The 53,842-nt window shown below is 30.0% G+C and overlaps 3 protein-coding genes and 1 long non-coding RNA gene across 6 annotated transcripts in view; 2 read left to right on the top strand and 2 right to left on the bottom strand.

Moving 5' to 3' along the window:
- Nucleotides 1–1,441, top strand: part of LOC132934597 (uncharacterized) — a 4,414-nt gene extending 2,973 nt beyond the window's left edge. Inside the window, exon 4 of the long non-coding RNA XR_009663050.1 lies at nt 167–1,441. This is a non-coding gene — a long non-coding RNA (uncharacterized LOC132934597). The remainder of the gene's footprint in view (nt 1–166) is intronic.
- Nucleotides 1,442–5,765: 4,324 nt separating this feature from the next.
- Nucleotides 5,766–8,919, bottom strand: LOC132935164 (uncharacterized). 2 transcript variants are annotated; one of them, XM_061001631.1, is made up of 3 exons: nt 8,699–8,919; nt 8,438–8,494; nt 5,766–6,198 (listed from the first exon to the last, which is right to left on the bottom strand). In XM_061001631.1, exons 1-3 carry the CDS (start codon nt 8,714–8,716, stop codon nt 5,881–5,883), a joined length of 393 nt encoding a protein of 130 aa, XP_060857614.1. In that variant the 5' UTR covers nt 8,717–8,919; the 3' UTR covers nt 5,766–5,880. The 2 variants fall into 2 exon arrangements, with proteins under 2 accessions (XP_060857614.1, XP_060857615.1); XM_061001632.1 differs by lacking the exon at nt 8,438–8,494.
- Nucleotides 8,920–13,760: 4,841 nt separating this feature from the next.
- On the top strand, nt 13,761–30,516 carry LOC132933767 (integrin alpha-PS1). Of its 2 annotated transcripts, XM_061000044.1 has the most exons (19): nt 13,761–14,490; nt 14,832–14,959; nt 15,619–15,645; nt 25,419–25,522; nt 25,951–26,078; nt 26,175–26,389; nt 26,471–26,684; nt 26,873–27,010; nt 27,073–27,214; nt 27,312–27,571; nt 27,645–27,879; nt 27,937–28,177; nt 28,331–28,479; nt 28,540–28,781; nt 28,846–29,075; nt 29,149–29,420; nt 29,483–29,577; nt 29,696–29,822; nt 29,977–30,516. In XM_061000044.1, exons 1-19 carry the CDS (start codon nt 14,309–14,311, stop codon nt 30,190–30,192), a joined length of 3,345 nt encoding a protein of 1,114 aa, XP_060856027.1. In that variant the 5' UTR covers nt 13,761–14,308; the 3' UTR covers nt 30,193–30,516. The 2 variants fall into 2 exon arrangements, with proteins under 2 accessions (XP_060856027.1, XP_060856028.1); XM_061000045.1 differs by lacking the exon at nt 15,619–15,645.
- A 3,723-nt stretch (nt 30,517–34,239) lies between these two features.
- LOC132936290 (hemocyte protein-glutamine gamma-glutamyltransferase-like) lies at nt 34,240–53,033 on the bottom strand. Its single transcript, XM_061002989.1, has 14 exons — nt 52,836–53,033; nt 43,268–43,481; nt 42,597–42,721; nt 41,748–41,880; nt 41,156–41,382; nt 40,737–40,911; nt 40,028–40,282; nt 39,131–39,293; nt 37,577–37,674; nt 36,468–36,634; nt 35,757–35,880; nt 35,363–35,523; nt 34,600–34,730; nt 34,240–34,479 (listed from the first exon to the last, which is right to left on the bottom strand). Exons 2-14 carry the CDS (start codon nt 43,458–43,460, stop codon nt 34,365–34,367), a joined length of 2,067 nt encoding a protein of 688 aa, XP_060858972.1. The 5' UTR covers nt 43,461–43,481; nt 52,836–53,033; the 3' UTR covers nt 34,240–34,364.
- Nucleotides 53,034–53,842: the final 809 nt, after the last annotated feature.

Raw genomic sequence — 53,842 nt, 5'->3', positions numbered from 1 at the left:
AAATTAATAAATTATTTAAAAAGATAAGTCAGTAACACAGTTAATGCATCACATTCTTTAACCATTTGTAAAAAAACTTACATTTTGATAGTGTTAGATTTTGATTTATTTTTGTTTAATATGTTTTCTTAAGTCTTAATTATTTATCAATGTTTTTTATTTATAGGTATTGTTTGACCGTGACTCATGAGTATTACAAAAGTATTTACACTCATAACAAATGCGGAAGATAAAGAAAATCATTAAAATGAAAAAAGTATAATACAGATTTAGGTTAGAGTTCACAACATGTATAGAGTTTGATAGAAACATATAATAGGCATTTAGATGTACGATAAGTAGATAACTTCAGTAGAGAAAAACGTCAGAGAGTCGAAACATACTTGTAGGTATTTAAAGTCATAGTGGTGAACAATTTTATTAGATTAATGTAAACAATAAAAGCACACATTATAAATAGACAATAAATGGAAAATTTCAAATCAAAATTCACATTTATAATTTATAGAAAAAAGTACTTCTCTTTGTTCTATCAACTTTCTTCTTGATTTCATAAAAGAATGGAATAAATGTATTCATATATTTACATATATCTATTTTTGAAAATTCAATGATACAATTATTGTAATTACAACAATTAAACACATTACATTTTTAATGAAGAAAAGCGAGAAAATTGTTAGAAATTAAACACATGTCTTATTGACCATGCGTAATATGGATATCAGAGCTTATAAGTAAATTAAAATTAATATCAATATTTTGACAAAGCTTATTTAATTAATAGAAAAATATAAAAAAAAAAAGCTTAGGACTACATCATTCTTGGATTTCAATAGTCTGTCATTAGTTGATTTTCTTCATTAAATTTAGAATGTGCACACACGTTATATATACACCATGATCGGTAAACGAAAACAATTAATACACTTATTCAAAACTATTTGATAGAAAAAAAAAGTACTTACCTGCTTGATAAATAATTTTATCTTGATTTAGTTTTAGTTATTAAACATTTCAACTTTTATTTGAAATTTGTCTTGATATTAATTAAATAATTATAATTTGTGTTTCTATGTTTAAATGTTGTTTTTTTGTTTATTTATTATAATTTATAACTTTGATGCGAGTCTTTCAACTTTTTATCGAGTTTCCTTATCAGAGTTTTCTAGTTGTTTTATGTAAAATCTTGTTAATTGGTTTGTCTTGTTTAATGTTTTTATAATAATTTATAAGCTACCTAAACTTTTTTTATTATTAAAACTGTCATAAATTTCTTATTTGTATTATTTTCCAATTAAATGATATTGTTATAGTTTAAAATAATAAGAAATTCTAGGACTGTAATAAATAAACCTTATATTTTTTTAGAGGAGGTTTATTTATATTAATTTAAAATCAAGTTGTTTTCTGTCAATAAAAATACTTTGTTTTAATCAAATTTATTGTTATTTTATTAAATATATTTGTGTTTATCTCTGCCCTTAAATACTGTAAAAAACATCCCAGATGACAATAATTATGTATTGTACATTTTAAATGGCAAATTAATATTCTTGTTTTTGTATTTGTGTAAAACAATCTACTAGGAGCATCCGACTATCCGAGTATTACTTAGTTAATTAATTTGTATCAGTCTTATTGTTATGTGGTCTTACTGTGATAATTGTGAATTTATAATTTTTTTGTTATAGCCGTATAGGTACTGTTGAAGTGTCAAATGTGCGGTGTTGGATAGTAACGTTAAGATTTCATTAGAATTATTTCCAAGTAAAAAAAATTCAATTTACATAGCATAACGCGTTAGTATGTTACAGTTCAAATTGTGTAAATGAGTTTATATTTTTTTAGATATTTTGGTTACAGTATGAACGACTTTAGAAACCTCTTGTACTAAATTTTCAATCCTTAGCTAAACAATTAACATTTTATACATTTGTAACTACAAAATTGTTTGCACATTTTTGTGATTTTGACGAATTTTGTAAAATCTGAACTTCAAATACTTATAGAAAAAAATGTGCATCAGTATTTTTAATATTTTTAAATATCTATAATCAGTTTATGAGAAAACCTTGTGTTATACCATTTTCAAGGTTTAAGAAATTTTAAAATTTTCTTACCAACATTTATGATTTATGGAAAGCAAACTCAAAATATTTTGAAAATTAGATATTATTAATATAAATATTTGGTGAACATTTTAAGAATCTATGGTTATAAGTCATTTTTAGATTACCCTCAACAAAATAAGAAAATCAATTTTATCAAATACTGGTTTTGCAACTAAGTCATGGGAATTTTTTTTTTTTGACCTAAATGTACAATCTAGATTTGCTTTTTTATCAGAAAATAAATTGAAGTTGAAAATCAAAGCATTTTTTCTACTGTAAGCAAACACACATAATCTTTATACATCATAATAAACACAAAAAGTAAGCATCAATATAACCAATACATTGAGATCCTCAGAATCTAAAATTTAATATAAGGAGGAATTTATAATTCTGCTATGAAGTAAGACATTAAGTTATTAAACGTATGGAGAGAATATATTTTACAAAAATAATCAAGTATCTTGTAGTGATTATTGCAATACCTGATTTAGTTTGGCCGCGTCTTTTACTACTACCCATATTATATTATCGTAATGTAAAAATAATTCACCGTTGAAGTTATATTGATCATATCATATCAAGTTATAACTATTGGTATTAGATTACTTATATTGATCTGGTTTAAGTAATTCAAAATTTCTAGGATTAGCTAGATTAAGCCGGTCTCTTTTTGGTGTACATGTTGATTTTCATATTATATAGCACCTACCTAGGTATTAACACTTGGAATTTATGGGGCTTCCACACTTTCCACTATTTTTAAATTTGATGATTTTGGTTATTTATTAATTTGTTTTTTATTTATATTTATTTATATAGGTACCCAGCCACCCAGGTATTATTATAATATCTAACTTATAATGTTATAAATACAGATTTACAAAAAGCCTTCAACAGTTATTAATTCATAAATTGCAGCAACTTTGTGTATCTAATCCCTTAGTCCTTACTAGCTTGGTTCAATTCCTATTTCACAGAACGTATACAATGTGTTAAGATTCTTAACTTTATATCTGCTCTAATTTTGGTATCTACAAGTGTCCTTCACAGTGGCGTATCCAGTGGGTTGGTTAGGGGGTTGTAGAGGTACATTTGCGTAAGTAGCGTAAATTTTTAAATGATGACAACGTTATCATTAATAAATTATTTTCAGATAAAATTCGTCAAAAATTAATTATAACCCCTCCCGAAAAAAGATTCTGGATATCTACGCCACTTAAGGTGGTCATTTTAGATTCTGAGCAAGGCTATGAATGTATTGGTTTTACAATGATGTGTGTTTTATTATTTTTATTTTTATTAACGAGATAAGTAGTCAAAATAATGCTTCGATTTTCAACTTCAGTATCTTGTTCAATGAGAAAGTTAATTTAGTTGGTACTTTGGGCCATTGGGGTATAAAAAGTAAAAAACTCCCAGTAGTTTTCAAAAGCGCCGGGAAAACAAAACAAAAATTAAGAAAAAAGCGGAATTCTTACGCAAAATTGGTTTTTGACAAAATCGATTTTGGTTTTTAGTGTAATTCTAAATCTAAAACAAAACATGACATTTTCACTAAATGTTTATATTAGTATTTTCTATACACCATAACATTTTTAAAATATTTTGACTTGTTTTGAGCCGTTTACGAACTTCATATTCAGTTTCCAATTTTAGATTCTGAGCGGAGCGATGAATGTATTGATTTTACAATGATGTGTGTTTTTTTATTTTTATTTTTTTTGTGTCTGTCATTACTTATCACCTTTTAGGACAGTAAAAGTGCTTGCATTTTCTTCAACAGTATATTTTCTGATAGGAAAATGAATCTAGTTGGTACTTAAGGGGGTTAAAAGTAAAATTTTTCCAGTAGTTTTCAAAAGCGCTGTGAAAAACAAAATTAATGTTTTAATTAATTAATTCCAATTAAGGAAAAACGGGAATTTTTACACAAATCTGTTTTCGAAAAAATCGATTTTGGTTTTTAGTGCACCGCCTAAACAAATGACCGTGAGTACATGCAATTTTGACTCAATGTTTATAATAGCATTTTCTATACACCATAACATTTTCCAAATATTTTGACTTATTTTGAGCTGTTTACGGACATTTTTAGTTTCCATTTTTTAGTTTTTTTTTCTATAAATATCAATAAAATGTTATTTGTTGGTTAAAAAAACTTGAAAATTCGATAGAAGGTTCCTAGGTTATTGTTTCAAAGGCAAATGAAAAAAAATAAAAATTCATAGTTACAATTTTTTTTATAATCATCTAAAGTTCAAATATTGACAAAATACATAAAAATGACAAAAATTTGCAAATTATTTTGAGTTAGAAATTCATAAAAAATTTTCTTTTTAAATTTGAATATTGAAAATGTAATACAAGATTTCTCATTAGATTGTCTACCTTTATCAAAAAAATAATGTCAACAAGAAAGTCTTTTCTTTAGAGTTGAAATAAGATAATTTTTTTTTATATATATAAAAATATCAAAATTACCTATATACGTAAGCACTTTTTGTTTACGCTTTAAATTCATATTTAGACAAATATTTTTACGAACATTTGAAAATTATTTTGTAGTTGACATTTTAAGGAAGATCTAGATTTGACGGAGGGTTTAAGGGTACGTTGTCCCTGGCAGCAGATGTTTGGGGGCATTCGGATGCCGGAATACCATAAAAAAATGATTTTACCTTTTTAAAAACTTTTCTACCCTAGGTTTAGGATATGTATGAAAAAAAATCAAATGAAATAAATAAATATTGATTTGTAATTATATAATTTGGGTTGTAAACATTGGAGCATCCAATGAACACAAAATATTTTGGTATATAGGTATAAAACGTTCAAGTGGTTAATATTGGTTATATGATTTATTTTTAAACAGTGCGATAAGGCATGACATGGAATTTTGCATCCAAAGGCCACCAGGTTTTTTTTGACATAATTTTCATTGTACTATTTACAGTATATAAAAATTTGAAAGTATTAAATTAAATCAAACTGTAATTATAATTTGTTATTAATTTTTAATGTAATATAATGATGGTTTAATTTCAAAATGTTAATAAATAATAGGTATGTTATGCGATTAATATAAACTTATTTCTTCATATTATGAAGGCTTAATAACATTTTATAATATTGGCTATTGCTAACCTTGAATGAATTTTGAAATCTGTGTTACATGAATATATAGTGGTATTTCAAACTTGAAATAAACATGTTTTAGGTTGATAGCTATAATTAAGGCCCGGATTTTTATGCAAAAATTATTGTTAAATATGTGCATATTTAAGCACTCAAAAATTAAAAAATATGCAAACAAAATCATTTGCTGTGTAATAAAAGTAATCTTAAAAAAATTACAAAATATATTAGGTATGGGAAAAAAATACAATTGAATTATCCAGTCCCTATTTTTAGTAAATTTTGCTACTACACTCTTCTATTTTTTTTTTTAGCATATCTAGACAATGTTGTAAGTAGTAAACATTAACTTCTTTTTGTCATTGTTACAGTACACAACTCACTTACTTATTTTGAACCAAGTATTGAAATTTGTTATCCTTTTGTAGATACTGCTATAAAATAATATATGATGCTATAATTATAATATTACAATGTATTCTTGCAGGTGTTGACTAAATATAAGTAAAAATATCAAGTTTTGTAACTAATTATAATACTTTTTCTATATTGTAATTTTAAAACAATATTATAATCTTATAAAATAAATTTAACTTGTCAAACTTAAACATAAATTATATTTATACTATTAAAAACGAACACTTTGTTTACTTTCTGATTTATTTATAGAAGTTTCTGAATCAGCTTCATAAAATACTCCTTGATACCAACTTTGTTTTTCTGCCATCGGATGAGCTTTGTCATGCCTTTTTTTTAAATTTAACCAATACAAAACTGCTTCACGTGGATCAAATTCACTTAATGTGCACATATTTATTTTAACATGGAGACAATTTTTAATTGTTTCAGGTGCTAGGCTGGATCTATGGTGGGATTTGAGAATATTGTAGTAGGATATTATTCTCTCTACATCTGCACTATGTGGTTTTATAGCTAAAATACGTGCCTGTTAACATAGTATATAAAAGTACCTAATTAATAAGTTATTATACAATATGTCAATATATTAAACAATACCTAATTAATAATTAACTATAAAGTAAAACATTTAAATATAATTATTTTAACATACTATTGATATGGCAAGAGATTCCCAGTCTTCACATTTCAAAACAACTTTCAATAAATCAACTGAAATATTTTTATTTTCAATATAACAACTAGCTGTTGCTTCACGATACGAAGAAAGAAAATTAAGCAATGGATAATCAGGGCAAATTATGGAATGACATTTTTTCAACTGAATGTCTGAAATATTTTCATTTAATATTTTCAAAGGTTTTAAGTCATCCCATTCTAGAGAATTAAATCTATCTTCTAAAAAGTTAAGAATTGATGCATATGTTTCATTTTTTATTGCTTCAAATGATTTTCTGTCATTTATATATAAGTGATGAATTTTGCGTCTGTGTGATTTGCTACTTTGAGTTGTTTTAAATATATCTATACCATTTAATTTGTAATGTCCAATACTGGCATCAAAGCAAATACTCTCATTACTAAATTTTTCTAACCAACCTCCAGGAAGTGCTGATTTTTGGAGTAACCCTATTCTATTTTTTAAAAGATTAAGTTGATCTTCTATATCAAACATTAAAATATTATCACCTTGAATTAATTTTTGGAATCTAGAATACAAGTATCCAAGATCAGTAACAAGGCATAATAATTTAAGTTTATCAAAATCTGTGAGAAATTTCAGATAACCAGCACAAATGCGTTCCTGATCAGTCTTATCTTTGATTTGTTTGAGAAAGTAATGAACCAATATTCTCCAATTTATTAGAATTGCGTAAAGTAAACCATAAGTGAACTCAGTCCAGCGGACTTCATAATATTTTGGTAATCTAATAAAACTTATGTTATTATCATTTGCTATTTGTTGTAATTCTTTAGAGCGGAGTCCTGAACGATGAAAATATGTAGATATTGATGAACATAATTCAATAATTTTTTTTATTTCAATGACATTTGATGTCATATTCTCCCATGCTAGAGCACTGCGATGAACAGCACACCATATTTTTATTAGGGGACATTTGTCATTTTGTTTATCAACATTAAACATACTCCAAAGGCCATTTTTAGAACCTGTGTTAATAGAAGCTCCATCAGTTACAATGGATGAACAAATTTTATGAAAATCTGTCCATGGCATAAAACGTTCAATACATTTTTTTATTGCATTATAATAACCACCTGCACCTTTTGACTCCGGTTCTTCAAATCCTATAAATATAAGTTCAACATTTGCTTCAGCAGTTATAATTTTTGCCATCACATGTATATTATCAACCTGTGTCCTATCTACTGAGCCATCAACTCTAAGTGAGATTGCTAAGCATGTTTTTAACTTGGTTTGAATCCGTTGAAAATCTGAATTCACAATACAATTCAACATCTCTTTATGGTTACTTGGAGTAATATACAATAAGTCTCCTTCATTAACAGTAAATTTAACACAAGGTTTATTTATATCCAATGATTGACGTTTCATGAAAGCAATTTCACGAGATGGCCATGACCAAGCGCTAAGAGTTCCTCTCATAGCATCGTTGAAAACAGTGCACATGTATTTAGCAATTTGAAGTGCTCTTTTAGAATTTTGGTTCGAAAACATTTTATCTAAAGGTGCACATTGAGTGAGCTCAACTTTAGCCAAAGTACGTAAGTGGTCTACTTTTACAGATTCAGTGTGTTCAATTGATTTTAAATGAGCTTCTAAAATAGCAGTTCTAGGAACTGTTCCACCCTCACTACAAATAGGAGGAATTTTATTGCGCAATTTGGTGTGTTTTAAAACTGTATTTTGATTTCTTAAGCAAATTTTACATCGAATTAACTTTCTACCTTTACCAATAACAGAACTTATTTTTTCAAAACAAGGATCCAATTGAATAAATGAGTAATCCTGATTTGTTCCAACAAAAGTATTAGAAACTTCATCATAATTATCACCATTAGTCTGAGAAACATTACTTGAAGCACATTCTATTAAATTACCATCACAACTACAATTAACATCACCTAATTAAAATTACCAAAAATTAAATTAATTGTTAGTTTAAGGCATAAGCATTATTTATTTTATTATAAAAAAATGCATAGGAATAATATTCCCAAGCTAATTATAAATAAAACACTCATCTCTAAAGTATTAAGGTATGAACTATGAAGATACCTACTCGTTTGATTTGAATTCTTTTGAATTGTATTATTGTCAGTCTTGTTGTTAACCGAATCTAAGGAATAACCAAATTTAATTTTATTATTCACGGCTGTTTATAATTTATATTGTACAGTGTACAACTGTACACTTGGTGTACAACATTGAACAATAGATTTCATTTTCATATTTAATTATTTTCTAAATAGGTAATTAAAGAATTTGGTAACCATAATTTTACTACATGTCAGAGAATTTAATTTAGTACAAAATGACTTACTTGTACTCGTATTGTCATTGGTTGTTTTCGGTTTTAGCCAAAATTGCAGTGTACATTTTTTTTTATTCGACATAACAATAACGTTGTATTATAATTTATATAGGTAAAACAATTTTTAATAAAACTAAAAACACATTAATTTCATAGATATTAAACTATTCAAGTAGTATAATACTATAACTATAATGTATATTGTATACTGTATAGCGTATATATTTAATAAAAATATATTTATTATCATTAATCTATGATTATTTCATGAATTAATATATCTGTTATCACTGTTGCTAATTATTGGTATTCGAATCAGCTGCACCATAGACATGATCTTAGAATTTGTGGCGACTACCGTCCCACTACATGTTGGTCAACATTTTAGGGTCACCTACTGTCGCATCACCAGGTGGCGTCGTCGGTCGGTACGTTTGGTTGTGAATAAAATTAATCATTTTACTTTTTTAGATATTAACAATTATTCATCTAAGTACTATTAAAACATTTTTACTACACACTAGAAAATTTGCTACTGCACACTTGAAATTTGCTACTGCACACTGTGTGTACTACTGCACACAAAAATAGGGACTGGAATTATCAGTATACTTCTGCTTACAAATATGTATTTAAATGCAAAATGAATGTAAAATGGAAAACGTAATATTAATTTTGGAACTATAGTACCAATAATTATTATGAAGTAACAAAATGTGATTTTATATTCTCAAATTGGAAATTTCTGCGATCGTCACGTAGCATAAATTTATATTATTTCAGGACACTCAGTACACTCGTCTTACCTGTTTAAGAAAATCTAAGCATTTTTACTGTCCTAAATGTGATAACGGATACAAAAAACAACACATCATTGTAAAATCAATACATTCATCGCTCCACTCAGAATCTAAAACAACTTTGCTTAGATTATTAATGCTTATCTACTTATAAAAATATTCATGGTTAAAATTATCACTAAGAATTTTTAGTTAATTTAACTTTAATTTTGCCACCCTCTTTTATCTCCATGGGGTATGAATTCTGAAAAACATCGAAATACAGGTTTCATTCATTGAATTGAAGAGTATTATAATGATACCAATTTCAAATATATTTGACCATAAGTTCATTGTTTCCCTTACAAACTTCACCATAGGCGTGCGCAACCCGTTGTGGGCAGAATGGGCCAAGCCAATGATACTTGAAAAAAGTTAATTTAATTACTAAAATTACTTTCATTTACTCAACGGTCATCACCCACTATTTAAAGTATAAAACATAAATAGGTATATTCATTCATAACAAAAATATGTTTTTTTTCAGCTAATCTATATAGTAATTAGTGGGATTAAAAACTAAAATATACCTATATAACAGCTAGGGAACATCATAAAATATCAAATAATAGATAGACCAGCTCCTCCGTTACAGGTAATATCATCCATCAATAATTTAATAATTACATTTTTTCAGATATTTAATTAGCATTGGTGCAAATAGGAGGGGGCTTAGGGGGACTTAGTCCCCCCAGATGTCGGCCAAGTCCCCCCAGTTCAAAATCTAGTAATTAATACTAATTTTAGATTCTGAGCGAAGCGATGAATGTATTGATTTTACAATGATGTGTGTTTTTTTTAATTTTTTTAATTTTTTTTTGTGTCTGTCTTCACCTTTTAGGACAGTAAAAGTGCTTGGATTTTCTTCAACAGTAACTTTTCTGATAGGAAAGTGAATCAAGTTGGTACTTTGGGGGAGTCAAAAGTAAAAATCTTCCCAGTAGTTTTCAAAAGCGACGTGAAAAACAAAAGAAAAATTAAGAAAAAAGGGGAATTTTTACGCAAAATCTGTTTTTGAGAAAATCGATTTTGGTTTTTGGTATAACTCTATAACAAATGACTGTAGCCTGTAGGTACGTGAAGTTTTGACTGAGTGTTTATAATAGCATTTTCTATACACCATAACATTTTCCAAATATTTAGACTTATATTGAGCTGTTTACGGACATATTCAGTTTCCATTCTTTTTAGTTTTTTTTTTCTATAAATATCAATAACATTTTATTTGTTGGTTAAAAAAGCTTGAAAATTTAATAGACGGCTTCTAGGTTATTGTTTCTAAGGCAGATGAAAAAAATTAAAATCCTTAGTCACAGTTTTTATTTATAAGCATTTAAAGTTCAAATCTTGACAAAATACGGAAAAATCACGAAAATTAGCAAATTATTTTGAGTTGAGAATTCATAAAAATTTTTCTTTTTAAATCTAAGATTTGATTTTTTTTGTATTAGCATTTTCTATACACGATAAAATTTTGACTCTTTTTGAGCTGTTTACGGACATTGTCAGTTCTCAAATTTTTTAGTTTTTTTTTCTATAAATATCAATAAAATTTTATTTGTTGGGTAAAAATGCGTGAAAATTTAATATAAGGCTCCTGATATATCATTCTAATAGCAGTTGAAAAATATTAAAAATACATAGACACAATTTTTTTTTATAAGCATTTAAAGTTCAAATTTTGACAAGATGAATCAAATTTAAAATGTAATAATTATTTTTTAGTTAAAAATTTATAAAATGTACAACTTTTGTAGCTAAGAATTGAAAATTTAAAACAAGGTTCCACGTAAATAAGTAAATATATAAATTACCTTATTCACAATAATATCATAAAATATGCTTAGTAATATCATAGGCAGACTGACCGTTTTCGCTCAGAATCGTTTTTCTTATACAATGATATTATATCATTGAATTCAAATTTAACACCATCCATTACAGTGACCCACATGTAACTTACTGTACAGCAGAGCGACATCCACTTACCTACCTTTTTATATTATGTGGTACTAAGCAATATGACCTATGAGTAGGGGGGCTTGAGTCCCCCCCAAAAATGTAGTCAATTTGCGCCTATGTTAATTAGGCAGTTACTATAGTTACCTATTAATAATGTTTCGTGTGTTCATGATTTAAAAAAATCAAAAATCACAATGCTTAGGAGGCGTAGTCGCATAGAAATATAGAATAAGACAATACTACTTTTTATGGAATCTAAGTCGCTATCTATAACAAGTATCGTACAGCTCGCAGGGTGGGCCATGGGCCACCTGGTCACTACCGGGCGCACGCCTGTTAACTTCACCACCCCCTAAACATCTTTATGAGTTAAATTTATAAAAAAACCATAGCTACCTACCTACAATACAAAATAACACCCTTTCCAAATTTAAACTGTGTATCCACGCAGTTGACTTTCAATCATTAAAATGATTATTTAGTTTTTATTTTTTAATTTTTTAAATGTGCTTTCTCAAGGTTTGTATTGATACTTATTTTTATCTATAATATTTGTACTGATACATCTAGTTAGTAGTCAATATCCAATAGGTGTAAAAAACACAATATTAGGTAGGTAGATACCTATTTAATACCTATGTCGGCCATGTCGGCTATGTGGGTATGTATAGGTACTTACTTACCCACCGATGACGTTAATATTAATTGATAATTATTAACGTTGTATATTTTGTATTTGATTTTAAATAATTTTGTTTTGTTCATTTTATCAGTTTAAAATGTTTAACTTCTATAACTTTCGAGCTCAATATCCATTGATAATATTTGTATGTTTTCAGAGTTAAATAGGTTTTTTTTATTGAAAATAATTTATGTACGCATAGTCGCATAAAACTACGTCATCGACTGCCAAGCGCACCCAACGATAATGATTTCACAATTATTTAATAAACGACGACCGGTCGACGGCACGAAATGGAAAGAAATATACATAGGAAGTGTGAACACTAGGAAGTAGGAACTATAGTAACTACATAGGAATGTCGAATGTATCGCAGCCACGCAATATAATAATAATAAAAATAATCCAATGCCTATTCAGCGCCCAGCGGTCCATCGGGCGTCGACCGTCGTCGTTGTCGTATTCTTTTATACAGTTGTATCGTTGGTCGCACAACTCGTTGTACTGCTGATGGGACGGCGGCACGCGCGGTACAGCGCCTCGTTTGCACTGCAGGCTGCAGCGTGTACTGTGTAGTGTGTACCACACTATTATAGCACCCAGTACTCCCCTGTACTCAGTGGGCACACACAAATAAATTACAAATACACATGGCAGCAACAACGGTGTTGTACCCATTTATATTGTGGATTGCCTATGGATGCTGGCACACGGCATTCTATAGTGAATACGAGAGTACAAACTAAATTAATTTTATTATTATATTATGTAAATTTGTATTTTTTGTAATTTTTAACTACGTACTATAGTTAGTATTTTAATATAAAAACAATCCATATTTTCAACAGAATTAATTATCAAATTGCAAATAATAAAAATTATTGGTGTGATGTTACTGCATTATAAATCATGGCATATCCTTGATTTTTTTTAGTAGGGGAAGTCGCCTATGCAACAAAAAGTATATCTTTAATCGTAGTACCTAAGCACCCACTACCCACATCCAATATTTGTGGACCACCATAACAAAAAGGATTGAGAAACTGTTGTATAGTAATAGTACAGCTGTAGGTAGTGTATACAAATCTGTAAGCCAAGTTGGCTTAGCCAACAAAACTGATACCATTGAGGCACCACATGTTAACCGTAACATGGTCGCGCATCTGTTTTCTCTCTTGTTGGTTTCTTTATCGCTCAAAAGCTTCAGTGCGAATGAGAACCATGGTTAAGTTTAGTGAAGATATACTAGATATAGGAATGCAGACACGGAATATCCATAATAATAATTAATAATATGTTTAATAGCAATGGTCGTATAGCCGCGATACCATCGCGTAAGGCGTAACCATAAATATATTATTATTAAAATACACTGTAGTACTGTACTGTAGCATAATATTATACTTTGTAACGTTATAGTGTATAATCATCATCGTCGTTACATAATTCGTGTTGTACACTCGTACGCGACGTCATGACAACGTTCCTCGGCCCCACGGGTGTCGGTGGCGGTGAGGGAGTGGGCCAATCGGACGGTCCGCCGCCCGAAGTCCGAACAAACAATCTGATAACTGCAGTAGTGCCGTGTCGCCCGGCGGCTCATTGTTTACGACCGGCGCTGCCCACGTACAACACGAACGGTTGGCGGGTCGCGGTACACACGAACCGCGGCACGACAATAATAATAAGCCGACGACGGCGCGCGCACCACACGACACGCACAGGTTGTCGTTGTCGCACTCGACCGCTCCGTACCCGAACGCGTTTATCGTTATCGTTTTTTTTTTTTTTTTTGTTTTCTCTTTCCTAGCTCGGCGATCGTCCCGATACACCGCCCTCAACGATTGTCGTTCAGGTCCGTCCGACAGGTCTCCCCTGGGAAGTCGTCGTCAGGCAATAATCTCGGTATCATAGGTAACCGTGAGCTGACATTTCCAGGACACATCGGCCGGTCGTCGTTTACGGGTTCAAAAGCCGTCGGCCGGGAGCAGCCACTTCGCTCTTATGATCCGACAATGACCGCTTCGTGGAACCGGATCTGCGGACCGCTGTCGTCGTGGTTGGGCTGCTGACCCACCAGCCGATACCGCCACCGTGCTTAAAGCCGTTGATTATCTTCATTCAAACGCCGCCTCGATGATGTCTTTGTCGCTGTCTCTGCTGCTGTTGCTGTGCAACTCTGCATTCCGGGCCCATGGCTTCAACCTGGAGACGAGGCTGCCGATCGTTAAACGCTCCCTGGAAGTATCGTACTTCGGCTACTCTGTAGCCGGACACCAGTCGTACGACGAGATCAAGGGACAAGTCGAAAACAGTTGGTTAGTGTACTTTGTTGTCAGCGTTGTTACCTAATTTTTGTTTACAAATTGAATTCTGAATTTAATCTACAAACAAATGTGTGAATGTGTGAATGTCTTTTGAACAATTTTCTAAACAAATGATTGTACATGTTTGAAAAGTTCCTATTATGGATAAAAATCTATATATTTGCTATAAAGATTATTAAATTACAATTTTTTTTGATAAATTAACCTTTTTTACAGAAAAACCACTAATTAAGTAAATCATTGGTTGGTTGGTAACATTTATGCTTTAGATTTTTTTTTTCTTCGTTAAAATATTTAGTAAAAATATACCAATTTTTTTTATTGTTTTTCAGGATTTTGGTTGGGGCTCCAATAGGTACAAACCTACAACCGAAAACTAACCAGTCTGGTGCGCTATATAAATGTCCATTGACATCATATCATGATGATTGCATACAGGTTGTTACTGATGGAAAGCGAAGTAAGTACACATATTTTTTTATTCAGAAAAATCTTTATATAGTTAACTATATTAAAATTATAAATATTGAAGGTAAAAAAAAGAAACCTACAAAAAATGCTTCATTGCACAATGTCAGAAATGATAAAATTATGGTCATTACAAATCTTGCTCTGGAATCTGGATATTTAAGTGACATGTGATGCCTATTCCAGAGAAGTTTTCTTTATAGAATATTGATTAATTATTCAAAGATCACCCTGATACATTGTTAGGACTTTATTAATGTTTGAACCCACTAATAATAGAAGGCAATCATAATCACTGTAAAAGTGTTGATATTGAGTGACTTCTAAGCTCTTTTCCAATACATTTAAGAATGTCATAACTCTTAGTAGCTAAATATTATATTTATATATATTATAATTTATAATGTATAGACTAGGATATAAAAATAATAATTTAGGTTTATTACTTATATAGAATACTAACCTAGTACTAGGAACCTTTGATAATGTTATTTATATTGTTAGTTGTATACCTATGTTATTATATTATAATAAATAATTATATAATTGTTAATTTGTAAACTTAAAAAATATCTCATGAAAATTGAGGTTATTAGGTTGAACAATTTTTGAAGTTGATAATAATGATTTTTGTTTTCTTTTTTAAAACAGACCCAAAAAGTGGACTTTATGACCCTTGTAAGTGAAATTATGGTAACTTTTGTGTTTGTTCGTGGTTTGTTTATTGCAATTTGCATTTTAATATGTTATGTGTTGCATCATAACATAATTTATTAAAGCCTATTTCATATATTATATTTATGAATATTTTTTTGATTGTTATATAACAAGCATTGCTGCCATGTAAATACTGCTTAATTTAGTTGGAGTTTTAAATCCATCACATTAGTATGGTCTGATCATATTTTAGAAAATACGTTTGATAAACGCATGATTCAAAGTTGATGTATGAAATAGTTAACTGCACTGTTATGTGTAATATTAAGCTTAAAATGTATATTTATTTAATTAACTTTAGCAAGCATTCAATATTGGTTTCATATAAATAATTATTTATCGTAAAACAGTATTTTATAATACTTTCAGTATATTACCGCAACAATTTAATAACTTAAACTAGTAAATATAAATGTTTAGTTAAGTTAGATAAGGTACTACTTTCTAAGTATTAAATAATGTTTTGGCTAGTCATTGATGATTAAAATGTTGTTCTATCTTTCAATGGATTTTATATTACAGCTATTTCCAATTTAACTTATTAGTATCATGTATAGTATTTTATACAGATTTATGATACTTGTTCGATTATTTATTTACTTGGATGTTTTATGTACAATTATAACATAATTCGATTTTTTATGCTGATAAATATTGTATTTTATAATTTGTCACCAGAGTTAAAAACAACAAAAAACATTTTTTTAATACTCATAATAAATTTCATATAAATTTATCCTTGTGTATACAATGGGATTTTTTTTAAAATTAAACACTTATAATTTCAATAAGTTACAATATTTTGAAATTTTTCTATTGCAAAATTCAAGATACGTGTAATTCTAGCATTTTATTTTTATACTGCCCAGTGGTCACTTTAATAGTTGTTGGTAAAACAACTTATGATTTTTAAATGGCAATCAATATTTTTAGTTTCACTATTTAAAGCAGAATACTTTTCAAAAAAGTTGAATTATAAACAGTGCCGCAATTAGGGAGGTATTTATCAGTTTGGCTGGCAGTATATTTTATACGGACAAGTCAAATATATAACTTTTAAATAATTGGTTTGGTAGGTATCATAATACACTAACTCAGTTGGATCATAATCACAATATCACACTGTCAGAACAATAAGGCCATAACAAAAAAAAAAGCAAATGTTCAGAAAAATGAATGTTTAGAATAAAATGGCAATATTTTCATCAAACAAAAAATAATGTTAATGGTAGACACATGTTTATAATTTTGTTGTAATTATAATCAAGTGACTTTTATCCTTGTAAATAACTTTACTTTTTTATTATTTAAACTTGAAAGAACAAAATTTAAAAATGTTCTAGTTATGGCTTATAGCTCTACCTTTTGAATTGATTTTAATATTATTTTGGCTGTAAACAAAATATATGAAGTATTAAAAATTATGATTTAATTAATTTAATAATAATGTTAAATACATTGATTTGATCTAAAACAACACTTAATCTGCAAAATAAAATAATAGGTAGCATAATATAATATTTAGTTTTATACAATTAATAACTTCAGTCTCTTGGATGTTTGATTATTTTTAGCAATATTAATATTGAATTAATAATAAAATATAACGAATCATTTGTATATTAATTAATAATATTATAATTTTAAAATTATAATAATATCACTTTTTGTATTAAATTAAAAATAAATAACATCTCTCCTGTCTCTTAGTTTCCTTATTTTTCAAAATAATTAATTTTTCCTCAATGTATCAATATTTTTTACTGTGGGTGAGTATTAATCATCATAGAGAAAATAATTACTATTTTTACTTGTAGTAGTCTATTAAAAAATATTTTAATAAATTATACATTTCGTAACAGTATTATACCTAATATTAATACTTTTGTTAGACAAATACAAGTTTTACTGTATACTATAGTAACTATTAAGTACTTACTCAGTTTTCTTTTATGTTAGCTCTTTTAGGGGTTTCAATAGATATTGTTGTAATACACAAACTTAAACATTTTTAACTCTACCATGAGAAGTCATTATAGTTATTATAATAGTACAAAAATATACACAATTTAAATACTATGAATTAGAGAAATAGAGTATGACTAGAGTAAAAATGAGTGTAATAAATTAATGACAGTGTGATATGTGTACATTATATGCTATAATTATATTCAAACCGATCTATCCTGTATGACTCTATGTCCCAAATTGAGGTGTTCCTCAGTAATCCAAGTAGTTGCGGCACTCACTGCATATAAAATATATTGAATATACAACAGCATTTTATTTATTAAGAAGCATTTCTAGTTTTTATGAACGAAGTACCTAATGGAACACATTTTTTTGGCAAACCTATTGCCATATCTTTAACTCAACATCACTATTAAAAGAATCACCGTATATCTCAAATTTATGATTACTAAATAAAAAAAAAGATGAATAGTAGGTAGGTCTATAGTATAATATTTCTGGTCCTATGTATTATTGAAATCTGTGGTAGGTGCTATTGAAATTATTTCTTTACAATAATTATGTTTATTAGATAATTTTTTTTAGATGATCCATGTATGTTAGGTTCAAATTTAAAATTAGTTATCTTAAGTAAAGAATAAAACTAATTAATTTTTTTAATAAGAATTCTGGTTGTGTGATTTATTTGTATAAATTTCTACATAAAATAATTATTATTTATTATTTAATTTATTTTGGATACTGGTGTATATTTAAGATTCATATATTTTTGGATGTAAAAACTTAACAAAAAAATTCAAGCTTAGGATTGTTGATATTAAGACTCAGATTTGTATGTATTTGCATATTTTTACTTGTTGATCGTTTTGTATACTAAATAAGTGGGTGGGTACAATGAACATAATACATACAAAATGTTTCGTACCATTCTTGTTCATGTTTTTATATATTTAAAGATTTTTGAATTTTTAGGTCATAGACATATTTTGTGATTTTAATGTCACTTAGTTTATACTAACATTTTGCAATTTATAGACTTATCATTAAGGCAGAAGAACAATTACATATTAATGTATACATTTTTATTTTCAGCTTTATTATATTTTTAACATTTTTAACATTAATTTTAATTTAGTTTAATTTACAAAATTGAATAACTCCTCGTAGGTATATTAATTTATTATCAAATATAAATTATAATAATTGAGATAAACTTTATTAACTTGAAAATTGTAATGTTATGGCTATCATAAATATATTTTTTTGCATGATTATGATGCACAATATGGCATGAAAATGATGTTTAAATGCTTTGAAAATAAAACGTTCATGAATGTATGATATCATGTGAATTGAATTGAATTTTAGCGACATGGCTTAACAGTCATTTGTTTATAATAATTAGTAGCATTAAAAGCATAATATGTGATTTTGAATGGCATGTGAAATGCACGTACACATATTTTGTGATTATTTTTTATTTGACGATACGACCAATATTTGTATGCACGTTACCAATATTATTTCGTAGTTTGACCTTCAACCGTTAAATACTGACGAAGCTGCATTTCATTTATTGTAAAGAAAGGTTTGCTTGTACAGTTTCCGTTGATAGGCGGTAAGCGTCATGCATGTTTACTTAAGGATTTATAATGCATACATCGTGAAAATTTAATTTAATTTTAGAACGTGATATAAATGTTTAAAACAATGGCTGAAAGTCTTAATGTCAAGTCATCTATTTTTAGTATTTTTGTTACTCATTATTTAATATTAAGAAAAACTATAATTCTAATAATGACTAAGTAAGTAGGTATCAATGTGCTTTATGTACCAAATAGGTTTTTGCATAATCATTTTTTTAAGGGTATACTACATAGCACACACGTATTCGTTGTCTCGGTGTTTGCACTCGCTTAACAAGAACATTATAATATATACCTAAATAAATACATTATACACACTAAATGTACGTTTCTCAATCCCGGTGCAGTTTTTTTTGTTTTTAATATTAGAGTAAATTTATCTACTCCGAAACTTAAATATGTTAACAGATAACATATTATAACATTATCCGATCTCTCTAGCCGGATTTTTTTTAGATATTTTAATTCTGAAGTGAGTTTATAATTAGACAGAAATTAGAAATAGAATATAACATTATAAAAATACTTATAACTCATTTTAAAATAAAAATATCGAAAGATCCGACAAGAGCATGGATAATGTTATACTCTTTAAGTTTGACATTTAATAGTAAGCACATTTCTCTAATAATATAAAATAAAAACAATAAAACTGTATTGGAAAATATTTGCGGAACATAAATTTATTAGGTTGTGTACTTATGTGTGTGAATGACAGTCGGCAGAGACAACGAATGCTTGTCGTAGTACTTAAATACACAACGCACGCCTTTTATAGTTCACAAAAACTGTTTTTAGTCATAGACCTATAAACTAATTGACGGCGCTTAGAGAGAGAGGTCAGGGGTACGATATAAAGTAAAAGAGAAAAGAGAACGTGGGGGAAATATAGTATTAGTTTCATACGTCAATGATTACCCCCCTTTATGTTCTTTCTCTCTTTTCTCTCTTCGTTCTTTCTTCTTTCTTTCTCTTATATGATTCCCGTGCATTGGTGGCACGGCGGAGTGGAATGCGCTGTCCATTAGTTTATAGGTCTATGTTTTTAGTTGATTTCAGGGTGTGCATAGCTAAAATAATATAAATCGTTTTGATTTTGAATCAAAGATTATTTTACCTATAACATTTTATGTTGGTATAATATAATATAGAATTGTTAAATAAACAAGGCATTTTCAATATATTATATTATTCAAGTTTTAGATAATTTTTATTACTTTATATGCTATAAAAATATAACTACGTAATAAGTAAAATGGACCTACTATTAAAATAAATTTTCGGCTTTTACAATTATTTTAAAAAGAAGTTTAAAATTTTAACTATTGCATTGCTATTTTACGAACAATTTTTATTACTGATGAATAGAGTAGAGTATAGCGCGGTTTTGTATGCATTATTCTGGTTAATCGTACGATATGCTAAGCTAGCATAACATTTGATTCATATTATAATGATTTAAGCCAGGGGTTCCCAACCTTTTTATCATCGAGTACCACCAGATAATTTTATAATCAGTTCGCGTACCATTTCAATTCTAAAACTAAATTAGGAGTCAAAGGTCACTTATTTTTCAAATACATGTTTGGCTGTGTTTTTGATTTTTTACTTGTGTTTCCAACGGAAGTAGTATCATCGCTACACTTAAGAAATCTCTTCATTTTTACGTACAAATTGTATTTGAAATAAAAGTTTCGTAAAATAAAACACTACTAAAATACAGATTGTTTTATGTGGACGTATACCGACACACTAAAATAACTCATTGAAATTTCGTTCGTATATTATCCAATAATCGTTATCGCCAATTGAGTTGACTATTTTTAGTGCTGTACTGCTGTCGGTAATCGTCAGTCATCCCGACGCGGCGATGCAGGTAAATTAAATATTATCGGAAATAATATAATATTATGTAATATTACATTATAAAATGGTCCGTCATCCGTCGATAACGACGTATGGGAAAACCATCCACATACGACATTACGACGTATACATAAATAAATATATAATATAATTCTAATTAATTAATATAATATAACATTTTACATTTACATATTACACATTTTATAAAAAATTAAACCAAAAAATTTCTTCGCGTACCACCTACGAGCTTTCCATGTACCACTAGTGGTACGCGTACTACGGGTTGGGAACCTCTGCCCTAGATACGTTGCAAGACTGACAAAACACAAAAAACATAACGAATACTAAAATAAGAAAATATCGATTCCGATCTCAGATTCCTTATAATATTGATATTTGATATTAATTAATTCCTATTTTCTTCTTATAGATTAAAACTATCCAAAAACTCGGATATGTTTGAGAAAAGTATTTATAGTATAAGTTATTTATTGTTATTTAGTGTCCCATAATTTTTTTTATCGAATATTTGGAATAAATGCATTTTTCATGCATTATGCATACTTGAACATTTTAGTGCATATTATATAATATTTAAGGTTTCTCAGCGCATATAATATTTGCTTTATTTTTAATGCATATAAATCCATGCTCTACTGTTGTCTTTTTTAATTTTCTAATCGATAGTAGAACTATATTCAAATTTTAAATCATATTGTACGTATTTGTCATAAACATTTCATGAAAAAAAAATCATCTGTCTAAAACATTTGCTTCATATTAAAAATAAAACAATTTGAAATTCAACATATTTGGGAAGCTGCACCATTATATACAATTAGAGTATAAAGTCTGTTTTTTTCAGGTGAATAGTTACTAGGAGCAAGATCTTGAGAAATATATTGTTTTTTAAATAAGTATATAATTGCATTTTTCAATTCATTTTTATCTTAAGTATTTTCTTTAGTTATATACCTACATAATAATTTGTTTTCCTTATTGGTATTTCGGCCGTTAAAAATAGATATCGATTTTATTACGGTTAAGTGAATTTATCACATCCACATACGCAGTACGCACATTATTGTGATGCACAAGCTATCGTGCTTTAAGTGCTTTTTGTTTTATTAATTTATGTGATCACTGGTATTTAATTTATTTTTAAGTTGTACTGGTGTACATTTTATCTGTACTGGTCACATTAATTAGTCATAATATATGACATGCTGAGAGCCTGATATTCATAATCATCAATTATAAGAAATAGCAATGACTCAACTGGATAACTTAGTTAGGATGACTATATATTATATTTATTTACTCTTCTATACTGTTAATTATGTTGAATCAGTGTTTGATTATTTCAATTTCAATTATTTACATACTTAACAGTTATTTGTGTAAATTATTGAAACTAGAAAGGAACGAAAAATTTTGTTATTTTTCCTTGAAAAAAATAACTCGTTCATTTTCTCGTTCTTTTTTTATAAAAAAGAATTCGTTCCAGGAATCCGTTCCTTCCAAACACTGTTACACCCTAGATCAGGGGTTCCCAACCTTTTTATCATCGAGTACCACCAGATAATTTTATAATCCGTTCGCGTACCACTTCAATTCTAAAACTAAATTAGGAGTCAAAGGTCAAATTTTTTTTTAACGTATATTTTTATTATTTATTCTTTCTTAACATATTTTCTTATTAGATATTTATGAAAGTAAAAAATTCTTAATATTTAAGTTTATTACAATTTTTAAATTTAATGTGATATTTGTTGTTGTTTATTTTGTACAAGAACATCAATATCAGGCTGAATGGAACTTATTTTCACTCTTAAGTCATTTTGAATATCGAGCCTACTTCTGTACTTATTTTTCAAACACATATTTGGCTGTGTTTTTGATTTTTTACTTGTGTTTCCAACGGAAGTAGTATCATCGCTACACTTAAGAAATCTCTTCATTTTTACGTACAAATTGTATTTGAAATAAAAGTTTCGTAAAATAAAACACTACTAAAATACAGATTGTTTTATGTGGATGTATAACGACACACTAAAATAACTCATTGAAATTTCGTTCGTATATTATCCAATAATCGTTATCCCCAATTGAGTTGACTATTTTTAGTGCTGTACTGCTGTCGGTAATCGTCAGTCATCCCGACGCGGCGTCGCAGGTACATTAAATATTATCGGAAATAATATAATATTATGTAATATTACATTATAAAATGGTCCGTCATCCGTCGATAACGACGTATGGGAAAACCATCCACATACCACATACGACATTACGACGTATACATAAAATAATAAATATATAATATAATTCTAATTAATTAATATAATATAAGATATAACATTTTACATTTACATATTACACATTTTATAAAAAATTAAACCAAAAAATTTCTTCGCGTACCACCTACGAGCTTTCCACGTACCACTAGTGGTACGCGTGCCACGGGTTGGGAACCTCTGCCCTAGATACGTTGCAAGACTGACAAAACACAAAAAACGTAGTTTTAAAAAAATTGAATCCGCTTCAAAACGTTTCAAAGTCTTAATTATTTTGCCTTCTATTTATATTAGGTACTTGTAATTTATTTATTTTATATTAAGGGGATCTGAAACCGACCGTATTTAAGGAGTTAAATATAGCCAATTTTCTAAGGTTTTGCGTGTAGGTCGTGTAAACATGTGCGTAGTAAGTTATCATTATTCATTAGTGTGTGTGAATGACGACTGTGTGACATTGTGTGAAATAAATAGTGGAGCGTTCCTGCTGAACCCACTTGTCACCGCCGGAGCGTGACCGGAAAATAGTCTATGATTTGTATAATATTGTATGTACTTTTTGTCAATCTTACCGGTTGCCCTAAAAATGCGATAAAACTTTTGAAAACTGATTCGAATTTTTTAATATGTCTAGTGCAACGTTTCCAACATTTTTTTTATTATACTCCCTGGTAGATTTTCAAAAATGTCATGCTTCCCCTAAATCACTTAAAATTAAAAAAAAAAAAATTAATGACGTTAATTTTTTTGTTTATAATCAAAAACAGTAATATGAGATAAATTACAAAATAGGTATATATAGGTAACCAAATAATTTTTAACCTAACCTGCGAATAGTACAATATTGTAATCATTATAATTATTGTATTGTTATCAAAACACGATAACTGTCCAAAATAACAAAATATTAACTTATTAATTATTATTATTGTACTGATTGTAAATTCGTAAAGTTTTATAACTTTTGACATGCCACTGCTTAACATCCTCCTCCCTCCCCATGTAGTACCTCAATTTCTGTCTTTGGGAAACACTAGTCTGGTGTCTAGTTTAAATCGATCAGTTCTTTTAAGATTTTTGGTTTAAATTCCGAAAATAAATTTGAAATATTCAAACAATTTATAGGCGATACATGTTTATATTTTAGTGTCTTCTGAGAAATAATTAACCGCTCATTACCATTATATAATTTTTAAACTCAGAAATTAATTTTTAAATGCATTTCTACATTGCATGTTTAAAGATTAATTTAGGTATTTTGTAGTGTTTTACTATATTTTCTGCAATTTTTTAGGGCATTACAACCCCAGTCCTATGTTATCTTGAATTTATAAATAGTATTTAAATAAATTGCATAAATGTGTAAACATAAATTAATTTTTACCAAAAATCAAAACGTGACTAGTAGTGGTTAAAAATAAACTACAGTATATATGTGTAAATATTGACTGTTATAAACATTTTTTGATATTTTTTAAATTTAATTATGAATGTATTTTATTTAAAACATTACCATAAAAATTAAATTTCATTGTATATTATTATGTATTTTGAAACTACTTTTATGTAGATAGCTTGATAAAATAATGTACATTAAAAATAAGTCCTGAATATTCTCATTGCATGATAGTGTTATTGCATTAAAGGTATTCAAATTTGTAATAAATATGGTTTTTTTTTTCATTGAAATGGGTTTAATTGGATGTTTAAGGTGTATTTATGTATATTTAACTTGATTTAGCTATTGGGTGTAAATATTCTTAAGGTGTAATATGTTCACCATATTGTCATACAATGAAGATAAATATGGAAATCATCATACAGGAATTAACCAAATCATTATTGTGTGTATACAGTTTGTTGTACACAGTAGACCTAATACGCTTCAATAATCCAGCAAAAATGTAATTTTGAGTATTTGTAAATATGATTTTAACTCTATATTTTTCTGTAGCTATTGATTCTACAAAACTCTCTCCACCCAAGAATGATGAAATTAAAGATGGGCAATGGTTAGGCGTAATTGTACGAAGTCAAGGACGCGGTGGAAAAGTCATGGTATTATTAAAACATATTCATATAACATATTTTCACTTTATGATCAATTAAACAATAAGATTCAAACAATAAATTAACTTATCTATTTTACTGTTAGGAAAATAATTTTTAAAAATTAAAACATATTTTATACTAAAATGTGATTATAAAGTTAAAATAATTATAATAGTAGGTATGTCAAAGTAAAAGGTACGACAAAATGTGGTTGTAGAATGATTTTAAATTTAGTCTGAGGAGGGGGGGGCGTTCTTTTTTAAGGTGGGGACATCATAACAAATTTCTGATTACAGATTTTGTCAACATAATGAAAAAACCAACAATAAAAATCATTCCACAAATATGTTTTGGGGTTGCCTATTTATTTTTTTGGTCATATCATGTCGTTTTTAAACAAATTATGTCTCTGAATACATAAATAAACATTTTAGGTATGTGCACATCGATACATAAATCGAGGTGATGAATATCAATGGGGACAAGGCCTCTGCTATACTTTGACACAAAACTTAGATTTTGTTGAATGTTGGGAACCATGTAAAGGCCGAGAGACAGAAAAGTATGTTGCTTAAAAATATGTTAATAATACAAGTACAATCTCAAAATATTGTTCATTTATTTCAAATTAATTAATTAATGTATGATTGTGATTTAGGGGTCAAGCACAATTTGGTTATTGTCAAGCTGGCACAAGTGGAATGTTGTTAAGCGATGATACTGTAGTTATTGGCTCACCTGGCTCATATAATTGGAAAGGCAATGTATTTATGGTCAGTGTATCGGATGACTTCTTACATAGAGATAAAACTTGCTACTACAGTCCGGTTCGAGATAATGAAGTATCGCCTGTTGATAGCCATAGTTACTTAGGTAATTATTTTTTTGGATAAACATTTAAATATTATATTTCTATTAAAATATACGTTTTAACAATTCTTTTTAATTTCTCAGGTATGTCTACTACTGCTGATTATTTCTTTGGTAAACATAATAATATGGCTTATGCAGCTGGTGCTCCGCGGGCTAATGGAACAGGCCAGGTTGTACTATTTACTAAATTAAGACCGTCTGTAAATCTAATGGATGCAAGACTTATTATTAGTGGAGAACAATTTGCTTCCAGTTTTGGTTATGAATTAGCAACTGCTGATCTCAATGGAGACGAGTATGTAGTAGTTTTATTTATAAATTTTTTCTGTTCAAATAGTTTTATTTGACATTAAAATAACTCATTTTTTTAAAAATTGTACATAGTCATTCATGTGTAAATTTTTCTTTATTAGATTACTTTCATTCCTTAGTTTATATAATTAATGGATTATTTGTAATTATAATTTGTGTATTTTAATACAGTGAACCAGATTTAATAGTTGGTGCACCATTTTATTTCACAAAAGAAACTGGTGGAGCTGTTTATATTTATATGAACAATAAAGATCATTGTTTTAATTGCAAATCACCAATTAAACTTGTCGGGAAACCAGAATCCAGGTTTAAGTCTAAATATTATACAATTCTTAAGTATATGTATCAATCATTCATCAATTTTTTAGATTCGGATTTGCAATAACTAATCTAGGGGATTTAAACAAAGATGGGTATCATGACATAGCCATTGGTGCACCGTATGAAGGAAATGGAGTTATTTACATTTATCAAGGTTCAGATCATGGAATCATTGTGGAACCTTCACAAGTTAGTTCAATTTTTTCCTATTAGATTATTAACACATATAATTTATCATACAATTAAAAAGAATATGTGCCTTACCTATTTGTATTTATATTTCTAGATAATTAGAGCAGAGGATTTAGTGGTAGAAAATCTTAAAATACGTACACTAGGATATTCATTAAGTGGTAATGGAGTGGATTTAGATCAAAATGGTTACCCAGACTTAATATCTGGCGCTTATGAGAGTGATATGGCAATATTGATTAGAGCTCGGCCAATTGTGAACATAACAATTGAGGTTCGACCTCCAGAAAAACTTCGGAACATCGATCCCACTAAAACGGGTTGTTCGGCCAACATAACATCTTCAGTTACTTGGTAGAACAGCATAATTTTTTTAACAGCTTTATCTTATAAGATTTAACTAAAAGTTTTTTTTTAATTTGTTCAGTTTTACATTCGAAACTTGTTGTACGTTGGAATCTGCGAACAAAGCTAGATCTGATGGAGAATGGGGCATTCAGTTGCGTTATAAATTGGAAGCTGAAACGTTTCAAGAAGGTCGTAAGTTTTCTAGGGTTTGGTTTGGACCAGATCATATGATGAAGTCACAAACAATTGAAAATATTGTCTCTGTGGATCACAACAAAAAAGAAACGTGTCAACAACATACAGCTTACATAAAGGTACTTATTGCAATCAATTTCTACCCATCATTTTTTTATACTATGGTCCTGTCATAGGAGAATACAATGGATATTCAGTCTCCAATTGCCATGCATATTTCATATTCACTGGTACAAAATGATGTTCCTGTTCTAAGACCTGGCGATCCAGTACCTTCTTTAGCTGATTTTCCGGTATTGAATCAAAACCAAGCGGAAAAAACATTTTTTGCCACATTCCATAAGGACTGTGGGAATAATGATAGATGTGAAAGTAGAGTACATGTGAATGCTGAATTGTTGTTACCTAGAACATCAGGTATATTAATATGTACTATTATGTTTAAAATACTGTGATATTTTAATAACTTAACCCAATAGATTTTTATTAAATCGATTCATTTTTTCAACATAATGTTCTAACTCATTTCATATTTGTGATCAATAGTATTTTATTTTGGTTTGTTTTCAGATGATAAATATGAATTAGTAATAGGTCAGCATGTTGAAATACTTTTAAATACAACTGTATACAACCAGGGAGAGTCTGCATATGAAAGTAGAATGTTTGTTGTTCATCCTTATTCGTTTAATTACATAGGCACTGTGAAATTAGAAGACGTAAGTTAAATAATCAAAAACTGTTTTTTATAAGTGAAAATTAATGATTTATATTTTTAGACAAAGCAAGTGGATTGTAATCCATTCAACAAGACATTAGTTGTTTGTGCTCTTGGAAATCCATTTAAGAAATCTGCGATTTCTAATATTCAATTGCGCTTTGATCCAAAAGAACTGAATGATTCTGAAAATCATTTGGAGTTTATTGTGATTTCTAACTCTACATCCCATGAAGTTGAACCCCAGAGTCCATTAATTTTGCGTGCCAATATCATTAAACAAGCTGAATTATCATTGAAGGGGTAGGTGTCCACAACTAAAAACTTGAAATAGGCTATATTATGTTATTATTATAATCTATATTAGGTTAGCACGTCCGGAACAAGTGTTTTATGGTGGTCAAGTGAAAGACGATTTGTCTGTCAAGTATCGCGATGAAGTTGGTTCCAGAGTATTGCACACTTATCAAGTGTTTAATTCCGGTCCCTGGAAGGTGTCTAACCTAGTAGTAAACATTGAATGGCCCTATCAGGTAGCCAGTCACTTTACTCCAAGAAAATGGTTGCTGTACATGGATGAAAAACCGTATGTTGAAGGTATGTGTTGAGACAGAAAAATACTGAATATAACTTTTTAATAAAAAAAATGTATTCTTTTATATTTGTTCAGCAATAAGTGGTGGAGAGTGTTTTATGTATCAAGGACAAGTCAATCCATTAGGTTTACCAGTACGCCCAGGAGTTCAAGAGATGCCCCTTGATAGTATTAGTACTGAAAACATTGCTTTGAACAATCACATGATGTCAAAAACCACAACTAGTATGATAAAAAATAGTAGTTCTGGTTATTATCTGAACAGAGTACGTAGGGAACAAAATTATGTTGTTGGTGCAGAAACATATGTTAAAGATAATGGAAAGCATATAGAAGTAGTCAAAATGGTGAGCAATATTAATATTTTACAAATGGTTTGTTTAATTTTACTAAATTTTATATTTTATAGAACTGTCTGGTGGGAAATGCCAAGTGTTTCAAGTTTCATTGTCTTATAAACAACTTACAAAAAAATCAAGAGGCAACAATATTTATTAAAGCTAGGTAAGACATTGTTGTGGTTTTGTATAGGGTAAACATACTGTATCACTATAGTTATTGACATCACACCGAATGTGAATGAAGCAATTAATAATTTTAGTTTACTCAATTTTTTTTTCAGACTGTGGAATTCTACTCTACTAGAATTGTTTCCTAAAGTTGATTCTGTTCAAATTGTATCGAGAGCAAAAATTCATATACCCCCTGAATTATCATTGCAACAAAATCGCTCAGACGATGAGTTTGAAGTAAGTAATTTGTATTCATAACATTACACCTAGTTTGATAGTTTGAAGGTGTATGATTGTTAATGAAAAACGGCAGAATTGTAATACATTTTAATACATTTTAAAATATTGTATATTATATTATATCATAATACAATTAACATGGTTCTTATAGGTGGAGACCACTGCTAAAGTGGATTTATTGCAACAAGAAAACGAACCAATTCCGTGGTGGATAATTATTCTAGCTATATTGGTGGGACTTTTGTTGTTAATCTTGTTGACCTTGCTACTATGGAAATTAGGTTTTTTCAAGAGACGAAGACCTGATCCTACACTTAGTGGTAACATTGAAAAACACAGGGTAGATGATAATTACTATGACTATTAGTTAATAATTGTAAAACAACTTGCGATAAGTATTTGTCATACATTTTTTTTTTACAAATTTTTTTTGTATTTTCATAAGACTTTTATACGAAATACTTAGACTAAGACAAATTGTACTTATAGATAATTTATTATAATTTTTTTTCTGCATATATTATTTTTACATTACTTATTTACCATTCTTGTAAATTATTGTCATATTATGTAATATTTTAAAATGATTGTTGTATGTTTATCATAATTTTCGTCTTCCTGAACATTTCGCTGCAAATAACAAACTTCAGCTTGTCGAAATTATTTTTATTATATTTATTATACAACTTAAGCGTTTTTTTTATTTCTTAATCAACGGCTTATAATATTTTTTTTAACAATAATATTATGATTATTTTCACAGTTATACTGTGACAGTTATAGTGTTTTTAATGTATTTGAGCTGTTAGGAGTTGAAAAAATATTATGACGGTCCTATAACATTTTCAGACATTAATACTTCCTAGTATGTGACATACTTTTCATTAGACTTGAATAAGGACAAATAATGTATTATTGAAAATATTAACAAGACAGTATTAGCCGTGATGTGGCATAATTTGTGGGCATAATGTATGTATGTGGTTTCGATGTTTAGTGTGTAGGTGTTTACCTGAATTTGATGACTGTTTAATGTGGATTTTAGGGCTTCCAATGATGAATGTGTAGTCCGTCTTGTTGTGGACTTTTAGCGTGAAAGAAAGCAGATTAATGAATGAAAAAGTTGGTTCGCTCTATTTGTTAACTAAAGTATGGGATTAGCTATAAGACAAATGTTGAGATCAGAAATCAGATTTATATTATTCATATCATTATTTCATATATTATTATTAAATTAAATTTAAAAGATTTGTTAACAGAATAGGGCCTGATGTAAATTCTGAAAAGTGTTATTTATATTAATAAATCAATATCATTATATACACTTAAAAAAAAAATATATTAGTGGCACCAGTAGTATAAAACAAATTTTAGCTGGTCAAAAATACTATATTGACAAATTGAAAAATTATTGTATTTTTATCAATAATTTATCTTTACAATATTCTGTGCCTAAATATAGAATTTTAAATGAATTATTCAATATACGCTAGACCTATAGAGCTCATCGTATAAAATATATACATTATTTGATTGATATTTTCGAATTTTCATAATTTTTTATATTATTTAACTTTATCACTTGAAACAATACAATTTGCTATAGTTTTATGTGAACAAAATATTAAGTGTATTAATGGTTTTTAAACTTTTGGCCAATGGTACTTAAATTTATAGTTTTACCAACTGATCAATTATTACTATTTATAATCAATGATATTATATTGTAAAGAAAGTTGATAGGTATTTAAAAATATATAAATATTTTTTGCATTTAGAGTAATTTACATTATTGTAAAAACCAGGGTTTTATATTATTTTATTTTCTCACTTAAAACAATACAATTTTATCTTTTATTTGTACAGTTATTATATTGTCTTAAATGTAATAATGGCATATTATTTTTTCAGTATTAATTTTGCTATATTATGTTGTCAAAATATTACGTGTATTGGTGTATTTATTGTTTTTGAACTTTTGAAAATTGATACTTAAATTTACGCAGTTTTACTAATTGTTTGATGTATAATATAGAGATATATTATATCGTATAAAGAAAGTTGATGGCTATTTAAAAATATAATTATTTTTTTGTATTCAGTTTGAACAGTAATTAACAAAAATAGTTAATACTATAAAATATTGGTTTTACAATAGTACCTATGTTATATTTATTTAAAGAAAACAATTTTTGTAAATTACTGTTGAAACTGAATTCAAAAAATGTTCATATTTTTAAATAGCTATTAATTTATTTTACAATATGTATATATTGAACAATTGGTAAAACTGCATAAATTTAAGTATCTTTCCAGTTTCCTCCAAAGGTTAAAAACCATTAAATTACTTGATAATTTAACAACGTAATATAGCAAATACCTACAAAAAAAAATTGTTAAAATACAAAAATAAACTGTCATTATTACATTTAGGACGATAGTATAATAACTATTTAAATAAAATGATATTTTTTTATCGCCTTAAGTGAGAAAATTAAATAATATAAAAATGTATGACATTTTGTAAATATCAATCAAAAAATGTATATATTTTATACAAACAGCTCCGTAAGTCGAGTGTAGTATGTTAAATATTTCATTTGAAATAATTCTATATTTAGCCTCAGAAAATTGTAAAGATAAATTATTGAAAAAAAAACAAAAAATTTTAGTCTTAAAAATAGTACTTTTGGGCACCTATAATTGTATTTTATACCACTGTGTGGGCTATAGCCTATAACAAACCAGTACCTACCCAAATATACATAGTCATGCTAACTATATTATTCAGTGTACGTATTTGTACACTCAGTAAAAAGTTATGTTTGACTACAGATTATACTATATTATATTTAGATATTTTACATAATATTATAGTGTGTCACTTATCATTTCTAGTATCTATTATTACTCCGATTTAATTAGTAGTTGTTGACATAGACCTATTAACTAATGAACAGCGTTTAGAGAGAGAAATCAGTGGACGAGATACGAAAGAGAAAGAACTATTAACTATGCGTTCGGGAATATCAGGGAGGATCATATTTTACATGTTATACGTATTATCAATACATGTAAAACACATGGCTGAAAAACCATAATGTAAATGGTTTTCCATGATATTCCCAAACGCATAGTTGTTTCTCTCTCACTCTATCTCGTCCTCATGAACTGTAGGTAGGGTGGTGTGGTATGCGCTGTCCATTGGCTTATACTATTAGGTCTATGGTTGTCTATAAGTAATTATAAGAACAGGGCTGCCAACAAAATATTTAAAAAATGGTGGCAGATTTAAAAGTTGCGCACTTTATGGGACACTATATTATTTTGTGGTTAACGGTATACGGCTAATATATAGTAATTGGCTTATTATTTACCTTTAAGTTTAATTTTAAGCAACTGGCTCCTAAGAACATCAGTAGTTCAACAGGCACAGCAAGTAGGTATATGTTTATTATTTGTTTATATAAGTACTCTGCCGTTTTGTTAAAATTGTTTTCACTTTTATAATTCAAAAAAACCTTTTATACTTTGTGGATGAATCCAGACAATCCAGTATTATTCCATGTCTCATTGAAAATAATTATGTCTAAACCTTTAATTGAGTCGTTTATCATACACCAACATTTGTCTATATTTCGACTATAGAGCCTAATATTAATATGTAGGGCTCGGATTCAAATGCCCTTTCAACAAAATTATTTGTGACCTTAAAACTTCAAGAGATGTCCTAATAAAATTCCCCTGAATTGACCACGGATTATTCCAGAAATCAAGATTGCTAATCTTAAATTTGTGTCTTGGAACGTATCATGTCGAGCATTCAGGGAAAAAGATGCAAATTCATCGAGCCCTATTCATATGATAATCAATGATGCAACTCAGTATTATCTATTGGTATTTGTTTTCAGTCATAGGTGGGGGGGGGGGAGCACAAGGGAGCAATTGCCTGCCCAGATAAAAATGTAGGTGGAATATTATATAGATATGTTGAATGTGAGAAGATTTTAAAATGGGTCAGTAAATTGTGATTAAATGCCTATGTTTTATATGTGAGGCTGGTCATTAAAAAAAAAAAAAATTAGCTTGAGAAAAAATCTTAGAAATTGACATAATGCAGTCAATATGTTCATGCATCCATTTATTGTAGTAGCATAACATTTAGAGTCTTAAGACACTGAGATATAACAATTCTTGCTTAGGTGACCGTACTTCCCCCAGTCTCCCCTATACTTAATTGTGAAATATATCTTATTATTCTTATTAGCTACTTATCGTTATATGTATATGTATATATTAAACAGTATGAGGCCAGTACATATTATGTAATATTTTAAAACGATTGTTGATGTTAATCATAGTTTTTGGTTTTCTGAAGATTTCGCTGTAAATAACAAACTTAATTTTGTCGAAATTATATTTATTATATTTATTATACAGTTTAAAAATTTTATTTTTCTGAAGCAACAGATTTATGATTTTTCCTTAACATTAATATTATGATTTTTTCACGGTAATACTGTAGCTGTAATGGTGTTTTTAATGTCTGTGAGCTGTTTGGAGTTGAAAGAGACCGTGACGGTCCGCTGTCCGTCTTTTTCTGGAAGTGAACATTTCCGTGTATGTGACATACTTTTCGTTAGGCATGACGTCTCTATGTGAACAAATAATATATATTTAAAATAGATATTAACAAGACATTATTATTGTAGCGATGCTATCATTTATTTTGTATGTGGTATGCGGTATTGGTGCTTAGTGTGTAGGCGTTTACCTGAATTTGATGACTCTATGGATTCCTGGGCCTTCAACGCTGAATGTGCAGTCCGTTAAAGTAACAGATAAAGGATTAGTGAAAGAAAATGTTGCTTCGCACTGTTTGTTAACTTGAAGTTGTGAACTTAGCTATAAGAAAAATATTAAGATCAGAAGTTGTACCTATATATACTATAATATAATATAGTGCTGAAAGCTAATGAAAATAAATGTAATTCCATTTTCTGATATGGCATAATATCATCTCGGTTACAGTGGTAATACACTTATACATAAATACTTATAATGAATATTTTTTTTTATAAAATTTGAGAACCTCACATCTATCCGAATGATATGTGTCAAAAATTGGGTTTCATTTTAAAGGTATATAGTGTATTATAAATGTCTTTACTAATGTTAAATAGTAAATATTTTGTTTTTCGATGGAAATAATATTATATTATACTGTTTAATAATGGTATATTTAATTATTAAACTATAGACAATGTTAACAATAAATTCGGTGATGGTAAATATTCTGGTACTTTAACATTTTTTTCAACTTCTACACCATTTAAATGAGACATCGTTTTGAACCTAAACACCTCTTAATAAATATATAATAATGGGAATTGGCCCTTCCTTTCCTACCGTCGTAATGTTTCTGTAGGATGTTTCCATTCCGAGTCTGAGACTCTCGTGGCTTATTTTTTCGATTCTTTTTCATGAGCGTCGTCGAGATATTTATATTCAGTTCGCAATTTTATTTACACACTTACTTTTACGTCGAGCTGCGGCTTTTGTACTAAAAAGTCGTCGTCTTGGCTCCACAGCTGTTCCGTTTTTTCGACGTTGGCCACGGCCGTTATTCTTATCAAACTGTGCGATGACATTTTCTCCATGTACTCTGACGGTTTCACGAAAGTGTAGACGTTTTCTCCTAAATTAACAGACGGAAACCGTTAAGCGTTTATGATGACAATAATAATATGTACCTGTCCCATAATTATTACTTTAGCGGGCATAACACAACTCAATAGTTTTTCTCATACGTTTATACTTCTCGCTGTACCGCAAACTTCTCAGTAAAAAATATAAAATTAAAAAAATCCCTCTTGTGAACCACGGGGAAATACCGGAGATAATGTACAATATATTTTGGGAAATACGTACTTTGATTGGGTTTCAGGACGAATTTCGCATCGCTTCTTTTCAACTTGTTGATTGTCGTTCCGGTGTACAGGATCGACGATGCCGACAGCACGATTGAAACGGACCGTATTTCCGACGACGTGTTCTGTGTGATAATAATAAATTAATAATGATAATAAATTTAATATAGGTACCACGTGGCGAGGTAAGTGAAGTTTAGTTTAACTAAGTACTAATTATATATTGTAGTCAGTGTCAGTGGCACATATTTTCATTTATACACTTAATTAGCAACCCCTCTCATCATTTCCCGATACCAACCAGTTTTTCTTTTATTTGTTGGAGTCAATAATTATATTGCACATTATGGTTTTGTGCTGCAGCGCATTATAAAAAAGTCAACAATGTACATATTTTTCTGGTTTGCAATGAACCTGCGTAGGTATACCTGGTTAGGTTGACCTAGACATATTCTATTAACTAGTATACTAATAGTAGGTATACTATTCCGATTTGTGTTTATATATTTCCTTCTGATGCATTTTTACTATAAGAGTTTAATAAGCCTATAAATTGATATCAAGTCTTCGCTGTGGTCATTCGCTCTTTTAAATGTGACATTATAATATGTAATAAATATGTTGAATATATTATCGAACGTTCTTTTTTTTTAAAGTAAGTATACCTAGGTACTTATTAAAAATAATGATGTGTTATAATATCTTGTCTTACATGCATGGTCATCGCGATTTTGAAGCTTTCACCCAGTGTGATCTGTTCGATGTCTGAAAGTTTGAACTCGACGTCTTCGATTTGTGAGTCATCCATGTCGTATATATCCTGGGCGATCGGAACCATCTTAATGGCTTTTTTTACGGCCATTTTGTCCTCAGGTGAGTCTAGATCAACAAAGTCAGTCTCGTATAGTAAATAGTTGTTTATACATTGTCTATCTATATAATATATATTATATATAATAAAATATTATGACTACTATCCCAGTGGCACAACTAGCCTAAAAATATTGGTCTTATAGTTGCACTAATCTACAACTATCCTCTCCTAAAATCTCCAACTCCACTTCCCCCAGATTGTCGTCAATATTAGTGAAATTAACTCAAAATTAATAATAGTTGCTCATCTATAAGTTGGAAAATTGTCTATGACGAAATTGACACGTGCACGGTCATTTATTTTACTCTGATATCGTCTCGAACCCTGATAATTGATCGGATATGTTAATTGTTGGAGTGATGGAGACAGTTATAAATAGGGAAAACCTTTTAAATAGTTGTAGGTATAAAATATATCGTTGTGACCACGACGTAGAAGGTCAAATTGTCAAATACCTACTCGAATAACGATAAAAATGTTTGTCTTGATACGCCCTGTGCGTGTTCGTCGATCGTAACTATACAACTGATAAACGACTTGTAATATTGTGCTAAGACGTATTATTATGTATTTAGTGTAAAAATATTTTTCCGGTTTATGTTTCCGTTGTAGGTACAAAACGATTTCGTATGATTATATATTTTTATTATTATCACATAATAATATTATTTACATCCATCTATATATTACGGGCGTTTTCGATGTTTTCGGTAAGTATTATCATTTTTCTTAAGTTATTATTGGACAGCTATTAGTATTTTCAGAAATAATGAATAGTGTCATTAAAAAAAAAAAAATGGATTTTTGTTGGGCTCGATTTTGGATACTATATTAATTATTGTATGTCGTCTGTTTCCCTCTCTATCTCGTAGATGTGACAGTGACATAATAATTTCAACTATAATTTACATATTATTAATATTATTATAACTAGTTTTCATTCATACCGAAAGGGTTTTTGTAGATTTCAGTAATGTCTTCCATGTCTTCGATTTCGGGTAACACTTCTTGTCCGATTTTTTTCGTCACGATTAGTTTTCCGACACTACAAATCAAACATGTTTTGCATTAGGTATATGGTATATGGTATATGGCCGATTATTATTTTTTATTATATAGAAGGTAATATTATATATTATAATTAATTGCAATAAGTTATTGTCTGCAAAATTCAAGTATATCTTATGATATCGTCGTATTATACCACCTGTATTATAATATCTTGTATACGCGTCATATTGTTATGGCAAGCACTAATGCGTCGAGTGTGTGCCAAAGGGACAGTTTTTCTTACCTACGATGGTCACGGATGGATGGAATAAATTCAAAATCAAAATACCCGAATACACACCCCCTCCCTCCATGACCATCAATAAAAATATATTTTATGTAGTTTTTGTCTGTCAGTGCGTACGATAATAATATGAATAGCCGTAATAAAGTAATAAAATATATACAGGTGCAAGGTACCTATAATACCGAGTGGTAATGTGGTATATTCGGTTGGAATATAAAAGATCTAATATAGTATATCGTCTATGCCTACGTTATATTATGCATATAAAATTATAAAACATTAACAAATATGTGTTATATATAGGCAGAGCAGAATCCAACGAAATGGTTTTAACGTAGGTATAATATCATCAGTTTTTCAGTGAATTTTGCGTTTTGTTTAAAAATGTTGAACAGCTAGCCTTGTAAGTATAATACAGTTATAGTTCAATACTATATATTGTTGTTAGAATCAATAAAATGTTTTGAGTACCTACGCAAGAAAACATAATTATCGGTTATCGGTTTATAAAAAACCCGAAACATCAGTACCATAAAAATTCGATTGACATATTATTATTTTTTTGTAATTATTAAACAAAATTGTACCTAGACGTGGCTGCCTCGGGCCATTAATAATAATAGAAATTTAATGTGCTTTATACCAGTATTATATTAGAATATATATCAGTGGTACCTGTTTCCATCAAAAGTGTGCCCTTTTCTACAAACTGACCAACTCCACGTTTCCGCCAAAACAATTTAATAATATGTACTATTAATAATTAATGCTGTTATATAGAAAGTTTATTTCAAATACTTACTACTAAAAATATCGAAAATCTGTATATTATTAGGCTTAGGAATACCTACTATTATAGATTATCATTATAAAATATTTAAAAAAAATACAATATACCTAACTACACTAAATAGAATTGCATTATTTTTCTTAGTATTGCTTACAATAAATTATTCTACAATATTAAAACGTAAAATATACTTTTTATTTCATATTTTATAGTATTTTAGACAAACTTACTGTTTAACAGCATTTAATTTTTATGATGTTGCAATTGTCTTAATAGAAAGTTGAAACGTAGACTATTGGTCAATATCTCTTTTGGTGGAAACGGTTATTGGTGAAAAAAGATAAGGGGGTACCCACACGTATGTACTTTTGGTGGTATCGTGTTACTCCTCTATTATATGCACTCAGTACTCACTAATTCGGAATCGTCTTCACTCTGGACCAAAATCCGTCTTCCGACTCTTTGAAAACGCACATGTCGGCCCGCACTTCCGTGTAAACGAACGTCGTGTCGAACCCGATGTTTACTTCACCCCGTCGGACTGCCTCGACAGGTGCAGGACCACATCTGTACATACCTGTTGGGTGCCAGAAATGTGTTTGGTTAGGGTTGTTAAAATGTCAATTGTCTCGTCGTATGCCTATCATAATCCTAACAGTGCTGGAAATAGAATGTCTGTGCCTGTGCAGGTTGATAAAAAGCGAAAGACCAAAAAGTCCTGCACAGTCTTGACTAAATGAAAACTTCTTTTTTTCGTATTTTTTTTTCATTATACCTACGTTCACTGAGCGAAAGTGGAAATGGTATATTATTATGATTTAAAATTGAAAATAGGAAATATACAATCAGTGTTTAATTTTTTACTTTGTAATATTAATAAAAATAACTAATGCATGTCGTAGGAATTAAAATATTATAGAAACGTATTTGTTGGGTTTATCTGTATTGTGAATTTCTATTGATCATAATAATATATATTAGGCCACCGTGATTGATTTGCCGTGCATTTTTTGTTTCGAAATTTATTCTGTGCGTATAATGTGTCATGTTAAGACGTGAGTACTATAATATCGAAATCCACTTATTAATAAACACAATATTATACTGCAGGGTTCCTACTGCAGTGTAATACTATAATGAAATTCTATGAAAACCGCGTATTGAAATGTCAACAATGTTTACGAGTATCTATTATTTCTGTCGGGTCACGCGTACTTAGGTCGTCGAAAAAAATCTACAGGTACCCGCGATACAGATGATACGCGATCAACCGCGTTTGTCGTGGATAAAAAAAATGCCAAGACTCCTTACTGTCACTCGTCTCCTGCGGCGTTCCATCGATAGATTGCCATCCACCGTAACCTTTAGCCAAGTCAGGTCTGTCCATCCACACGTCGTTCCACACGTGGAAGTTCCAGCACGAGTCGTTCGTATAGCTCCCCGGGTGGTTGTTGAGCTTCTCGCCGTTCACGTCGATATAAGTGTCGATGGTTAAACTGGCGTTCGTGTCATGTGCTGACATGTAGTTGGTCACTGACCGACAAGGTATTCCCAGCGCCCTACAAACTGCAACACACCGCGACCACCAAGATTTAAAATTGGGTGTGTACACTTGAATACGACCACTGCTGCAGCTTTTCCAGGCCTCAGCAAGCCGAATTTAATAGAGTTTAAGTAAATCTAAAGTTCATATTTTGCATTTTCTAGTCTTAACTAGACGTGGTAGAAAGAAAAATTTGACTTTACAGTGAAAATACCATAAAAAGGAATTCAGTAGACTTTATGTTATTATGCGATGGTAGTATAATAATTCTTCACTATCACTGGATTTTACTTATAACTGAGATCCAACAATGAATAACTCAATTTCGATCGCACGGCGTTTTAGTTAGGCAAAACAGGTACATCACTTTCACTGTCTCACTGAAGTTATTACAGCCATTACTTAAACTCAATTGAACCCTGATTTGAATGTAAACTGTCGTTGCAAATATTTTACGAATACGCGTGTAACACTCACTTGTAACGATGACACCGGAAAATACCCAACACTGTCCATACTTCACTGGTTGTTGAGTATTGTAAAACTCTTCGAAAATTGGGGTGCTGCCTATCCATGCAAATGGACTGGTGCCGTCTTCGAACGAACCGTCCCATTTTCCCTCGACTAGACCATTGTCGTCCACGTTATTTGTCTAAAAATAAGCAGTTAGGTGTTAAAAATGGGTTCTGATACGATTAGATGACAGATCATTTTTTGGAATTGACGTTGTGAAGAACACATCATAATTCGAGAATATTTTATGTAACGCTTTTATTACTATGATTTATGCTTCGCCTTGCTGAAACGACGCAAGTACTATGGAGTCATTTATAATAATCTAATGATAAAGAAAGTACGAAATAGTTATGAAAATTGTGTAAAAACGAGCAGCTTACGATTGCCGAAATGCTTCTAGCCATTTTCACCGGGTCAGCCCTGTCTTGGTGCGGGATAGAGGATCTGTCGAGCAACATCATGATGGACGGCAGGACTACCGCTTCGAACTGTCCGAAGAACCATTGGTATCCTTTGGGTTCTTTGTACGTGCCTTGCCACACTTTGCCGTTATCGTTGAGCACATACTCTTCCAACTGTTCGTCGTCATTCATATGGACAATGTCGTCTGGAAAACACACACGTGAGTGAGTACACACCTGAATGTTTGGGATCATCGCGGGAGAGGATAACAATAAATCTACCATTTGTGTGACGCAAATCGACGATCGATCTTCGGGATTACCGTTTTTATTTATGAAAGCTTATAATTAGGGTGGGCAGCAAAGAAATATTCGATTATCATCAAAAGTTTCTAATCATAGTGTTTTAGGGGAGATTCTGAGGTGACCGAGTACCACAGTGGTTCTGTACGCGGTAAAATGATATAATATATCGTTTGCCAATAATATCAATATATCATACACCCCCGTCCCCCACACAGACAACTCTGCAAAAATTAATCACTCTATACATGACTATATTATAACTTACTCGGACACCAGGGGTTGAACAGCACGTAGACGGCCTTGTCTATTTGATGTTGATTGACTCCGGCCACACCCTTCTTGGCCGTGTGCACGATCATTTTCCACACTGAAACAGGCGCGTACGGTGGTATTTGCACCTGGAATGGGTACACGTTGTTTATGATTGATATATATAATTACGCGATTTTACGTCTTAACGGCAATGACCAAAAAACGTTTTTGATGTACTAATAATTATAAAATTACCTATATAGGTATTAGACCAATGCTGTACCAGTGGAATACCTATACAGCCGGTGCCAAAGTTCAGCGGGGTGAGTTTCTATATTTTATCTTATATATGTATATTACGTATACTATTTTTTGCTTAGATCTACCACTGAGTACGCGCACCCGACCAGCCTATCAAATTAATGATGCAAATCGCCAACGAGAGCACATCCCTTAATTTAAGCTAACCGTTGTATATCTTTGTTAATATATCATGTATAATAATATAGTAATTTATATATCATATATTAGTTGCAACTGAGTATACTCTCCGAAATATTCTGTGTGCCATCAGTTATAGACGAAGATTTAATAGAATTTAAGGGGGGGGGGGGTGCTAAAATCATCCTGATTATAATGAGACAATAAATTACATTAAAAAAATTTTATTATTAAATTAATTTAGGGAAGCTTTGAATAATTATGGGGAGGTTAAGGTTCTAAGTTCCCCCATTTGCCATTTATGCCCTTTTATGCCACTTCTATTCCTTATACACTTTTTAAAAATGTAAACAACAAAATCCAATTTATTGTTTGTGCAATGCCCTTTATATTAATGATAATATAATTTGTATTGTCTGACCTGTATGGTGACGGTGGACCCAGCGAAGCTGCTGAACCGGGCGTCCCATCTGTCGGCAATCAGGTCCTCTTTTTCTTTGACAATAAGCGCGGCGCTCGTGCCCTTTGCCGGAGTCGGGGTCGGTCCTGTGGAATGAATTATATCAACGTACAAATTAACTACCCGATGTAAGTTCCCATGTATATAAATTATAAATAGCTACTAATGTAGAGACTGACAAGTCGTCACCACGACACCCGATAGATGGTCACCTGAAAATGTACTAATTTTAAGTGTCACGGTAACTGAGTTGGATAAAAAATAATAAACCCACACCCCCAAAACGAGGGGCGTTATCCGATGGTTATTATGTATGAGGATGTATCCCTAGGCTACTTTTTTTATGAACGGGGCAGTTATTTTCCCACAAAACGCCCTTTGTTTCCGTAACCATTTTCGTAAAAAATCCCTCTTTCCGTTCCCCCCCCCCCCCCCATTGAAAATAAAAATGTAAATAATAATAATATGCTAGGTATGCAAAACGATTCTAGACACGAAGGATCCCCACAGTTTTAAAACGTCGATTTTTTTATATAATTTATCCTGCTGTGATGTAATATTTTTATTATAATATGTTTGTTGCTTATTTTTTATTCAATGACATAAAATGCCATCACCATGACATAGCTCACCTGTAACCAAAACGATTCTGACGATATCTTTGGTCTTGTCGAACGGCTTGTTGAACTTAATGCCAAAATAAAATGGTTGTCCGCGGCGAAATATTACTGTTGATCCATCCTGTATCAATTCGAAACGGTCGGAGTGATGTTCCACCGCGTTTTCCAAAGGATACAGATGAGTCGAGACTACCGTGATTGCCATTATGGACTATATGCGTTGTTCCTGCAATAAAACAATTATCTATAAGTGGCCTGTGTCCGCAGATTTGGCATTAAAAATTCGAGATTTCAAAGTTTAATTTAAACATTAAACTGAAAAAAAAAATGGGGAAAAGTAAGTATCAACTCTGATGTACAGTATCATGGAGTCATAATAGTCATTGTAATGCATATGATTTTGTTAAATTTGAATTCAATGATGAATAAATGCACATGAAAAACGATTCTGAGTGAAGGCCAAAATCGGTCTGTCACCTTTAGTACTAATTAGGTATATTTTACGATTTTTTATGATTTCATCATTAACTATATTCACTAGGTAATCAAAGTGCAAAGAATTTCGTTCATATATATTTTAATGTGTCAATTTTTTAAATCATGGTTATAAGGACAAAGTAAATACGTGACACGATCGGACTGAATAATTTACATATTACATAATAATTATCACTATTGGAATTTTGCCAATGGTAAAAGCCGCATTAAACGCGGTTGGCGAATATCATAGATTATAATCGATTCAGCATTCGTTTATGATTGTACCTATATAGCTAGGTATATGCTTTAGACTTGGTCAATAAGGCGTATAGACCAATGAACATTTATATTTCAAATATAAGAACGTATCTATGTGAAACGTGCTTCAAATCACATGGGTAAGTAGGAAGGCACAATAAGAGATCGGAACTTTGCAGATCATAAGGCGGTGGTTTACGAATACAGCTAGAGAATTCAATAATATTTCCATAATTATATATCATTAGATAGAGACATGGAGTTCTACGATGTGACTGCTTAATGCAGGTGTGAAATTATACTGAACAAGATCAAACCGTACAGAACACGGTCCTTACTGAGTATAAATGTTCATATGGTTGTATGATGGTTAATAACTATTATAACTTATAAGTTATATATTTTGTTACCATACGATTGATCGACTCGGTGATATTAGCTAGAAACAAAGGGATTATAATTATATGACTGATTTAAAGATAAACCGAAATATGTAATAATTATAATATTTTATAAACATTTTTATTTTGTATTAATTGTATTTGTATTTATTAATTTATTGCTGTCAACCATTTTAACATAAATATAGCTTAAAAGTATAACAATAATGAATACAATTCGATACATGACTGCACAGCCCCTCCCCATTTTAAAAGCATAAATTGTAAACGAAATTAAGTAATAAAAATAATATTATCGTTTTTAAATAGTGCGTTCACGTTTTAACAGTGTTGTTTTACATTTGATTAAATATAATAAAATTTTGCATTCAGTATTTGATTATTATTTTTTTCGTAGAGAATAATATTATGTTTGAATGCACTATCACATAATGTTGACGATAAGTTGAGGCTTAACTGTCAAGCCTCAGGACATACATTTACTAAAGAAAACCGTAATAACATTGGAAAATATATATTTATTTTAAACCAAATGGACGGAGATATTTTGTCCTTTGCTAATCTTATAAAATGACGTTATTCACAATGCATCTATCAAAACGCACTCTCGTCTCTCAGTCGAAGAGTATTTCCGGGAATGAGAATGCAATAAACATTATAAATGCTATTTTTCTCGAACGTTTTCCGTGTTTATCGTGTGTGCGACGTCTATTTCATTGAAAATTGTTTTTCCGACATGTGCAGTATAATAATAATACGGTACTGCACTTTTGTTCGGTTGCGGGATTGTGTTTTTAAATTTAAATTGAATATTAATTTTTTACGTAGACAATTGTTTATGGGAGTATAGTAATAAAAGATATTTTGTACTGCAGACTGGTAAACCATAATATCATATTATTAAGTTGCAATATTTTTTTAAAAAATATACCCATAATATGTAGTATAACATTTAAACAGGTACGCTTATCTGCATTGTACATTGTGCATGAGTTTAATTAGTGCTAAAATGTATTGTTATGAGGGCGTTACATTTAATTTAGAAGAACTTAATCATAATACGGGAGCCCATCGTTTATAATGGGCACAATGTGTTACGTTTGCTTGATGCACGTTATGATATAATATTTTAGTCGCGCATTTCGTGCGTTAATCTCTCCTAAATTTGGACATTTTAAGTTTAGTATCCACTAAAATCCTGCGTACATAATATTATATAATGTGTGTATATATTTTATATATTATACATAGGTAATATACTTAAGCCATGCAGCCCCACCTTAACGTTTTCCCGACGAGTCTATTGTGATATTTCGATTTTCGACGAGCTGTTCCGATGAGTGCCAAGCGATGGACTAATTATTGGCACGTGTGTGGATATTTTGTACCACGCCGGACGACTAAAACTCGGGCAGATGACAGTGCAATGATAACACTATCGATCCACTATTAAACGATACATTATAACTACGGTCTATGACCATCCGACCAAACGACGACGAGTAGGTATTTTTATCATCGGAAATGAATTTTTTAGGTCACTCGTCCTGCGAATGAAAGGCCCGCGAGCAGAGAGATACGACTCTTTTATTCTATTTTGCAATGATCTGAGCGCTGTCGTACCGTATCTACGCTGCTGTATTATTATACCTATACTGTCCGATACTGTCATCTAATAATTAACTTTTATCCGTTTATTTTTTTCGCGACACAAAGAAATTAACGAAAGAGAAGTAAATCGATTATATTATTGGCTACTACTAGCCGCGTCGTTTAACATAAAAAAAAACTATACGTTACAAGCTTAGGTTTTATCAGCTAAAACAATTAATTCAGTAATCATCACGGTTAAAAAAACTCAGTTGATATAATTTATTGTTATCTCACATTTTTGACCTATTTAATTTTTTTTAAAGTATTAATGTTTAATATTCGTGAGTTTTAGTTTCTAAATTATGGCTCAGAAGGTTTTTTATTATTGTTTTTTTAAACAGTGGACAATATAATATAGAATATAATATTAGATAAAATTTATAGGTTTCCGTTAAAAGCCAACTAAAAAATATCACAGATTTAAATTTTTGGTGGAAACGTATGGTGTGTAATTACTAAAAAACTATAAAAATTACATAAAAAATATATAAATATTATTGTAACTTGTTGAATATTAGATCACTCTGTATATAGGAAAAAAGGTCTATGTTGAACTATTTAATTATCTATTCACTACGCGATTGTTTATAGATATCAACTGACTTTGGGAATGGCTCGCGTAGTTAAATTTATGTACTTACTTGAATTAATTAACGAAAGTATAATAACTACTATCATCGTTGTAGTAATTACGCTAAAAATATACTAATATAGTACTATATTATAACATACACACACACATATATATATATATAATATATACTGCGGTACCTAATTATTCTGTTTTATCTGAAATCGAAATTTGTTGTTGCGTGATTACTAAGACCTATAATAGGTAGCAACTTTTTTATAGTTGTGTGCGTTTATTTATTTTTTGCCAACTCGTTTTATTGTATGTATAGGGTTTTTCGTTTGAGCCTGTACTGCAGCGACGTAAACTTCGTTATTATACCTACCTATACGATCTACGAGAAATGAAATAGTAAGCGGGATTCGATTTCGGGACTGTTATTCAAATATTATATAATATATTATATTCCGAACATGAAAAAACCTTCATCTCGACAGAGTAGTTTCGATTCAGGTCCGAATGTTGAGAGGTGCGAACCAACATAGGAACACAATTATTAATATATTACTGTTGTGATTACTGATAGCATTATAGATACCTAGCCAATTAGACGGGCTGAGTTGTCGTCGTTTTGTGTAGTACCTATACAATTAAATACATGGTCATAGGTACCTGAATTTCGAAAATCATCTACCTATACATTATAGCGAAGGAGGTGTGACGACGCGTATGCAGAAACGGCGGTAGATCTTAAGCGATAACGAATTCAAAAAATTTAAAACGACATAAAACGGCGCAACGTATTATCATCGAGACGTACAACAAGTGAGCGCGTGTAATGATAATATTAATATGCTGTTCGACTGTGATTTGAATAATTTATTATTACAAAGGTTAACCGATTTGTATTTTCCTCTTTAAACGCAATGGGGAAAAATACACACACATACACACACGCGTTTCTAGATATACTTATACAGCGTAATAATAGTACAGGTGAAGGTCGAGCAAAAAAAAAAATAATAAAAACCGGTCCACCAAGGAATTCGCCTAAACTTAAACAACGTCGTATCCAGATAAAATTATACATACGCATGTAAGTACTAAACATACGCATGTAAGTACTAAACTTACTGTAATTATTATTTATAATATTATGGATCGGTACGCGTACATTTTCCGCTAAACGTAAACGACGACGACGACGACGACAATAATAATAATTATTGCGTAGGCGGCAACTCGAATAAATGATTCGAACTTTTCACGCCATTTATAGACAAAAAAAAATGATTGTGACGCCTGCACGTGCCCGCGTTTCTTTATCATCGAACAATAATATTGCAACCTATAGTTATATAGCAAATGTGATGATTATTGTGTTTTCCTCCGTCGTCGTCGAGTAATAATTATATATATATATAAAAAAAATCGGGAGAACCGCTTATTATTTCGACAAATTAACTTTTGGTTCAATAATAATATGTAAAATATATTATACATCTCCGTCAATCGTAATCGCAAAACTATATTATAAATGTTATTTATATCTAATAATATAGAGCTGTCTCGTAGCGCCATGTCAAGTAGTTCAAGGACCAATAACACACGTGCCTTGCAGGAGACTGTGTCCGAAAACGATGTATTATTATTACTATCACTAAAATACAAAACAAATATTACAATGTTCGACCGAAGATGGCCAGAATCGTCGGACAGAAAGTGTTCTAACTATAATTCGCACCTATAAAGTAAAAGCGTAAGTCATCGTCTTCGTACTACGAGTTGAGGTATCAATGGTATCATAATATCATTACGATATGAGTAATGGACCGCGACGACGGAGGAAATGTGTTTCCGGAGCGCCGTCCTCGCAAAAAACCTATCGTCATAGGCCGAGTGCATACGATGCATAATTTATTATAATTTATTAATTAATATCAAATTCGTCGAACCGACCACACGATTTGGCTATAATGCGTATCGCATCCGTGCACGCTGCCAACTGAAGTGAAATCGTCTGAACGACGCGTATAGGACGCTCTTTAGTGTTATATACAGGTATAGCTCGGTACCCTAAATACGGTATAAACCTCATCTGTAAATAGCTATACATACCTATATATGTGCGTCTAGCCAGTACGTGTTCGTATGATTTTGTCGTCAGCTGCTGGTTACGAGTCAAGGTGTTGTACCTACTACCTACGTATATTGTCAAAGTTAGACACTACGTGATGGCGGCGGCGTTGTGGTGGAAATGCATTTTCCGAGTGCGATCTGCAGAGGGTGTATGTCTCGAGTACCGTATTATTAAATTAGGTTTTCTCAAAGGTACGACTAAACGAGGTTTTCGAAGGCGGCTGAAATGTATTACGAAAACCGCTTGTAAATTATGTACGAACGTATCGTTTATATACAATGATTTTTTTTCAGGGAAAACAATTTTTTCACACCGCGATGACCCCCTTCCTCTTAAAAAAATTATCAAAGGCAGGATGCTATTGGAAACAGCAAAATCCGCTCTAAACGGTAATCGCGTACGAAAGCAAAATAGTGGCGTTTTGAATGACAAAATAGTGAACTTTAATAATATTATAGACAGTTTTTGGACCCACTTATTGAAAACATATGAAATAGTTTTAATTCTACTATGATTGCTTGTGTTTGATACATTGCACTTACAAGCAAATTAAAATAATAATGAATAAACAAAAATATTATTTTGATTTTAATTGCGGTGGTGCAATTAGTATTATAGGGACGGTAATTATAAGCGCGGCACACGAGTGACAAAAATAAATAAACAGAGGTGAATTATAAACGTGCGGTTAAACCTTTGAAAAATTATAATAACAAAATAAAAAGTCTTAAAGAAAGAAAGAAAGAATGAAAAAAAAAAACAAATTTAATTGCACCCTCGACAGTTTCTTCGTTTGCCCTAAATCCACCCCTGGTTTCCGGACGGAAACACTGCTCCTCTATAGCCAAAATATGTCCGTAATCGCGTTTATTTACGACGACCGATTATAATACACAATTTGTACATAAAAATAAACGCGCTTGTACGCGCCCCAAAACGGACGTTTTCCCCAAAGACACTATATATAGTTACAGGTTGGTGGGTAAGCGGGTAGTAGGTCAACTTTGCAATAACTATACGTTACAGCTGGGTTTTTGAAAACGTATCATCCAATTCCTTGCACCTGCAGGTCTTCTTATTCTAAGTTCACTTGATCTTACCACATATGACTACTTTTTTGGGATTTATGTCAGAGATACTGTGTATGGTAGAAATATAGGTAATATTATGTTATTATCAATGTTCGATTTTTCAAAATATCACTCGCTTACAAGACAGTAAAAAAAAAACCTATACATTTATTTAATTATATCTTACCCCAACAATTCCCAAGAGCACATTCGTGTTTTAATAGTTCTACACGAATAAATGATTGGATACGGCAAAACAGTGACGTATCTACGATTTGTGTGGGGAGTTGTTAATTATAATTATTATAATATATACCAGCTGATACCTACATATAATAACTACCTACCTATGAATTTAATTTAATTTAACTAATAAAAATATTTATAAAATTATATGTGTTATGTCAATCACAGAGGGGTCAAAATATTTGAGTTACGACTAGAAGTTGTTTGTGTGACCAAGGAAAGCCCCTTATAGAACATATTATTTCATAGATAGGTTCCATTAAATAAATATGAAATGTTATTCTTTTAATTTATATATCATACTCAGCTAAAACTAAAAACTAAAAATATATTAGGCATTAGCACAGAGTAGTTCTTCTCTTTTAAAAAAATATTTCATAGTAACCCTTATAATTATATACTAGGTAATCTATAAGAAATTTAAATCTTTGGTTTGATGCTGCAGGAGAGAACCGACGTATAACTATTGTGTGATAGATTAACAATCAAATTAACAACTATACTTTAAGCGTGGGGTTTTTTTTTTTAGAAATCGTGAAATGGGATAATAATTGTGACCGGCGAAAAGTAATTATGATGGTGGCATTATCGTATTTCACTGTTTTGAATACTCGCGGGACCGTGCTAGAACAAAATATATTTCCCTATAAACCACAATATACAATGTGCGGTTGGTTAATTAAGCCTATAAATTAAATACCTTAAATTATATAAATACATAATATAAACGATATAGCCTAGGCCAGGACTTCATAAAAACAATAGGTGATAGGTATCGAAAATAATAAATCCAGAAATCTTCAACAATTAGGTACCTACCTACTTATTTTTCTAATGACAATATAGCATAAAAATAAAATACCTTGGAATACAACGTGCGATTTAAGGGAAATCGACAACCTGGGAAATCCCTTCCATACACATTATAATCCTTACATATTTTGTAGTACCTTTATAGACCTTTAGTTGAATCCAAGATTACAGATAGAATAACGATTACTATTATTTCTATCTATAATCGTGGTTGTGTCTAATGTTTAAGTGATCAAAAGTTTAATCTGATTTAGTCAAAAAAATCACAGGAAGCTTAATAAACAACTATATTATATTTGATCAACTTTAATTATTCAATCATAAAAAAATATGATGTAGTTAAATATGATATCTATATATTTTATATTCTATAATCTATATAATACCTATTATATACTTATCAGTCATCAATACGAGTTTTAGTATTTTAATAGTTGATACGTGAACTCAATATTGATAATATGTTGTTTATACGTTTTAATTTTATATTAATTATAAATTAACATTATAGTATACACGTATATTTATATTTCAGTATGTAGATAGGTAAAATGGAAATAGAAAATGGAATATGGTTCTGTAAAATGGTCGATAAATGCGTGTTAAGTCAGGTCAAGATCATTTAAAATTGCGTAAAATATTATATAAGTATTTGCACCGACTCCGTGTTGTTAATAATTAATTTATTATTATGAACATATATACGACAATTCGGATGTGATGGCAAATTAATTTATTTTGAGCCTATGGACTTTAATACGTTATTGGCTTGAACTTGAATTATTAGTTTTGATCAATAAACCATATTGTAGTTTGTTTCTCAATGATCTACCATATAAGAAACCAAATTATAAAAAAATGATGGTAAAAAATAGGTAAAAGGTATAAAAGTGAATAATTATTATTATATTCAAATTTAGAAACTTTGACGGTTTTTTAAATTCGAAAAATTATTACAAACAGGATTTGTTTTATCCAAAAAATGTCAAGGTTTTTTCTTAGTTAGAAAATTGTTGAAATACTCAAGATTAATTGAATTTTTGAAATACAATGATATCTGTAAAATATTCGGTCTTTGAAGACGTTGAAATTATTTGAGATATTTAACCATGTAAAAATTGTTAGCTTTAAGTAAGTTCACTCTAAAACGCATATTTGGTACTTACAGAGGTTTATTAACTAAAAAAAATAATAAACTAAGCAAAAAAGCAAGAAAAATGCTTATTTTTTGTATGCATGTGTAGTATATATGCATGTGGGATGTTTGAAAATGTCATGAAATATAAGTATCTACAAAGTATAGACTATAGAGTCATTCAATTATTATAATGTTAATTTAAATTTGTTTCCATTTAGTTTAGCAGTGCATTAATACATAATTTTATTTTATATAATTTATCGGTGAATTATTTACTATTTACTATTTAGCAACTTGGCAAACTTTTGTTTGTATTTTTTAAGAACGCCTATACTATACATTGTGCTTCATCCTGATCTGAAGTCTACTTCACCAGAAGACAAAGTCCAACCATAATAATATTAAAAATAATAATAGTAATAATTATCGTCATCGTCCCCTTATAATTCTCGACTGATCTTAAAAATCAATGCGTTAAAAATTCAGCATCAACACTTCGGTAAATATACATATTTGCTAATATAATAACATTAGCAAATATGTATATTTACCAAAGTATTGATGCTGAATTTTTAACTTTAATTTTTAGTTTTGAACTTTCAACACACAGTCTTAAGTGAATGATTCTATAAATTACTGGAGGACGGATGAAAAATTGAAAACCTAAATAATCCTTACGAAAACATCGAAAGCGGTACCTATATAGTGACAGACCCTTTTCAATAATTCCGCCGACGAGTTTACACGAGTCTTAAACCGCAGGACATAAAAAAAAAAAGCAGATTAAAATAACAATATTATAATATTTACCTCGACGACGATAATAGTATGATCGTGTGCCGACGACGGACGATCGCGGAACGGCGTGCAAAGTGCGAATAATAAACTGTCGACCGCGGTAACTGCGGTTGAATTGATAGGTACACAATATTGTTTTAGCGATACGCAGTGGGAACGGTGTGGACGGACCGAGACTGTCGGACTGCTATGCGACGGACACGGCACGGGATTTGGTATTTATCGGGATAACCTAGATTTGACGATTCCTACTCTCCTCCTTCCAGCCGCTGCGGAACCGACGATGAACAACGGTAGAAAAAAATAACGCATCAAGCCGATTACCGCGACGACGAGGACGACCTCCAAAAACGAAGCGGCGCCCGGCACACTGCAATGGAAACGATAATAATAATGTGTTATGATACAATTTGTGTGCGTAATTTTATAGTACGTAGAACAGTATAATTGTTTTAAAAATATAAATGCCAGAATGGGGTTGTTTTCGCCTGATCCACAGATCACGATATGGAAAAAGTTAGAGAATATAAAAATAAAACACATTTCCCGGATTTCCGAAAAACGCAGCTCAAGTTTTGGGAAAATTAAAAAAAAAAAATGGAAATTTGAAAAAAATTAGAAAATTATATTTAAGCTTAAAATAATTTTTAAGTACCAAGGTATACAAAATTCACAATTAAAAAATGGACAAAGAAAATATTTTTAGTAGTTTTTTGATAAATTAGACTGATATTATTATTATATTACCAGTTATAATATGTGTAATAGTGTACGGACTAACTTAAAACTGCTTTAGCTTCAAAACTAAAGCCCAGCGTTAAATTCTGATTGCACAGCATAGTTTTAAGTAAAAAATTGATACAAGTTAAACATTTCAAAAAAGTTGTCTCTATAAAGTAGAAAACAAAAATGTAGTATATTAGTACCTATGCATGCTCTTATTACTCCCAGTAAAAAGCCATAATCAACGGTATTTCTATTTATCTATACGGTAATTTGTTCTAAAAAATACCATAACT

Source organism: Metopolophium dirhodum, chromosome 1 (assembly GCF_019925205.1).
Source record: "Metopolophium dirhodum isolate CAU chromosome 1, ASM1992520v1, whole genome shotgun sequence".
NCBI lineage: Eukaryota > Metazoa > Arthropoda > Insecta > Hemiptera > Aphididae > Metopolophium > Metopolophium dirhodum.
This window is presented reverse-complemented; position numbering and strand designations above follow the sequence as displayed.

What these genes read in the sequence shown, in the direction of transcription:
- LOC132935164 (XM_061001631.1), bottom strand. An exon ending in AAAGAATTCAAATCAAACGA is followed by an intron (nt 6,199 to 8,437) that starts GTAGGTATCTTC and finishes CTATGTTAACAG; the next exon opens with GCACGTATTTTAGCTATAAA.
- LOC132933767 (XM_061000044.1), top strand. Translation starts at nt 14,309, where the DNA reads ATGATGTCTTTGTCGCTGTCTCTGCTGCTGTTGCTGTGCAACTCTGCA. An exon ending in ATAACATCTTCAGTTACTTG is followed by an intron (nt 27,572 to 27,644) that starts GTAGAACAGCAT and finishes TAATTTGTTCAG; the next exon opens with TTTTACATTCGAAACTTGTT. An exon ending in GCTCAGACGATGAGTTTGAA is followed by an intron (nt 29,823 to 29,976) that starts GTAAGTAATTTG and finishes TGGTTCTTATAG; the next exon opens with GTGGAGACCACTGCTAAAGT.
- LOC132936290 (XM_061002989.1), bottom strand. Translation starts at nt 43,460, where the DNA reads ATGGCAATCACGGTAGTCTCGACTCATCTGTATCCTTTGGAAAACGCG. An exon ending in GGTCCACCGTCACCATACAG is followed by an intron (nt 41,881 to 42,596) that starts GTCAGACAATAC and finishes TACCCATTCCAG; the next exon opens with GTGCAAATACCACCGTACGC. An exon ending in GTGAAGACGATTCCGAATTA is followed by an intron (nt 37,675 to 39,130) that starts GTGAGTACTGAG and finishes TTTGATTTGTAG; the next exon opens with TGTCGGAAAACTAATCGTGA.